The sequence below is a fragment of the Elephas maximus genome, chromosome 5, assembly GCF_024166365.1.
Source record: "Elephas maximus indicus isolate mEleMax1 chromosome 5, mEleMax1 primary haplotype, whole genome shotgun sequence".
Classification (NCBI taxonomy): Eukaryota; Metazoa; Chordata; class Mammalia; order Proboscidea; family Elephantidae; genus Elephas; species Elephas maximus.
In genome coordinates this window covers 160406555-160467502 of record NC_064823.1, presented here as the reverse complement: position 1 = coordinate 160467502, position 60948 = coordinate 160406555, and the positions used below count along the sequence as shown (strand labels likewise).

General features: G+C 55.5%; 4 protein-coding genes and 1 long non-coding RNA gene across 9 annotated transcripts in view; 2 read left to right on the top strand and 3 right to left on the bottom strand.

Moving 5' to 3' along the window:
* The first annotated feature begins 3128 nt into the window (after positions 1-3128).
* Positions 3129-22846, top strand: LOC126077357 (DNA polymerase nu-like). Its single transcript, XM_049886613.1, has 6 exons — positions 3129-3225; positions 7958-8068; positions 12304-12382; positions 19240-19307; positions 21090-21151; positions 22295-22846. Exons 2-6 carry the CDS (start codon positions 7975-7977, stop codon positions 22487-22489), a joined length of 498 nt encoding a protein of 165 aa, XP_049742570.1. The 5' UTR covers positions 3129-3225; positions 7958-7974; the 3' UTR covers positions 22490-22846.
* Positions 22847-29357: 6511 nt separating this feature from the next.
* On the bottom strand, positions 29358-37301 carry NAT8L (N-acetyltransferase 8 like). Its single transcript, XM_049886607.1, has 3 exons — positions 36763-37301; positions 35220-35384; positions 29358-31679 (listed from the first exon to the last, which is right to left on the bottom strand). Exons 1-3 carry the CDS (start codon positions 37136-37138, stop codon positions 31312-31314), a joined length of 909 nt encoding a protein of 302 aa, XP_049742564.1. The 5' UTR covers positions 37139-37301; the 3' UTR covers positions 29358-31311.
* Positions 37155-38347, top strand: LOC126076770 (translation initiation factor IF-2-like). The gene is made up of 2 exons (XM_049885318.1): positions 37155-37294; positions 37381-38347. Exons 1-2 carry the CDS (start codon positions 37155-37157, stop codon positions 38345-38347), a joined length of 1107 nt encoding a protein of 368 aa, XP_049741275.1.
* A 7147-nt stretch (positions 38348-45494) lies between these two features.
* On the bottom strand, positions 45495-49552 carry C5H4orf48 (chromosome 5 C4orf48 homolog). 2 transcript variants are annotated; one of them, XR_007517710.1, is made up of 5 exons: positions 48453-49552; positions 47766-48221; positions 47249-47407; positions 46900-46988; positions 45581-45672 (listed from the first exon to the last, which is right to left on the bottom strand). XR_007517710.1 is itself a non-coding variant. In XM_049886612.1 (4 exons), the coding sequence occupies exons 1-4, from the start codon at positions 47887-47889 to the stop codon at positions 45607-45609; spliced, it is 438 nt and encodes a 145-aa protein (XP_049742569.1). In that variant the 5' UTR covers positions 47890-47921; the 3' UTR covers positions 45495-45606. The 2 variants fall into 2 exon arrangements, 1 of the variants encoding a protein (XP_049742569.1); XM_049886612.1 differs by lacking the exon at positions 48453-49552 and having other exon boundaries at positions 45495-45672; positions 47766-47921.
* A 435-nt stretch (positions 49553-49987) lies between these two features.
* LOC126077359 (uncharacterized) overlaps positions 49988-60948 on the bottom strand; it is a 60944-nt gene continuing 49983 nt past the window's right edge. For 3 of the 4 annotated variants that reach the window (XR_007517711.1, XR_007517712.1, XR_007517714.1), the window contains one exon: positions 50326-50899. This is a non-coding gene — a long non-coding RNA (uncharacterized LOC126077359). Of the gene's footprint in view, positions 50069-50325; positions 50900-60948 lie in introns of those variants that run through there. The other variant, XR_007517713.1, reaches the window with a different exon arrangement.

Below are 60948 nucleotides of genomic sequence, written 5' to 3'. Positions count from 1 at the left end.
AACACATGATAGCTTACTCATGAAGGCATCACACAGTCTTAAATTAAGCTCAGAAGCCCTAAAATGGAAGTTGGAGTTTTTGTTTTGTTTCCATTTCCAGGTCAAGGTCCAGAATAGTAGGCAGGCCTAGGCAGAGCAGAAGGGCTAAGGGCTTCAAGAGTCCTCCCTGTTGGTAGAAACTGGAGAGCTCAGGGTCCTGCAGGCTTTGCTGCTCCTCTCAGCCAAGCAGAAAAAGCAACAACTGCCCTTTACTCTCCCAAGACCTGAACAATCCTCTGTCTAGAACCATTGAAGGCATTAGCTGGTGTTATTGATTGAACTCTGTCCCCCCAAAATGTGTGTCAACTTGGCCAGGCCATGATTCCCAGGATTGTGTGATCGTCCACCGTTTTGTCATCAAATGTGATTTTCCTATGTGTTGCAAATCCTACCTCTGTGATGTTGTTGTTGTTAGGTGCCGTCAAGTCAGTTCCAACTCATGGTGACCCTGTGTACAACAGAACTAAACACTGCCCAGTCCTGTGCCATCCTCACAATCGTTACGCTTGAGCCCACTGTTGCAGCCACTGTGTCAATCCATCTCGTTGAGGGTCTTCCTCTTTTCTGCTAACCCTGTACTTGACCAAGCATGATGTCCTTCTCCAGGGACTGGTCCCTCCTGACAACATGTCGAAAGTATGTAAGCCTCAGTTTCGCCATCCTTGCTTCTAAGGAGCATTCTGGTTGTACTTCTTCCAAGACAGATTTGTTCATTCTTTTGGCAGTCCATGGTATATTCAGTATTCTTCGCCAACATCGCAATTCAAAGGCGTCGATTCTTCTTGGTCTTCCTTATTTGTTGTCCGCCTTTCACATGTATATGATGCAATTGAAAATCCTATGGCTTGGGTCAGGCGCACCTTAGTCTTCAAGGTGACATCTTTGCTTTTCAACACTTCAGAGAGGCCTTTTGCAGCAGATTTGCCCAATGCAACGCATCTTTCGATTTTTTGACTGCTGTTTCCATGGCTGTTGATTGTGAATCCAAGTAAAATGAAATCCTTGACAACTTCCATCTTTTCTCCGTTTATCGTGATGTGGCTTATTGGTCTAGTTGTGAGGATTTTTGTTTTCTTTATGTTGATGTATAATCCATACTGAAGGCTGTGGTCTTTGATCTTCATCAATAAGTGCTTCAAATCCTCTTTAGTTTCAGCAAGCAAGGTTGTGTCATCTGCATAACGCAGGTTGTTAATGAGTTTTCCTCCAATCTTCATGCCCTATTCTTCTCTATATATAATACAGCTTCTCGGATTATTTGCTCAGCATACAGACTGAATAGGTATGGTGAAAGGATACAACCCTGATGCACACCTTTCCTGACTTTAAATAACGCAGTATCCCTTTGTTCTGTCCGAACAGCTGCCTCTTGATCTATGTACAGGTTCTCTCATGAACACAATTAATAAGGCAGAATTAGAAGCAGCTGTGTTAATGAAACAGGATTCAATATACAAGATTAAGTTTCGTCTTAAGTCAATCTCTTTTGAGATAGAGAGAAGCGAGCAGAGAGACAGGGGACCTCCTACCACCAAGGAAGTAGAGCTGGGAGCGGAGCATGTCCTTTGGACCTGGGATCCTACACAGAGACCCTTCTAGAGCAGGGTAAGATTGATGACAAGGACCTTCCTGCAGAGCTGGCAGAGAAAGGCTTCCCCTGGAGCTGACACCCTGTATTCGGACTTCTAGTCTAATAGACTGTGAGAGAATAAACTACGGTTTGTTGAAGCCATCCACTTGTGGTATTTCTTTTATAGCAGCACTAAATAACCAAGACCGCTGGCCTGGACCAGGAATGGCCCAGCTGAAGAAGGGACCAGATCTTTGAGGTTAATTGGTCCTACCCCTCCAGAGGTCTCTGTTCTCCAGTCTTCTCAGACCTCACATCTCCACCCCTTGGGCCATGACTTCTGGACCATGTTGTCTGAAGGTCCCTTGGGTTACCCCTAATATGACCTCAGAGTTGACCCAGTACAGAGGACGGGCAAGCCTACTCCTGGTCTTAGTCATGGCTACCCTGGGAATGCAGCTCTTCAGGCTACTTGTCTTTCTGGGGTCCCCTCCAAAGGTATAGACCCCCAGAGCACAGGGCTTTTCCTATGATCTCTGCTGCCCAGAAAATCTCCCATACCTGTCCTCATAGACCCCTCATTCTCTATTTTAAACTATTATTCTTTTCTAGAGCACAGTGGAAGGGGATGAGTACATATTAAGTATCAAGTGGGTGATAGGCATTATGCTTAGAACTTCACCTGCCTTGGCTCATTGTGTTCTCCCAATAACCCTTGGGAAAAGGATCATCCTTCCTAATTTACAGATGACAAAATGGAGTTTGTTGCAGGTCAAGTAACTCCCCAAGATCAGGTAGAACCTTCCACGGGTAATAGACAGAACTCAGATCCAGGCCAGTGTGGTCCCAGCTGCTGCACCCAGTCATTTTGTGCCAAAATTCAGGGTGCCATCCCAAGCAGAAACCTTTCTACAGGAAGCTTCGTAAGATCACCTGGATCTTCTAGGAACCAAATGTCGTTCTGAACCAAAGGTGTTTGTCTTGAAATAAAAATTCTAAGATCAGGCACTCCTGAGTACCGTTTTCTCATAGTTTGGCAATGGAATGTTCTCTTCCTCTTTTCCTCTGTGCCCATCTCCAGCTTTCCACAGTTCTGGAATCAGGTCTCCCACTGGACCAACCAAGAGCAGACACCATGCCTACTCCTTTCACTGCTTCGCTTTTAGCACCTCACAGGCACACAGTCAATATTTTTCAATAAAAGTTTGCCTAATAACCCCCAGTCCAGGTTGACCAACACCTCACACCTCAGTTTTAAAGCCAAAAGTCAAATACCACCGTGACCAATCCAATTCCTGAGAGAAAGCAGTAGAGGAAAATACCACCGGTGTTAATTGTATCTTGATTCACCAACTTATTCAAGAGGACTTTTGTTGGCTCATTTCTGTATGTGGCTGGTCAGCCCTGGAGTCAGAGGCTTTTTGGTACCCTCTGAGTGTGAGTTAGGAGTTGACTCTGATTTGAATTATTTCTGACTCGTACAGGGAAGAAGCGACTTGCTGCTTGCCTTGGAGTTACTGTTCAGGAAGCTGCTCAGTTTTTGGAGAGTTTTTTGCAAAAATACACGAAAATCAAGGACTTTGCCCAAGCAACTATTGCCCAGTGTCACCAGACAGGTAAGCCGGCTATAGCCAAAGCTATTGGCCATTCCCCATCCACTCTTTCTCCTGCTCTGCAGCAGCCAGGTGGTTTCTACTGTTCCTGGGTCTGTTGATGAGTGATTGGACAGATGGGGGATGGCCATGCGGATGGGTGGAGGTTGGGTCACAGTAGATGGTTGATGGGGGCTGCTGAGTGGTTGGTTCAGTGGGTAAGCAACTGGGTGAGTGGTTCTACTCCTGCTGGATAAATAGAACTAGAAAGTGCTGTCCACGAGAAGAGTCTAGCGTGGGCTCTGCTTGAGGTGGACGGCTCCAATGGGCCTCCATGCCTCAATGTATGTTTCAAATATTTAAAAATAATAATAAAGGCATAACTTATAAGTAAATCCTCATCATTCAAGTTTTCTGTATTTACAAATATGCCTACTCACTAAAATTTATTTGTAATCCCAAAATTAATACTCATAGTGCTTTCACTGTCACTTGTGGACATGTGCAGAGTGGCAAAAAATTTGAGTTGGTCAACATGCATATTCCCAACTGAGGTCAGACAAAGTGACATCCTGCCTTCTTGGTGCAGCTCTCATACTGTAAACAAGTGTCCTTTTTGTGGTCTATTTAGTACCCCATTTTTCACAATATTGTGCTTTTTGTTGGATTTCACTGTTTAAAATGACCCACCAGCATAGTGCTGAAGTGCTGTCTAGTGTTCCTAAGTGCAAGGGGGCTGTGATGTGTCTTAGGGGGGAAATACAGGTGTTAGGTAAGCTTCATTCAGGCATGAGTTACAATGCTATTGGCTATGAGTTCAATGTTAAAGAATCAACAATAGATACTAAATAAGGTGTCTTTACTGATCAGTTGATAAAAATATTGTAACTAGAGGCTTGCAGGAACCTAACCCTATATTTCCTCTAGGAACAATGGTTCACTGTTTGCTAATGCAGCGTTTGTGGTGACTCTATAGAGTATAATTGCCACAAATAATGAAAATTAATGGAATTTTTTTAAAATAAGAAGTTATGGCCAGAAACAAAGCAAGAGCAAGTGGCTATGAAAATAAAAGTGTTAGGGGAAAAGTCATTAAAATAAAAGACACAATCATGGGACATAATTGAAGATTAAATTAAAGAACTGAAAGAAAAAAAAAAAATAGTGCTGAGGAACTCATCCAGAATGCAATGCAGGAAAAAAAAGGTGTAAAACAATAAATAAACCACAAAAACAAAAGCATGTAAGAAACACAGAAGATAGAGTTAGGACCCATCAAAGGAATATAGGAATTTTCAAAAGAAGAGAATGAAAGGACTGGTGGAGTACCAGCACTGGAAGAGATAATAGCTGACTTCTCCAGAACTGAAAAAGACATGAGTCCTCAGATCAGACTATACTCCCAGTTCCAAGCAAGATGATTAAGGTCTAGACATAGTTTAGTGAAGCCATAGAAAATAAACTATAAAAGGACAGTCTTTTCAATTTTTAGAGAAAAAAAGACAGATTGTTTACAAGGGAACAGCAACTAGACTGACAGCTGACTAGTCTTCAGTGCCAAAAGATGCTGGAAGACAATGGAGCCACGTCTTCAAAGTGCTGAGTGAAATCACTGTCAACCTAGAGCCGTATACCAGTCACACGTCAGACCAGAAGGGGTGGAATAAAGGCCTCCTTGGACAGACAGAGCATCAAAGGAAGTTTATACCATCTTGCCCTCACCGAATGATGCACGTCGGCAGGAAAAGATTGAAGCCAGACGTGAAACAACAGTGAGCACCAAAAAACAAACAAGCTTATTCTTTAAAAAAGCATTAATTTATATGGTTATTGACTATTTAAAACCTAATTTGTGGTTGTGTTTTTTTTTTTAATTAATGATGAATAATAAAACAATAAAGTAATGGCTATCAGTAAGTAGTCTAAAACATACTAAGGCACCTTTTGCAAAAGATGAGCATATTTAATATCTGTAGGTAGAAAAATACATAGTAACAATAAAATAAAAATATAATCTATGGCTTCCAAATTAGCAGAGAGAAGAAAGAAATAAACAATAGTATTAACCCCACAGGTAGCAGAACAGGGAAAAACAAAAAACAAAGAAAAGAGATTATAAGCAGAAAAACTGTAGAAAGAAGTTCAAATGAATTAATAATCAAAATACATTTAAGTGGATTAAACTTACATATGTGCTTTTTATAAGAGATTACCGTGAAACACAACTACAGTGAGTGGTAGAGCATAATGAGATGGAAAAATATATGCCCTACTTTTTTTTCTTTTTAAGTATTACTAATAGGAGGGAAAATAGAATTTAAGGGAACAGTTAATCCAAGAATATATGTCAATCATAAACTTGTATATGTACCTAAAAATATGGCCTCAAAATATATAAAGCAAAAACTCTCAGAATTACAAGAAGAAATTGGCAACCTGCAATCAGGTAGGAGATTTTAACATACCCCTTTCAGAGATTAATAGAAAAAGCAGACAAAAATTAAAAATAAGTATACAGAAATTTTGAACAGCAAAATTAACAAGCTCAAGGTAATAGATGGTAGATTGAGAAATAGATACATGGAAAATATAGATAAAAGCTTGCATCTAAACATGGAGAATATATATTCTTATGAAAAGCACATAATATATTTATAAAAATTCACCACAATTTGGCCACAAAGGAAACCCAAACGAATTTCAAAAAACATGAATTAAACCAAGTTCTGTGACTACAGTACAATAAAAAAGTAGTTATCTGTCTGTGTAAGTATATCCATCCTTCTACCTACCTATTTGGAAATTTATGGTACTCCTAAATAATTTAGGATTGAAAGAAGAAACTCCAAGAATATTACAAAAATTTTAGCAATAAATGACAGTAAAAGTATCTCATATAAATTGTTGAACATGGCCAAGCTGGCACTTCACTTAGAGGTAAGTGAATATTTTAAAATATTATTTTAAAAAGAAAGAAATATGTAAATATAAATGAGTCATGTTCAACACAAGAAATTTTAAAAAGATCAGTAGAGTAAAAAAGAATAAGGAAGGAAATAGCAAATACATGAGCAGAAGTTAACAAAACAGACAATGAAATAATCAATAATAGATACAGAAAAAGCATTCACAAAACTCAATCACTTGTGATTTAAAAAAACTAGCAAACTAGAAATAGAAGAGAACTTTTTTAACTTGACAAAGGTCATTGATCAAAAACCTGTAATAAGCACCACGCTGTAAAATGACACATTAGAAACATCCCTCAGTAATGTCAGGGACAAGACAAGAATGTCCCCGTCAGTGTTTCTATATTCAGTATTGCTCTGAACCTCCACCACCCAATGCAGTAGCAGCTAGCCACATGAAGCTATTTAAATTTTCAGTAATTAAAATTAAATAAAATTAAAAATTTGATTCCTTGGTCACACTAGCCACGTGTCAAGTGCTTAATTGACACATGTGGCTAGTGGCCGCCATATTGGACAGTGGAGACAGAACGTCCCCATCATCACAGACAGTTCTGCTGGGCAGTGCTCTTCTAGATAATGGAATAAAAGAAGAAAAAGAAATAAGAGATATAAGAATGAGAACAAAGGTAGGAGACCTTATCTGTAGATATATTCTACATGGAATGTCCAAGTGAGTCCCCAGCTGTTGTTAGGTGCCGTGGAGTCGGTCCCAACTCATAGTGACCTTGTGTACAACAGAATGAAACTTCTTCACATAGTCTGACTTCTCGAATTAATTGTGCAGCATATAGGTGGAATAAGTACAGCGAAAGGATACAACCCTGACACACACCTTTTCTGCCAGTTGCTATTAGTGGACTTTAATTACACATTTTTGGGGGCACATAGTAGGTGCTCAGTGCATTGTCACTCTTATAATTATTACATAAGTGGGAAATTCTTCCAGTCCTCTGACGTGAAAACCCATAACCAAAGGGTAATGCCCAGTTACAGCAGAAGTCCTCACTGGCCAGGACTGTGTTCACCCAAGGCGGCTCACTTGTGTTCCTTTTCTTGAAGAGGGCGCCAAACTTGCATAAGCCTCAGGCCCCACAAAACTTGGATCTGCCCACACGTGTAGGGGCGGGGAACCCCCTCCTTCGGTGGGAGCCTGTGTTGATGCCTCTCTCTGCCATTCCAGATGCCACATAGTGCAGAATTACTTCTGTACCCCCAGTCCATGGGACTCACAGCAATTTCCAGCGTGATCTGAGGTCTGGGTGGCATAGATGTTGGTGTCCCCTACTAACCTAACAAGTGGCCGTTCAGACCCACTCGGGGGCACATCAGAAGAAAGGCCTGTCAATCTGCTTCCACTGAGCTTACAGCCAAGAAACCCTATGAAGCAGTTCTACTCTATCACGCGGGGTCGCCGCGAGTCGGAACAGACAGCAACAGATTTAGGTCTCGTTGGGTTTACGGCATAGAAACTACCCTCCGTTGTCCTACTTCAGATCTAAGCTCAGCCAGATGTCAGGAAAGAATGCAGAGCTCATGACCAGGCAAGCAAAGGCCACCCCAGTTCAGGGTCGTTGCCTTCCCATCCCAGTACCCATTTGCCCTAGAGGTAGACCGAGAGGCCCCGGGGACACTCCCTGTAGCACTCTTGGGATCCGCCCTCCAGTGGGTAGCAGTCCTTCCGAGGCCTCCATGAAGCCAGGCCCACTGAGGTTATGTGTCCACCAGCATGCTGTGTGGCCTGTTACAGCTGTCTCTCATCCTGCTTTCCCCTTGTGTGACCAAAGGGTATGTGGCGTCCATCATGGGCAGAAGGAGACCCTTGCCAAGGATCCATGCACGGAACCAGAAGCTTCGGGCACAAGCAGAGCGCCAGGCAGTGAACTTCGTGGTTCAAGGTACCGTGAGCCCCCTTACAGCCTGGGAGGTGCAGCTGGTGGCTGGTCTGCTGCCCACCTGCTCCTTTCCCCCACGGTCTCGCCTCCATTTTCCTCCAATTTTTAGCAACTTCAGGGCTGGGCCTAGTCCACCAGATGGTTGTGATGAGAGGGGTCCCTGGTGATGCAAATGGTTAAGCACTGGACTACTAACCAGAAAGTTGGCGGTTGGAACCCACCAGAGGTACCTCAGAAGAAAGGCCTGCTGACCTGGTTCTGAAAGGTCACAGCCACTAAAAACATTGTGGAGCACAGTTCTACTCTGAAACACGTGGAGGTTGTCGTGGGTCAGAATCAGCTCAGTGGCAACTGGTTTTTAGTTTTGTCTTATTGCCATGATATTTCTTACAGTGAACCTTCCCCCAGAGAACGCCTGGGCCCTCGCTGGTCCTCCGTGCCGTTAGCATCAGGAGGCGTCAATGAGATCAGGCCCAGCCTGTGGCAAGGGCTCGGTGCCTGGTCATCTTATAATCATGACATCGATCCCAAGAGTCTGGCCGAAGCTATGCTACCCTTGCATCTATAAACGGGAAACTGGGGCTTCGAAATTTTACCTAGCCACCCTAGAGCCAGGCCTGGAAACTCAGCCCTCAGTGCTCGTCCTGGGTACCCTCCCTCACCCCCTGCATACCTCACAGGTGTGAGACCTCCAGAATCAGGCACCCACCACCCAGCAATCCTCCAATGCCCCCCAGAAGAAAAGAGGCAGCTGGTGAATTGGGCATGTGTCGTTTGCCTCCAGTTATGAAAACTCTGCAATCACCATCAGCCAGCGGCTCAGAAAGTTCAACAGCCCCTGTCTCTGCATGAAGGCAATGTGAGAGAGGACGGGGACAGCAGGCTGCTACCAAGTGCATGCCATGTGCTGCACTCGTCCTGAGGCCTTGCCAGCACGGCCTCACCCGTAGATCACAGATGGAGAATCCAAGCACCAAGGGCTCAGCCAAGGCTCCATGCTCAGAGTGCCACCTGCCCCCCAGAGCGGTGTCCTGTGGAGACCACTTAACAGTGAGAGTGGTCTCACCAAGCCCAGGGACCCTGCAGACACAGCCACAGAGGACTGGACTAGGAAGGAGGACACTGGGCATGAGCCACAGTAGCTGTGCAGGGAGGCAGACCAGGCACCTGCTGCCCGTTCACCGAGCTCGGCCTCGGGGGCCCTACTTGGAAAATGGGAGGGATGAGGAGGAAGAAAGCTAGTGGGAAGGGTCAGTGAGGATCTGATCCAGCCTCTCAGTGTGACAACCCAGAACACGTACCGAGGACACAGCTCTCCCATTCTGAGACTTCTAACCTCAGTGTGGTTCTCACCTAGGAAGCAGTTGTTGAGTCACATCACGAAGGTCAAGGTGGTGCTCAAGCTATTTTAGGGAGAGTCCTTTCAAAAGAATTAAACAAAAGCAAAATATCCCCTTCTAGAAGTTCACCAGGATGCTTGGCCAGAGAACCCAGCCCTTAATGGTCCTTCACTGCCCAGCTAGGCTGCCTCACTCAGGGACTGTCCTCTGAACGAGGGAACCATCACCATATGTCTCACAGACACCTGCTGGGCACCTATCCAGGGCGGCCCTGAGCCAGGTGCCAGAGGAGCATGGTGAGTTGGCCCAAAAGGCCGTTGCATGGAGGGGCTGTCACAGCAACTGGTCCTGCCCATACTAGGTTCTCTACCCCAGCACCCTCTGTCTTGTCTCCCCAGCCACTCACTTTTCCTACAGCAGCAGCGTTACTGACCCTTTGTCTCTTAGACAGACTCCACCAACCCGATGGGGTTTAACCTCTGGAGTCCCCCAACACCCCTTTCTGGGCTCAGAAGGCTCTCCCTGTGCCTCGTGGGCTGGCTATGACACTGTCAAGAACTCCAGAGCCCTGTGTGGCCTAGACATGTTCGTGGGGCACCCCAGCACCCCAAGGGACCCCAGCCCAGGCTGCACTTACTCCAGAAATGCCAACTCCACTCAACCTCTGCGGCTCCTCCTTTGGAAACGTCTGCTATCTCTTTAGGCAGAGTCTTTACAAAGGAAAAGAAGAGAAAAAGATTGCTGAAACCACAGACTAACAGGCTTGGTGGTGAAGTGAACACCGAGGGCCAGAAGCAAAGCAGAAAGTTTGTGAGCCACTGGCAGGAACGCCAGCAGCCAGAGATGGCCCCAGCCCCTGAGGGCGAGCCGGCCTGGCTCCTGGTTCCTTCTCTGTCTCCCCTCTAGCAGGAAACTAGGTAGCTTCAGAAATCATGGTACAAGAAGATGCTTCTCGATACTTCAGGTTCGTGCCTTGCTTTTTACTGAAAGGAGCACTTGCCCTTTTTATCACAGGATCCAATGCTGTATGGTTTTTGGCTGTTTCTAAATTCAAAAGGTTGTGCACCCAGCGCCAAAGGCGTCTCCAGGAAAGCAAGCACAGGCAGGCACGCACGGGCAGAGGTAGACTACTCTACCGTCTTCAACCCCTGACCTTCTAGCCCCAACTTTCTGTCGCGGGCACCAAGTTTCTGCCACGGGCCCGACCTTCTGTCGCAGGCACCAACCTTCTGCCATGGGCCCCAAACTTCTGCCACAGGTACCAACCTTTTGCCGTAGACACCAACCTTCTGCCATGGGCACCAAACTTCTGCCACAAACCCCAACCTTCTGTCACAGGCACCAACCTTCTTCCACCTGCTCCAAGCCTCTGCCACAGGCTCCAGGCTCCAGGCTCCTGCAGTGGACACCAGTCTCCTGCTGCGTGCTTGTACCATGCTGGAAAGCTTGCAGTGAGTTGCAGACTTTAGAAGGAAATATTTTGTCTAAAATCAGTCACATAACTTTCTAGTCACAGTGAAAGTCACTGTCGCAGAGCTAAATTTGCTTCTCTGCTGCCCGGTAGGAGGGAGGACTCAAGTTGTTGGCAGCCCCCAGGAGCCCCTGGCCTCCAGCCCTCAGCCCTAGAGGGTTCACATGGGCCTGAGACCCTTCACAGCTCTGAGACAGAGGGTCCGGGTGAGCTTTGTCCCTTTCAGGTCTAGCATTCCTGCCATGCTCATGGCCTCCTAAGAGTGTGAGACAAAGCAAGTCAAGTGTCCGGGGAAGGCCACCTCACAGTGGAGGGCAGTGATCCACGGACCAAGAATTTTTACTTTTTCATTAGACTCAAGACCCATGAACAGTCAAAGCAAATTTAAAGACTCCAGTAGAACTGTGAATTTCCAGTGTGCTTCCCCATTGTCAGAGCCAGTCACTGAGACGCGACTGCATGCCAGGCACGGAGAGTGGCTCGCTGGCGGAGTCTTCAACACAGTGTCGGGGACCACATGGCTGGCCATCAATGTAACTTTATCCCCCTACCATCCTGAGAGGTTGCTATCCAGCCCTGTTACACATGGGTAAGCTGAGGCCCAAAGAGATGAAAAGGCTGTGCAGCTGGCAGGTTGGGGGAACTGGATTTGCGCCCAAGTCTACCTGACCCCACAGCCATGCTCTGTCATTCTGTTAGCCAGTGTGGTGGGCAGAATTCTAAATGGCCCCCAAGATTCTACCCCCTGGTGTGAACACCCCAGATAATCATCTCCCCTTGAGTGTGGGCAAAACCCGTGACTATGGTAGGATATCACTCCTCTGATTTTGTGTCAAATGGCAAAAGGGGTGTTGCAGATGTAATTACGGTCCCTAATCAGTTGCCGTTGAGTTAACAAAGAGGAAGGTTATCCTGGGTGGACCTGACCTAATCAGGTAAGCCCTTTAAAAGAATGTTAGGATTCAAAGCAGTAGCAGATACCCTCCTGCTAACTTTAAAACCACAAACTGCGAGTTGGGGAGGGGCCTTGTGGCAAGGACCTGAGGGCGGCCTCTAGGACCTGAGAGGTCCCCAGCCAGGAGCAGCCAAGTAAAGGGGGGCCTCAGTCATTAGACCACAAGGAAATGAATTCTGCCAACAACCCGAGGACATGTGGAAGTGTATCTTCCCTAGTCAGATTTTCACTTGAGGCTACAGCCAGCCAACACCCTGAGTTCAGCCTTGTGAAGCCCTGAGCAAAGGACCCAGCTAAAACGTGCCCGACTCCTGCCCCACAGAAACTGTGAGATGATGAACGTGCGTTATTCTAGGCCCCTAAGTGTGTGGCCATGTGTTATGCAGTCTAGGACATTGAGACAGCCAGCCTCCCCTGCTTCAGGGCCCTGAGCCTCACACTGTTCATGAGCAGAGCCTTCTGTGCCCCACAGGCTCAGCCGCCGACCTCTGCAAGCTGGCCATGATCCACATCTTCGCTGCGGTGGCCTGTTCTCCCACCCTGACGGCCAGGTCAGTGCACAACGTGGTCAGCCTGCCCAGGGCCTTTGGCCCAGCTTGGTTACCTGACTTAACCACGGATTGGGGGAATTCACTCATGTCCTCGGAGCGGATTGTCTGTGACCGCCCCAAGCGTAATGCCCTCTGTTTCCATCTGCAGAATCTTCTCTGTAAATGCCCAGCACCCTCCACTGGGCCCCAATAAACTGACCCCCTCGAGCCTGACCTCCACCCAGGAGTCAGGACATACCTTTCCTTCCGAAGCTCTCAGGCTGTGCGAGGGGGGCCAGTGGGACCCATTCACAGCAGGCATACTGTGGCCAGTAGCCGTTTCACCAGCTTGGGACAATCGAGGTCTGTCTGAAGACTCGTATCACTGTGCCCCTTCGCCTAGTGCAGAAATGCCGCCTCCCTGGGCCTTCCTCCTCAGCAGTCCCTGCGGCATACACGTGGCTGCCCACCCTGAGGCGGATGGACTCAGCTGCCCCTGCGGGTGGTGCACTGAGGGCCCTGAAGCACACTGCCCCAGTTCTCCTCCCCACTGTTCCATCCACCAAAGCCACGTGCTGTGTGGGACGGTAGGTTCCTGCTCTCCCAGAGCTGACATTCCAACACACCTCTGTCAGGGGCCCCACCACAGTTGCCGGAGCTACAGCCCTACACCCGCCCCTTGAAACAGTGTTCTCAGCTCTCTCTCTCTGCCTCACGCTCAGTCACAACTAGGACCTGAGGTCCTGGTTGGCTGCAGGTGGCCAGTCAGGGCTCCTCCTCTCCTGGGGGCAGGGCAGGGGCTCTCCTCATGAATCCCCAGGACCTTGCTAGACCCCACAACAGTCTCACCCCCTCTCTCCCAGAAGGCCTTGAATCCCCATTCATATTTTCTCACCCCCACCCTAGGGACCCTCAAGTTCTTTCTTCAGCTGGGTGGAGAAGGGGCCTGTCCCTTCAGCGAGCACTTCCCAGGTGGTCCAGTGTTCTAGTGGTGGGTGTGGGGGGCAGCTCCTCTTGATTATATGATGGGAAGCCCACAGCATCCCACACCTCAATGGGCATGTCCCTGCTCACTGCCTCAAATCCTTATGGGGTACAGGCAGCCTCAGGATGTCACCAGCGTGGAGGCAGGCTGGATGCAGTGACTCTTACCTGTTGCAACCTTCTCCATTGGCATGCCAATCTGAAGAGAGAAGGCCCTGGAGGCTACGGCACACATCCCAGCCTAGCTGGACACAGGTGCTTCACCTGTGGTCACAGGTTGTCCCAGCAGAGCCAGTGGACAAAGTATGGAGCATTGAACCCTGGCCCACGTGTTCCCTTCCTTTCCCCTGGGTAGGGGACACCCCAGCTCCTGCCATGTGTTGGATGGAGTAAAGACCTGCCATCTGCTCCCCTGGTGGGAGGCCTCTGGGAGGGAAGCACGCTTGGCACAGGGGAGTTGGTGTGGATGCTTACTCTTAGACAGAACTTAAAATAGTGACCCATCAGCTGGTGGGTGAGGGGCTCCCCTGTAACAGCCAGCCTTCACCAGGCCTCTGGCTTCTAGAAGGGGCAAGGCCTTGGCTCTGGCTGGGAGCACTGGCTGATGACCTGGCCAGGGATTTGCTGGGATGGTCAGAAGAGGCCGTTTGTGAGGGAGGTAGCCCAGGCACCTCACAGTCTTTTTTGTTGTCATTGTTGTTGTTAGGAGGTGGGCAGGTGGGAGGGATGGTTGTGCAATTTTGCAGTTGCCCAATGGGGGGCGCCGCTGGGAGGCTGCACCCCAGTTTTGCCTCCTGCCATGCCATGTGGGGTCCCAGAAGCCAGGCAGGGCAGGACCTGGTGAGTGCTTGGCCGGAACACGGGAGGGCCTTACTGCAGGACACAGGTGACACTCACCGGGGTCCAGGACTGGGTCCTTCTGGAGCCTTCGCTGGACATCCGGACCTGAGGCTGCCTCAGACATGACAGCAATCCTTCTGAAAGCAGAGCTTTAAAAATTTTTATTCACTGGGGAATTGAATGACTCAGCTCATTTTTCTATCGTCAGCTCTTTACTGCCTTTAGGAAACGCTCTTCATAACAAAATACGTCGTGCTATCTTCGAAAACAAAGCAGATTCATGTGGGACACTGGGGCGTTCCATACTGTGCGTTTTGTAACCTCGGTTTGTTCTTCTAGGAGTCATGTAGAAGGTTGTGGGTAGGATCTAAAAGGAGCAGAAACCGGCTGAGTGTGAGCTTGTATCTGTGCCCGAAGTGGAGTGAGTGAAACGCAGTCACCAGAAAGGACACGGCCCACGGCCATATGAGGGAGCAAGTGCCTCCAGGGAATCACCTGGCGGCCCACCCCATGCCTGTGAGGGCTGGGACCACACAGTAGCCTGCACTCGCCGCCCACAGTCCCTGGGATGGGCAGTGCCACTCACTGAGCCTCTAGGTCCTGATCCTGAAGAGTCTGAGGAGGCCAGGCCCAGATTAGGGGGTCGGGACAGGCCCCTGACCAGAGCGGGAGGTCAGGACAGGCCTCTGACCGGAGCTGGAGGCGAGGCAGTCCCCTGACCGGAGCCGGAGGTTGGGACAGGCCCCTGACCACAGCTGGAGGCCAGGCAGACCCCTGACTGCAGAGCGAGGTCGGGGTGGGCCCTGCTCCTTTGCCGTGGGTGACAGAACAGCACCGCGCAGGGAAGAGTGGGGTCAGCAGGTCACCATAGTGGGGGGGGGTGCTCTGACCTCTCCCACCACCTTGATGTGCAGCATCACCCAAAGGGCAGGCCTGTGTGCCAGGCCCAGAAGGGGCACCATAAGGACCCCTTCTCAGTGCCTTGGTGACCTTTGAGATGGGCAGGACTTGGATCTTCCAAGATGAAGGCAAGGCCATGCTGACTGGCGGGGTGGGCAGGGGTCCTGCTCTGAGAGTGGGGAGACACGAGGCTGGAAAGCCAGCTGCATCCATGTGGAGGGCTGTCCAGGGATGCTCTGTGGCGGGTCCACCAGAGACTGAACCAGGGGCTGACAAGCCCAGAGCTGCACCCTGCCTTCATCTGGATTGGCGGGGGGGTGACACTGGGGCGGGCCACACTACTGTGCTAGACCAGGCAGGAGGATATGGGGCTGACCTGGGGAGGAGCTCGGGGCAGGTGACGGGCCTGACAAGGGTGGGCACTGGAGGGCAGGGCCAATGGGCCAGGCAGGGAACTTTGGAGGGGCGAGAGTGGGACGAGGAGAGGCATCTCCAGGACAGGAGCCTGGGGCCCGTAGCCAAGACAGCAGACCTTGGTGAAACCCCCTAGGTGGCAGGGCTGGCACTGCACTCATCTTTGGCACGTGGCCATCACCTGGTGCCCAGCCCACTTTGTGGCCACAGTGAGTGCGTGGACAGAGTACAAAGAAGGGACTGTGCTAAGAAGCATGCCCTGAAGGAAGGACAGCCAAGGTGGCCACTTAGGAGACAGCAGGTTTAGAGGGAACCCTACTGGGCTGAGGGCTAGTCGAAGGCACTTAAATGGTCATCAGGGCCACCGCATTGGCCAGCTCGGCGTGATGGACTCAGCACCGCTAAGGTGGGAACAGACACAGTGACCTATAGCTCTGACCTGGACATCGATGCCCCAGGCCTTTTGTGTGTCGGCATGGAATTCTGCACATGCCACAAGCATATAGCTGGGCCAACCGGACACCTTACCATCCAGGGAGACACCAGGAAGGGAGTGAAGTGTCAGCATGACCCCCAGAGACAAGGGACCTGAGCAAGCTGCAGGAGGAGCCATGGGCACAGTGCTCAGGCGAGGTGGTCAGCGGAGGAAAATGATTCTATCCGCATCAGGCAGCCTCTTCAGGCAAAGGCCAGGGGATGAGCTGCGACCCCATGCAGGCCTCTGCCCAGCACGGCACAGCTTCCAACCGCATCACAGCTCCCCTGAGCAGAAACGAGGGCAGGGTGCCAGGCTGAGCAGATCTGCGTGTCACATCCACCTTCAGCACTGGGCATGACAACTCCTGGGGAGCAGCTGGAATTGAGCTGGGGCCACCGGGCAGGTCACAGACAGGGACAAAGTGAGGAGCAAGGGTCCTATGCCACCTCAGCCAGGCCCTCTGGAGGAATGTTCCCCTGTGGGAGCAAGGGTCCTATGTTCCCCCGTGGGAGCAAGGGTCCTATGCCACCTCAGCCAGGCCCTCCGGAGGACACAGTGGCCTTGTCCATGGACCCCTTTCTGGAGCAGGGGCAGGAAGTGACCTCATAATCAGCCCCTTCCAGGAAAAGGAGGGGTTCCAAGACCCTTGGACTCATGGCCTCCCAGCGGGGACATCCTCCGTTTCTCCTGGTTTACTGCAGCCCACTTTTCAATCAGGTGGGCTGTGTGTCCCCTGCTGTGCGTGTGATGCGTAAGTGACTAACAGTTTTAAACTATTCTTAGATCCTTGCCACAACAGCAGCTCAGAATTTCACAATGTAATTTCAAGAAGTGTGAGAACTGTTTCTTCTAAATCTGGAAGAAGTTACAAGTGCCTATTCTGAGGTTTCTGTCCATTTGAAAATTCATCACCTTGGGAGCCAAAAATTCCTCCAGAAGTTGGAAGTTTAAGAAAGTAAAAGGTCTTTGCCACCAGCCTGGCCTCTGCCATCACCCCTCCGGGTCACATGGGAAGGGCAGTGCCCTGCAGAGGCTCGCATTTCACCATCCCACAAGAAGTCCAGGGCCAGGCAGCTGCTGACTTGATTCAGAGCTTCAGGACAACGGTCCCCCTGGCTCCCTGGCCCTTCCCCTCTTTGTGGCATGAATGAGATGTTGCTCCAGCCATCACAACGCCTTCCAGGCAAAAGAAGGAAAAAGCAGTTGATGGTCAATGGGGTGCCTGGTTCCCAACCTGGTCAACCCTTCCCAGAAGGTAAGGGGATAACCTCATGGGCCACCCCACCTGCAAGGGGGCCTGGGAAGTGTCGTTTGTGGCTAGGGCCCTGCCCCACCTCCACCCCACCCAACAACAAAGGGCCTGACATGAGGAGAAAGGAAGAACAGCCACTGTAAGTCTCTGCCACCAAGCCCAGCACATAGATTCTGGAGTCCAAGTCTTCTGAAAGTACTGGCACAACTCGTCTTCATGGTTTGAAGAGGTGGCCCCTCCACCAGCCAAGCTCGTCATCACGGACCTTGGCACAGCCCCATGTACCCCTTCCTGGTAGCCTCTGGGCCACAGCCCGCCATGCAGGACGAGGGGCCTGGAGTTGTGGGGTGAGTGCTGTCTTCTTCCTGCACTCCCACCTGTGGGACAGGCAGCAGAGGTGACCAGAGAACCGGACATGTCCCTGCCCTGACAGCTTCATCCAGGAGGAAGACAGGATCACACAAACAGCAGAGGACACAGGGCCACCTCTGACACCCACCGTCCTCCCCGCTGGGCTCCAGGCCCTTGTGGCCCCCCACGTATACAGAGTGAGCTACCTTCGTGCACCCCCTGCCAGTGCTGCTGGGGCCGGGCCTGCCACAGTAGGGCCTCCCCACCAAGGAGCACGCTGTGCCATCATTGCCCTGGCTCAGAAACCGACTAGGACACCACCTCCCAAAGAGCACGTGCACGCGGGGGCATGCCTCTGACCTCGGCCTGCAGATGGCTTGTTAGCCAACATGAAGCTTTATGAGCTGGTCGTTTGAATGTCCCATTGCTCCATCCCTGCCCAGTGCACACGCTGGCCATCAGCCAGGAGACCCCTCACCACGTGGGCAGGGCGTCTTCACCCATGTCTCCTTGCCCAGCGTCCACACAGAGCACATGCCTCCACCTCCCCATCCCAGAAGCCAGAGCATCAGGGTCCAGGTTGGCTGAGGGGGGTTCCATGAAAGGACTGCTTTCAACGGATGAGGGCTGCCCAGAGTGCCCAGGGAGCAGGTACCAGGACCCAGCAGCCCTGGAATGGTGGCCGCAAGGACAGGAACTCAGCCACCGCCACACCGAAGCCCAACCCAAGTGAGCAGGAAGCCCACACCCAGCCTCTCTCCTGCCGCCTCACTGGGTGGGACCCAGAGGACAGGGAGCAAGCTGGTATTTCCCACAGAGCTCAGCCCCACGCATAGACCCTTGCAGAGGAGGGCAGAGGGTTGCTCCTGGCGGGGAACATCTGCCTGGTCATCTAAGGGACTGTAACTTCACAAGATGAGCCTGCCCAGGCATAGATTGCAGTCTCAACCCATGGCTGTCAGTGGGGAAAGCAGGTGGGATTGGGAGGCAGGGTTGGGGTATGTGTGCTCGGAGAAGCACCAAGCGCAGGGCCTGGCCGGGGCCGTCCCAGATGTCCTCTGTGGGGGGACAGCATGGGGAGTTAGGGGCATTTTTTTGTTTTCATTTTAGAATTTCTTCGTACTTTTCAGATGTATTAAATGAGTTATTTATTTCCCTGACTTAGAAAAGTAAATGTTTACAAAGCACCTGTCCCTCCCATCAGCCTCCCTAAGCTGCTATTCGGAGTGTGGGTGCCCCAGCTTCCTCAGGGCCTTTTGCCTCCTCCCTCCCCAATGGCAGACCCCCTTCCTTCCTGTTCCCTCCACCAGCCACACCCCCCAAGGGTTCAAGGGGATCCTCCCAGCTCACACTCCCCCAGACACACGGCCCGCAGCATCCTCACCACATTGCTCGCCATCCTGCTCCTCTCTGGTCGTGTTCCTTTGCCCCTGAGCCGTGTGCTCTCCCGCGTCCTCCAGCCTGCTCTCCCGGCCCCTACCCCAGGTGACAGTGAGGTGGCCCAGGCAGCTGTGCCTACCAAGCTCAGAAATCCTCACCCACCTGCTGAGCAGAGACAGGGCAAAGACCTCTGGGCCCCCTGTACCAGGATATGCCACGTCCACATGTGCCCCCACTCTCGGAACCCCGTGGTCACCTCCCCACCTGCGTGTCTTTCAGGTTGGTTGCCCAAATTCACGACGAGCTGCTGTTTGAGGTGGAAGACCCACAGGTCCCCGAGTTTGCAGGTTAGCCCAGAGCGACGCAGCATGACCAGTGGCAGGCAGCGCCATCCATCTGTCCATCCATGTGCGACACAATGCCATCCTGCGTGCAGCCACCCCACGCTGACTGAGGGTGGTATGAGCAGAGCTGTGACTCACAGGGTGTTCCGGGCAGTGAGGGCTGGGAGGCCGGGGCGGGGCCACAGAGGGCAGGGCAGGCTGGCCAAGCACGGGGCTGGGAGGAGAGTGCCTGGTGGGCACTGGGGTGTCCAGCCAGGCACGGACAAGCCATGGCTGCCCTCCCCTGGCCTGGCCACCCCTGTGAGCCCCAGGGAGTCTTGGCACCCAGTAAGTGGGCACAGCAGCACTTTTGGAAACAATGAACCAGAAACAAATCCATCCTGGGGACCACTGGACAGCAGGACATGTGCTCGGTTGCTTCCCCAGTCCCTCAGAAGTCTTCTTAACAACCGTTACACTCCCCTCGGTTCCTCGAGCAGCCTCGACACCCACTGGGCAGTGAGGAGTGGCACCTGTCCCTCCAGGCCCTTCCCTGCCAGCCTGGCAGCTTCCTCAGGCAGAGGCACCACCTGGCACTACCCTTTGGGAGCCGTCCGGCCCAACTCAACACTGCTGGGGACTGTGGGCCCAGGAGAACTAGGGACAGGGAAATGGGCAGGGCTGGGGCTAGGACACCCAGGCTGAAGCCTCTGCAGCTGCCAGGACCAGGGTCCCCCGGCTGTGTGGGTAAAGGCAGGGTGGGTGACCTCAGGGAGAGCACAGGGCTGTTGCTCAGACCCCCCACCGCCCCTCAGCTATGGTCATGCAGTTAGCATAAGGAGAGACAGAGGAGGACCTGGCTTTACAGTTCCCCTCGGGCCGTCCCACTCTCCCCACCCACCTCCCTGCTCCGCAGAAAGAACCTGGGACACCCTGCAGCTCCCCAGGCCCTGCTTGCAGGGGACCCCCTGCCACAAGCGGGCAGGAGTAGGGATGGAAACAAGGCAGCCCAGGCCAGTCCCTGGGCATTTCTGTCGCAATTCCTGTACTGAAGTGTCAAATAACAAAAAGGGTGGAATTGAAGTATTCTTATCAAAAGGGTGCAGGAATTCAGAGCAAACTTCTGGTCCTGCCCCCACCTGGGCAGCTCCCCTTCCCAGGGCCCTGAGCTCAGCTGCCCGGGATAAATCAGGCCCGATACAAGGCCAACCACCAGTGCCTCAAAGCTGCACCCTCAGGGCTGACCTTTGTGTCAAACTCCACAGCAGGTGGACAAAGGCCCCTGTGCACCCTCGACCCCTGCCCTCTCCTAGCCCCCACACAGTAGCCAGGCAGGTGGGCAGTGTGGGTGCAGAGCCTTCCAGACTAAAGAGCTGGAGGCGTGGAGGGATGACCCGGCCCCTGACAGGGTGAACCCCAGAGGGTGAGGGGTGAGGCAGCTGAAAGACAGGTGGTAGCTGGAGAGAGTAGGCCGAGCAGGCCTGAGGCCCTCCAGCACGGTCCTGGCCCCAGAACCCACAGATGGGGGCAGGTGGGAGTGTCGCCCCCAATGCCCTAGGCAGTAGACACGGCCGGTGGGAGCTGGAGTCAGCTGCAGGACAGTCCAGGGACTCCATGTGGGGCTGCAGCCACCAGACCACGTGGCTGGGGTGTCCCTGGGACACCAGGAGATAGCTAGGGAGTCTTGGGCATGACGGGCTGGAAGTCCTCTGCAGCCAGGGGGGCCTCGGGTGGAGCATGGGCCCCCCTCAGTGCCTGGCGCCCACTGTGGTCTGAAGCAGCCTCTCTGCTCTCCGTTTGCTCCAGCTCTTGTGAGGGCCACCATGGAGTCCTTGCAGCACGTCCAGGCTCTGGAGCTGCGCCTGCAGGTGAGCCACCCACCTCGGCTGGCACAACCAGAGCTCCCTGGGTGGGGGCAAGGGAAGAGGCAGCTCCCCAGGGCAGGAGGGGGCATGGAAGGAGGGCATGACCCCAGCCCTGTGCACTGGGGGACTGAGGCCCTGTCCCATCCTCTCCAGACCCTTCCTCCACCCCACTTCCTCCCCACCGAGGAGCCAAGTGGGTCCCCTGGGAGGAAGTCTTGGCCATTCATCTGACAAGAAACCACAGTAGGTGGCCTTGCCTTCTCCCATCACCCAGGAGCCCCCACCCTTGGCCACCCAGCTCTGGCTTCACCCTCAGTGGGGCTGTAGGCATTCATCCCCTTGAGGCTTGGCGGAGGAGTGCTCACACCTCCTCCTGGCACCAGCGACACCTGCCCTTCCAGCACACCCCAGGGCGTGCCTGACCCAGGTCCTTGCACCCGCTCCTCCCGCCTGCTGGTCACCACTTTCCAGAGCCCTGGGGTCTTCCCTGGCGAGCATCACCACCCACGCTCTCTCTAGCTCCCCTCAGAGATGGGGGCAGGAAGGGCCCCAGGTGGTGAGCACAGGTCACCATGCATGCGTCTCTCCCACCACAGGCACCCTGCCTGGCATGGTCCTGCAGGCCTGCTTGCTGGCACAGAGCCCTGGCAGGTGGGGGCCTTCAGCCAAGGTCGAGGCTGATGACTGGGGGGTAGACGTAGGTGCATGTCTGCCCATTACTGGGCAAGTCTCTGCATGTGTGCAAACGCGTGTCCACGTGTGTGTGCATGTGCACGCATACATGTACTCATGTGTATGGGTGTGTTGCACTGTGCATGTGTGTGCATATGTGTTCACATGTGTGCATGTGCACATATGCGTGTGTGCATGTGCGCATGTATGAGTTGTGCAGATGTGTTTGTGTGATGTGTGTGCATTTGTGCACATATGTGTACATGCATTTACTTATGTATGTTCACGTGTGTGCACCTTCCTCTGTGTGTCTGGGCTATGGCTATCTCTAACCATGTAGATGCTGGGTGTGGGTTTCTTTCTGGGCCCAGGTCTCTGGCCTCAGGCTCTGCAGACCTCTTCCACAGGCCTGGAACCTGCGCCCAACAGGCAGGCCTGGCCCCGGCCCAGGCTCACCTCTGGCCATACCTGCAGGTGCCTCTGAGGGTAAGCTTGAGCGCCGGCCATGAGTGGGGCTGCCTGGCCCCCCTGCAGGAGGCCCTGGGCCCAGCTCCATGGCTCCCCCTACACCACAGCGAGTCTCCAAGCAACAGCCTGGACGCTGCTGCCAGGTCCCTGGGCAGCACCTACCACGGGAACACACATTTTTCACCTTCATTTCGCCCGTAGCCCCAGGCAACAGAGGGACTGAAGAACTGGTTTCCACCAGCCCGTTCAGCAGCCTTTCCCAAGGTCATGGGAACTGCTTCCTGCGGCTCCCAGACTGGAGCCCCTTGCATGGCCACATTAACCCCCCAAGCGGGGTGGCTGGTCACCCCAGTAAAGCTCTTATAAAGGCTGTCCCGCCCTTGCCTGAGTGGATTCTTTACATAATGCTTGGCCACTGGACCAGCACCCCAGCGCCCCAGACCCAGCATGGCCCTGTAGGGAGGGGTCATTCTTGCTCAGCAACAGCCCCCTGCACAGCGAGGGGCCCCAGGAGCTGCCAGCCGCCTGCTCGGCCCAGCAGCGCCCTCGCTGCCTGCAGTCTCGGCCTCCTGCGTCCACAGCCCCACAGGCAGGCCCTGCACTGAGCCAGAGAACAGAACCTCCTGCAGGCAGGAGCCACAGCACGGCTCATCCCCAGCCCCTGAAGGAACCGAGGGCCTTGGCCACAGGCTCCGGAGGACGGGCACCGCCCCCACTGGGCTCTCCCGAGAGCATGCCCCCAGAGCAGTTCTTCCATCTCCCCCAGCGCCATCAGAGGCCCGCGCTGCCCCAGTACCCCACTCCCTGCATGCCGTAACCATTCTTATGCATGACAGCCTCACCACCAGCCCCACGGGACCCCATGGCATACCTCCTTCACACCTGGTAGCAGCCAGGGAAGCTTTGTGTGGTGGGGAAACTGAGGCACAGCAAGGCCAAGCCACTGGTACAGTGCACGTGTCTAGTGGGACGCCAAGCCCACGCCCTAACTGTGGCTCTACCACCTCTGTGGTGACCAGTTCAGAACCATGTCAACTTGCAGACCTGCTGGGATTCAGACACTTGCCCTGCGCCCAAGGGTCCTGCTCCCCCAGGAGTTGGGCTGCCTGTGCACCTCCTTATGTAGGTCTGGGCTCTGAGTGCTGTCTCTCAGTGGGAATCCTGGGGGCTGACCAAGAGTCACCAGGTCCGAGGCCCATTCACATTGGGTGGGCACGTCAGTGCGCCCAGACGCAGCACTCTTGGGTCTGGGCAATGGCCCACACCACTCCTGGGCATATGGGCACATCAACACCTTTTTTCTTTCAGAGAAAAATGTTTCACGCACCACTTTCTTTACAGACCACAGTGGGAACAGCAGCATCTTTTCGGGGTGACTTGGGGTTATCCCACTGATCCTGTCAGGGACCTCACTGTCGTGTTCTTGGGGCTCTCAGAGAGTCCGTCTCTCATCCCTTCTTTATTCAGCAAACTCCATGGACAGCTGCTGTGTGCCCAGGACTGGCATGGGGTCAGGCATCAGTCTAACCCAGAGCCTGGCCTCTCTGCTGGCTGTCCCAGCTTCAGGGAGCACCTTTACCTCCTGCTGGACCTGGGAGCCGAGGGAAGCGTGCAGAAAGCATGCACCCCGGCTTCTCCCAGAAGGCTGGTGCTCACACGGGCTTCATGGTGTGTGCTGAGTTCTGGATGGCTGGGCCTGGCTGCTGTGTGACAGCACCTTCCAGGAGTTAGAAACTGGCCAGGAACTGCTGCTGGGCCGTTCCGTGCCACCGTAGTACAGGTTGGCCTGCCCCATGGATGTGTGCATGTGTGTGTGTTCCTGTGCATGCACACGTGTGTGCGCGTAGGTGTGTTTGCGCGTAGGTGCATAGGTGTGTGTGCGTGTGCGTAGGTGCGTAGGTGTGTGTACTGTGTAAGTGCATGTCTACATGCGTGTTTGGTGTGTACATGTGCATTCATGTGTGTACATTATGCATGTGTTCATGCATGTGTGCATGTGTGCTGTGTATACGTGTACACGTGTGGGTGTGCATTCATGTGTGTATACGCATGTGGGGGCGTGCATGTGTGTTCATGTGTGTACATGTATATGCATGTGTGGGTGTGCACATATGCATGTCCATGCACGTGTGCACATTTGCATGTGTGTATAGGTACAAGTGTGAGAACGGGTTTGTGTGCACCTGAGAGGACAGCCAGGGACAGGGAGCACAAGTGCTCGCTGCACAGCCCCGAGGGCAGGAGGAGGTTGGGGCCCAGGATCTGAGGCGTCCTGGGGCAGGCAGCAGAGGTGGGTGGCCACAGGTGGCTGTCCAGCTCACCAGAGAGGCAGAGGGCAGTGAATCGGGTGAATGTGGGGTCTGTCAGGAAGGGACAATGACATGGGGGCACAGAGTACAGGCAGGACGGGGCCGTGAGGGCGGGGAGCTGGGGGCCTCACCCGAGCTCTCAGGCACAGTGAGGGTCCATGTGGACAGAACCCTGCCTCTCAGACCCACCACAGGGAGGAGTCTCCATGCCAGCCGTGCTGACAGGGACCAGTTGGCCCTCCACAGCGAGCTTCCTCCGGGGCCTGCTCTCATCCTCCTGTGCCCATACCCTGTTCCAGGCTTCCGGCAGGAGCCCGGAATCTGACCCAGCTCACTCCTCTGTGCTGTCCCTCCCCGGGATGCGGTCTGCCTGTGGGAGCAGCCAGAAGGAGCCGCACTTCTTTGGACTCAGGTAACAAACAGCTGCCAGCTGGTGAAATGTCTGGAAACCAGTGTTTGTGAGGCAGAAGCCTGACGAGGAGCTGAGTCCTGGTCTGTCTGAAAAGGGCTCCTGGCCCCAGGGCCCAGTCCTGCTACCACACAGGGTGTCGGCTGCTTTGCTGGGGGGCGGGAGCAGGGGCACAGCGTGTCTGCCACAGGGCAGAAACGAGGCTTGTTTGGACATCAGCTTCCAAGGCCGATTGTTGTCTTAAGTGAGATGTTCCGTCTACGCCTAAGAGTAATCACGCCTCTGAGGCGTCTGGGGCCTCTAGCTGACAGAACGCAAAGAAACATCACAGCTCATCTCTGCCCCCTCAATCTCCTCCCTCCCCTGAGCCCCAGCTGGTGGCCACCCCACCCAGCCATGAGGAAGCAGAGCCCGGAGACCCCAGCCTCAGACACCCACCTCGTCCTGGTCCGCTGGGACACACAGCAGGGGCCAGGAGCTCCATGTGGCTTCGGACAGAGCAAGAATGGCAGGACCACTGGGCACTGGGTTGGACACCACGTAATCCCATGGAGGGGGTTGGGCAGCTGACATCCAGGCCCACAGCAGGGCACTAGTGCACAGGCTAGGCATGAACCATAGACAGGGAGAGCCAGGGGACCAGGAGATGGGCTAACACCAGTGGCACGCCACCAGGACCCCCAAGCCAGGAGGACAGAGCAGCGGGACCTGGTGGGCTGGGCAGGGGCTCCGCCAGGCCAAGTTATCATGGCTATGCTGGGAGTTCCAGGTCCAGGGCCCCGGCACTGAGCCAGGGTGGGGGTGCAGGCAGAGGCGCGTCACCCCTGGGCTTGAAGAGTGTTGGAGGCAAAGCCAAATGGGGATGGAGAGCGCCAGGCAGGGCCTCCCACCATTGATCATCCTCAAGCTCAGCCCACAAGCCCCCTCCAAGGATGGCTCCCCTCTGCTCTTGCAAGCCCCACTGCCCAGGCACCCTCCCCCCGTGGACCCACTGCATCCAGCACCACAGAGAAGCCCAGCCTGGCTCATGGAGCCCTAGAACAAGAGGGGACCCGCAAGAAGCACTTGGACCCAGATCCTTCAAGTCTAGTTTTATTGAAAAACAGCAGCATGGGGGCCGTGCAGGCAGAGGGGTCACACACCACACCAGGGCCAGGGCCTGGGACCCTGCCACCCCAGCCCTGGATCCAGCAGGCAGCCGCCCCACCAGAACCCAGCTCCTTTGCCCCCACTGGGTCCCTGGGGGCTTTTTGGCACATCCTGGGGTCTCAGGACAATTGCTACAGTTGTGGTCTTACAGTACACTTCTAGGAGCGAACCAAAACACGTGGAGCCGACCGCCCACCCTGAGCTCTGGCTCTGTTCCTCCGTCAACCACGGCAGCCCTGCAGGCCATGGCCATGGCCTCTGCCACCTCCACCTTGTCAAATCGCCAGAACTAACTGCAGCCGCTCTGGCGACCTGTCACAATCAAGTGCCCTGGCAGCCTCCACACCTCCAAGGAGTCCCTGCCAGCTCCTCCTTCCCCAGGATCCCAGAGACCCATGGCCTCTCCCAGCCAAGAGGGCTTTAGGGGCCCACATCCTCCGGCCCCAGCCACGCATCCCCTCCCTGATGCATTACCTGCCCCTTTACTGAGGCCTAGTGGCACGGGGCTGTTGGCTATGTAAGGCCAGCACTCTCCACTGAGGAGCGAGGGGACACTACATTCATGGTCCCCAGCTAGAGCCCAGCAGGTCTGGACGAGACAAGAGGGCATATGGAGAAGGATCCCAGGCAGGCCCTGGGGCAGCATGGGTGGGGGTAGCGGGGTGCAGGCCTCAGAGTCAGCCAGCCTTCTCTGCCAAGTGCCCCGGCTGCCTCTTCTCAGCCAGACCAAGAGGACTCGCCATCAGGGTCCCTCCTTGTCACCATATATGCACACGCACACGTGCACACACATACACGCATACCCAAACACACAACACACAGATACACACATGCTTGTCTTTAAAATGGCTAATTATTGCTGTTAAAAAAAATTTACATCCAACAATGGTCCCTGTGAGAGCTCCCGCTCCTGGACCCCAGGCTCCAGGTGGCCGTGGTGCCCTCTGTCCCATAGACTTCCCCCAATTGCTGGAAGCACGTCTCTGGGCACCCAGCCTCTGCCACACAGCCAGCCTGGAACGCACATTCCTGAAGTCTCAGCCACGGAGCAACCAGCACAGGAATGTCTCATTCACAGAAGCTGCTTGCAAGCCCACAGTAACAACGATACGGCACAAGAGAGCGCGCCCTAACTGGAGGAGAGGCCTCGAGGCTCCCAGTGTGGGGCAGAGCCCTGCCTGGCAGCCACCCTGCACACTAACAGACCCCATCACGCCAGCACAGCGCCAGCATGGCCCCTACACAGCCCTGCATGCTAGCAAAGCCCAGTACCACTAACTCAGTCTCTGACCCCCTGCCCAGCTCTGAAAGCCAGTTCTGGTGAGAGCCCAGGCTGCCTGGGGCAGGCAGGGACCACAGTGGCCACCCAGAGTGGGCAGGGGCCTTAGGGGCCATCCGGGGCAGGCAAGGGCCTCAAGGGCCACCCTGGGGTGGGCAGGGGCCACCTGGTGAGGACAGGGCAGCAGGGGAACCATGGCTCCCAGCACCAGGGCCCATAAGCCCCAGAGAGCTTCCTGAGCACTTCCAAGGTACCCAAGGAAGCTCACTTCAGGGGCATCCCCCATTCCTCTGAGCTGGGTCTACCCCCACTTTACCTCCTCCAAGGGCCTGGAGGAGCCTGTCACCTCCTCTAAAAGAGGGCACGGGCCCACTCAAATCTGTACCTGGGAGAGGTCCCCCAAGGCCTTGTAGGCCCAGGCCAGCTGTCCACAGGGCCTCCAGCCAGAGCTGTCCCACGGGGCCGCCCACCCTGTCAGCCTGGGCCCTACCACATGGGAAAGAGATCCTGGGCACACAGGCCAGGCTGGCTCTGTATCCTCTGCCCCTCCACCCAGGATGGGCAGCATCTCAGTGGCTCCCTGCCCCAGGGCAGATGCCCGGAGGGAGCAAGGCTGGGCCTGGGGATGGAAGAACAGTGGGAGACACTGCCATGGTGGCCACAGTGACAGATGCACTCCTCCACATTCAAGAACTGATCCTCACGCTGGCCTCAGCCACGTGCAGCCACACACCCTGACCACTCACAGGAGTCAGCCATCCGCAGAGGCTCACACAAGCCATAAGATGGCGTCTAGCCGCATGACCAGGACCTGGTGGCACTGGGTGTCAGTCAGCCCTACAGCCAACCCCGCCTCCTTCCCCAGCCACAGGAGCCGAGGACACTACAATCCCACTCCCCAGAGCTGCAGGTTGGGTCTGTCTGTTAAATTCATCTAATGACTCTGCTCTCCCACCTCCCCACCTCGAACACCACCAACTTCAGAGCAGATCTGGAAACTAGGGGTCCCAGACCCAAGCACAGGGCCCTCGCCAAATGCTAAGTCTAGGTGCCATCCATCCAGGAAGCATCCAGGAGGCAGCAGGGCGGGAGGGAGGGAGAGGGCCCAGGGCCAGTACACTGAGAGAGAAAGAAGATCCAACAGACGCCTCGCTGCCCAGGAGCCCAGGAGGACACATCACAGAGGTAGTACAGGTAACATCAAAATTTCTACAAATGGTATAAAAGTCCTAGCTCAGTGCACGTTTGCAGAGCTGTCTGCTATCAGGCTGGCGGACAGGTGGAGGATGGGGAGGTCAGCTCTAGGTCATTCTGTGGGGCCACAGAGCCACACACCGGCTTGGCACAGGCTGCAGCCCAGGGCACAGTGGAAACCCAGCCCGCTGGGCCACTATGCCCCCCTCATCGGCTGGGTTGCAGGGAGCCCCATCCAATCAGAGCAAAACCATGGCTAGCCCAGGGCTCTGAGTACATGGCCCCCAGCCACGTCCTGCACAGCAATGAGAGAGCAACAAAGAAAGGCCGAAAGTCCCAGCAAGCGCCCCACCACCCACTGACCACGCAGCTGGGGGAAGATACAGCAATCCCACCCCACCTGCAAACCCCATGGCTGGTGGGCAGACAAACAGATGCCCCAGGACTGCAGGGCCATACCCTGCCCCGGGCCCTCTGAGCTACCAATGGGCAGGGCTTCAGGAAGCCCCAGCAGCAGCACCTGCACAGTGCTGTCAGAGCCGGGGCCCCCAGGTTCTGCCCCGGCTTCAGGGGACTCTGGGGACCTCACCCACGTGACCCACCCCAGATCCCAGAAGCTCCAAAGGCACAGGATGAAAGAAAGCCAGCGGCACAAGCTGCCCGCTGCACAGAATGTGTCCCCCACGACGTCAATCCCCTTTAGCCCCTGCCCTGCCGACCCCGCCCCAGCCAAGCCTTCCAACCAGCCAGCCCCCAACGCGCCAACGCCAACTAAGACCAGCCCCAAGCCAGAACCAAACCAAACAGAAACATGAAAAAAGGCACAAACTGTTTGTTTTCCGTTTTGCTAAAACACTTTACGTCCGTCTGTATGATCCAGATTAACAAAACCCGAGAGCTGCAAGAAAATAGGGTGCCGATTTCTGTACAGTCTACAAAACCCCACCCCGTGCAGGGACCGGGCGCCGCCGGGGAGAAATGTACAGGGGAGCAGGGTCTGTACAGGGGTCTGCGACGTCTCGATCACGCTGAGAACAAAGGCCCTTCGGGAAGCCGGGCTCGTTGAGCTAACTCACTCACTTCGGAAGCACCCCTGGGAACAGCCCCTCCGTGGGTCTGCACGAGGGCCTTGGGGACTGGGACTCAGCTCCACGGCCTGCCGTCCCCACCACCCCCTCCTCAAGCCCCCACATAAGAGGGAGCCTTGGCAGCACTATGGTCACAGGGCAGCCAGCCCGGGGAACACGGCTGGAAGAGGCAGCACTGCCGTTGCCGCCTGCCCCTCCCCTCCCAGCCCACCCTCTGGTCAGGCCTGCCTCAGATTCGGGGGACACAGCCAGGCCCCAGAGCCCAGAAGGGCAAGAGACCTACTCACCCTCCACCCCCAAAGGTAGCTGTTTCCATGCCATCCCCAACCCCCTCTGCCCGGGCTGGAGAGAGACAACCTCAACTGCTCACAAACCAGATGCTCTTTTGGGGGAAATGATGCTAAATCAGGGTCTCCTTCTGAAATTTTGAACTCTGAAACCCTCCGGCTACCCACCGCCACCAGAACTGGGCCAGAAATAGTGCATATTCCTACCACTCACACAGAGGTGTGCGTGTGACTTAAGGTACAAGCTACCATTTTGTCCCAAGAAGTAAAGTCATGCAGAGTTGCTATTCTGTCTAAATAACTTATTAAAAAATGGGGTCAGGTTCAGGCTGGGAGAAGCTGTGGACTTTGTGGGTGTCGGCGGCGGCTTGAGTTAGTAAGATTCACAGACTGGCCCGTTAGCCGGGAAGCAGAGTGGCTCCTGGGGAGGGCTGGGGGCCACACAAGATCTAGAGAGCCCTGGGAGGAGGAGGGGTCCCCAGCCCTCCACCCCAGGCCGGCTCTCCTGAGGGGCCAGCCGGGCTGTGTGTGGTTGCTATAGGAACCACACCTCGATGGTGACGCCAATCAGCCAAGGCCCTGGCAGGGGAAGGGGCGGGACCAAAGGAAAGGATGATGTGATGTCAAAGCAAAGGGGTGAAGCCAGGGGCCCGGTGGGGCTCCCCAGCCGGGTCTCAGGGTCCAGTCTGGGCAGGGCAGTGGGCAGGGGCTGCGGGCATGCGGGTGTGCTGCAGCCAGACCACATCCTCAGCATGCACAGAGCAAAGCAGGCCACAGCCAGCTTGGCCACACGGCCCAGCCAGCCTCCAGGATAGCAGCCAAGCCCAGCTGCTTCGGTGGTGGCAAGAAGCTCCCTCGGCTGGAGACATGGTGGCGGGGGTTCTGCGCTTAATGGGCAATGCCTGGGCAGCTGTGCCTGCCCTGGACGGCGGTGGCCAGAGAAGCTGCTCCTGCACTCGGCTGGAGAGGTCCCCTGGCCGGGCAGGCTGTCTAACAGCTGTGGTGCTCCACGCTGTCCCCCTTCGGGGCCTGAGGGAATGGCCCAGCAGGCTAGGAAAGGTGGGGGCCGTGGCTGCAAACAAACTCACCCCTTCAAGATGTCGGGAACAAGCAACAACCCTACACCTCAAGAACTGGCCCGAAAACCATGTGTTGTTGAGAAAGGAAAAACCCAATGTAAAACGCCAAGGTGAGTGTCTGAAGCGGGGCCGCGCCGGCGGCGGGCGGCAGGCAGGCGACAGGCGGACGTGGGGAGGGCGGGCAGGCAGCCGGGAGCGGTGGGGAGGCGGGCGGGTGGGCAGCGGGTGGTCACTCCTCGCGAAGCTGCAGGCGGTAGCGGTGGTAGCGAACCTGGAAGAAGAGGCGCTCAGCCAGCGACTGGGTCATGCCAGGCAGCACGTAGTGGTCACTCGCGCCCATGTGTCTGAAGCCCAGTGATTCGTAGAGCTTGTGGGCAGCCACCTTGACGGCTGTCGTGCCCAGCACCACCGCCGAGTAGTTGTGTACCAGGGCGAACTCCAGCACCTTGCGGCCCAGCGCCTTGGCAATGCCCTTGCCACGGAAGCGCGAGTCCACGGACATACGCAGCAGCTCCACAGTGTTGTCCTCCTCGTGGCCTCGCGCTGCCACGATGCCCACCACGTTGCCGTCCAGCACAGCCACCCAGAAGCAGGAGCCTGCAGGGGACAGGACAGTCAGAGACCCCTCCTCTCTGCAGGACAGCCTCCTCCCCCCTACCCCCAGTGCTCACTCCAGCTGTCCCCCTACCACCCATCCCATGGCCCACTCCAGCTCTGCTGGATGGGGGGCCCTCAATTCAGGGCGAGCAGGCACAGCTGTCTCCCCAGCGCCCTGCACGCAGACAGCCCTGACCAACCCCCTGGCCAGGCCTGCCCACTGCCCCCTGCAGCCCAGGAGGGGACCCTGGACCCTAGGCTGGCGGCTGGGCCCAGTGGAGGGGCTGGGTCTGGGACAGAGGCAAACCAAAGTCAGTTTAGCTCCCAAACCTTCCCGATACCCTGGTGCTGCCCAACTCTGGGCCCCGGGCTCTGCCTTCCTTGGAACGGCCTGCTCAGCTTTTCCTGCTGTGACCATGCCAAAAAATGCCAGGTGCCAAGAGCTTCCCTTGGCTCTGGCACTAGATGTGCCTGAGCCACTCTGGACCTCGGTCTCTTCATTGGTGAAGCCAGGCAAGACCACAGTGCAAGGGCAGGCTCGTGCTCTGGGATCCTCCTACCCTGGGGCCCGGGCACTGCCAAGATATGGTATAATGTACAGCCAGGACCCTCTCAGCCCCCAAGGCCAGGTTGCCCTGGCCAGGATGGTGCCTGGAGGCCAGAGGTCCCATCCCCAGGACCAAGAGCTGGGCAGGACTCAGCCAACTGGGGTGCCTCTCCCTGCCAAGCTAGCCCCAGACAAAACACCTGGACACCCATGGGTAACTGTGGATGGCCACCCAGAGACCCACACACCCTTGTCCACTCATGTCCACACAAGGGGCTGCAGGGAGGCGGGGTCTGGAGGGAGCATGGGAAGGATTCCTGGAGTGGGAAGCTGAATGGGGTTGCAAGGACAGGCAGGGACAGCAGGGCCAGGCCAGGCTATTCTCAGGGCCCGGGCAGGAAGGCCATCAACGGTGTCCTTCACCCTACTAGGGTTGGGATACCTGGCTTGGAGCCTCACCACCTGCCTGTGTCAGGGCAGAAAGAGCTGTGGGCAGAGGAAAGCCAGGGGCTGGCACCAGCATCCAACAGGACCCAGGCAGGGCTCAGGGCAAGGTTCAAGGGAGAGGGTTTCAGAAACCCAAATGGAGGCCCCAGGACGGACAGCCCCAGGACAGACAGCCTCAGGACAGACGGCCCCAAGGCAGATGGCCTCAGGACAGAAAATCCCAGGACAGACAGCCCCAGGACAGACAGCCTCAGGACACACAGCCCCAGGACACACAGCCTCAGGACAGACAGCCCAGGACAGACAACCTCAGGACACACAGCCCCAGGACAGACAGCCTCAGGACACACAGCCCCAGGACAGATAGCCTCAAGACAGACAACCCCAGGACAGAGAGCCATAAGGAAGTTCCTCCCACAGGCCCCATTGAGGAGTCCTCACACCCCCACTGACCCCAGCCTCCCCTGGGCAGTGAGCCCAGCGGTCAGGCCTGCCTCCCCACCCACAGCTCAGCCCAATCACAGCTGGGCAGCAGGGCAGGGGTGGGAGGGGAGGCAGGCCTCAGCAGAGCCAGGAGGGAAACAAGGAGGGGAAAAGGGAGAAAGATGGCCAAGAAGCAGGGAGGTACCAGGGAGGGAAGAGGCCTGCAGGGCACAGGCCACAAAGAGGCCAAGGGGACCCAGGAGACCTGCCCACCACCCTAGCCTACAGCCTCCACTCAGATCACCATCACCTGGGGATCCCCCCACCACGGGGCAGCTAGAGGGACCTTCGGACCGCACATGGCTCAGTGCCCAGACGCAGCCTCCAGCCCCCGCTGCTCAAGCGCACCAAACTCTCCTGCCCCTGCCCAGAAATCCTCCTGCAGAGGGCACCCTTCATCCATCCACCTCTCCCTCACCCTCCCCAGACAGCGCCTTCCTGGCCCCCACTGACTTGCCCACCCATCAGCTCTGGGAGGCGGAATCGCCTGTCTTCTTCACCCCCAGGCCCCAAAGCCCGGCCCCTGGCCAGGGGAATGGCACCCTACTGCCACCCCCTGCCAACAGGAGGGAGAGGAAACCACAGTCGGAGCCGCTGGCCACCACTGCCCACGCCATGTCCCCCTTCGTGTGTCCTTCTGTAACTCTACGTGGCTCAAAGGTCCCAGGAGGGTCCCTCCATCCCAGAGCCCCCCAGGGCTCTCTGCCACCCACCTCTCCACCTACACGGCATCTCCACCTCAGGCTGAGCCCCTGAACTGCCAGGTCTGCCCCCCATCCTGGAGTCCTGCCTTCCCCCACCCACCCCGGCCCACCCAGGCCAGGCTGAGATCAGGATAGTGCTGGGTCGTGGCCTTGGGTACACTGTGCCCTGCTGCAGGCCTCAGTTTCCCCGTTTGCACAAGCAGCCCCCAGGAATGCAGCAGGGCCCCGTCAGCTGCTGTTCAGCCTGCTGTGCCCTCCATGGGGTCTTCTGTAGATGCACTAGATGTTCCAGGAGGGGCAGGCAAGGCCCCCTACCTGCATCGCCACCATCCATCCAGGGAGAAAGCAATCCACCTAGCCAAGAGTAAGGCCCTGACGCCAGCCCAGCACCCCTACCCGCGCCGTCTCCTCCTGGGCTCCACCAAGGCCATAAGATGCCTTGTTTGGGTTTGGGGAAGGGTCAAGGAGAAGGGGAGACGCCCAAGGCCAGTGACAGCGGGGGCGGGGCAGCCCCCACAGGATAGGCCAGCTCAGCCAAGGCCAAGGGCACAGAGCTAGCAGTGCCAGGGCAGCCCCTTGCCCGTCTCCTCCTTCCCCAACACACTCTAGAAAGGGCAGGCCTGTGGCTGAGGGTCCTGGAGACCAGGACAGGCCCTCCCTTCAGGCTCTTTAGACCCTACCCAGTCTTTCTCTCCCACCCTGTCCCCTCCTCAGTCCGGGGACTCTCCAGCACCTGGGAGACCCTCACACCCAGAGGCATAAACTGAGCCTACCTCTTCAGCCCTCCGGCAATGAAAGAACCTTGGGAACCTGCCTGCCAGGACCCTGCCTCAGGGTCACCTAGGTCCCAGCCCCTCCTCTACAGAAGACCATGGCGGCTCAGGAGGTGGTCCAAAGATCAGGCCAGAGCAGAGGCCAAGGCCAAACCCTGACCCCAGGGACCTCTGCCCTTCTCCATCCAGGGCACTCCAGGCTGGCCCAGAACCCAGGTGAAACACCACCCCTGCTGCCCTAGCCCGGCAGCCAGACCTCTGCCCACCCCTCAGCAAGGGCCAGGCTAAGGGGCACCAGCTCAGGGCTGGCCCAGGCCACATGGCCTCCCCATAGGGAGGACAGCAGAAATTCAGGGACGGGGTGTTGCAGCACCATAACCCAGAGCTGCCAACCCTCCACATCCTAACCCGTGGCCAAAACCCTTAGTCACCCAGCAAGCTCAGGTCCTCATGCCCTTCCCAGCTCGGCCCTGAAGCTACTGGGGTGGGGGCAAGGGGAGGCCTCTCGGCCCTGAAGAGGAGGCTGGGGACAGTAGGGGGATGAGGGGTGGGAGGCTGAGCACCCTTGTGCAGCCCACGGACTCACCGGGCGGCTTCATGTAGTACTGCTCAATGTCGGCCATGTCTGTGTGCAGCGCACACTCGAGGTAGGCGAGGATCACCTTGTGGCTGTAGTAATAACGCAGGCCCAGCAGCCCGACCGGCAGCAGGCAGGTCAACAGCAGTGACCGGGTCACGGCAAAGCAGAGCGCTGCGGGCAGAGGGGCGGGTGTGAGCGGGAGGTGGCCGGCCTTCTCTTGTCAGAGCACCCACACAGCACCCTGGTAACTAAGCCAGTCAGGGGACTAGCACAGGGTTGCTCTGGCAGAGGAGCAAGCATTTGGGGTTCTCCTTTCTATTTTTTCCTACTTCCCAACTTCCTGCCGCAGGGCAGACCTTCCTAACCAGAAATAAACAAGACCTAAGATTCCTAAACTTCTCCTCCGGGCACGCTGCCCTCAACAGCCCCTGAGGGCCTGTGCCCACTTCCCATATAGTCTGGCTGATGAGAAACAGGCTCTGCTCACACCCTCGCCCACTCAAGCCTGGTGGAAAGACAAGGAGCCATACCAAGCTGCTTCGGTGCTAACCTCCGGACCTTAGAGCCCACCCCAACAGATCCACCTTCTTCCCAGGGCCCCAGCTGGAGCCTCCCCCCATGGTGCCATCACCGAGGCAGCTGTGGGCACCAGGAGAAGGTCAGGGGTGCTGAGATGCTTCTAGCCGCATTTAGGCTGCCGAAGAGGCAGGCGCGCTTGAGGTGAAAGTCGCCTCTGCGGTGTGACCTTGGGACAGCCGCACCCCCCCTGCCTCAAGCTCCTCATCTGTGAAATGGGGAGAATAACCCTGGCAGGGATTGAAGGGGAGAAGATGCTCCCAGAGCTCGCAGGGGCTAGCGTTACCTGAGAGCCAACTGCCCACCTCTGCCCTTCCCGCACCCCCTTGCTCTGTCTCCGTGGCGCACACCCTCCCCTGGCACCCCGGGGAGCTGGCTGTCTTCCCCTCATAAATTAGCACTTGGAGCCGCCGAGGCAGCCTCCCCCGCCCCGCGGATTAAATATAGTTACACGCACCAAGCGCAGAGCCTCAGCAGCGGGCGCTACCTGCCCCATCCCCCCGCCCCCACCCGGGGTGCCCGGGGAGGGGCCCGGCCGAGAGGGGCCGGAGACACAGGAAAGCCCCCTGCCGCCTGTCCCGCGCCTCTCGGCCCCTGCAGTGCTCCGCGCTCATTCCCACGCTCCTGGCCTGGCGCCCCGCAGCCTCGGGCAGGGAGCCGGCCAGGCCGGCCCCAGGGCGAGCCGCCAGCCTGGGCGCGGATGCGTGTCACCGCGGGTTCAGTGCGCTCTGCGGGTCAGCCACAGCTCCGCTTCCCTTCCAGGCGGGGCCCGGGCGGGGGCAGCAGTGCGGCCCGGGTTCGGGGCGGCGGTTCTGATTAGGAATGGGGGGGGGAGGGTCCTGCACGACTGTCCCCAGAGGGCCCCGCGAGCGCGGACTGCGGCTGGACGGGCGCCCCAAGGAGTCTGCCCGGCCTGCGGCGGCCACGCAGCACCGATCCCCGCCCGGCCCCCGCCCGGCGCTGCCGCACTGACCCGCCAGCAGGGCGTAGAGCAGCTGCGTGCGCGGATGCTGCCGGAGGCCGCGGAAGGCCGTGTTGGGGATGCGCTCCATGATGCCGTCGTAGAAGATGCGGCGCGCCGCCTCCTGCTCCGCCGCGCGGAACTCGCGGATGTACACGCCGCGCCCCCCCGGCGGCCCCGCGCCCCCCGCGCTGTCCGGGCGGCCTCGGGGCGGGGGCGGGGGCGCGGGCGCGGGCGGCGGGGCGGCGGGCCCGGGCGCAGGCAGCGGGGGCCACATGGCGCCAGCGGCGACGAGCAGCGCGTCCTTCTTGGCCCCCGGCAGCGCCTCATGGTCCTCGGCGGCCACGATCTTCGTCTCGCAGACCATGTCGGGAGGCCCACACTGCATGCAAGCCGGCCGGGGGATGCAGCGCGGAGAACGCTGCCGGGCTCGGCCGGCTCAGCCCCGGGCCGACGGCAAGGGCGCGGCGCCCTCCCGACCCGGCGGCAGCGGCGGTGGTGGCGGCGGCTCAGGGGCGGGAGGCGGAGGCGGCGGGCGGCCGGGGCGCGCGCAGGGAGCTGCGCCGCATTTTGGAGAAGTATTTATAATGCAGCGGAGCCGGTGCAATCTCGGCGCCCGGGGTCCCGCAGGGTCCTAGCGTCCACTGCATTGGCTGCCGAGGGTCACCATGTGATCTGGGGGGGACACCGCCTTCCGCGCGCGGGCCCGCCCGATGGCACACTTCGGCGCTGGCTCGGCGGCTGGGGCGCAGCCGGCGAACGGCGTGCGCTCGGGTGGGGGCGCGGGGCGGCCGAGGGCGCGACGGAACGGCCGTGCCGCGGCGGGATGCCTGGGGCTGATGTCACGGCAGCGGCGCGGGAGCTCCAGCACGGGCTCCGGGCAAAGGGGCGCTCCGAGAGCTCCCCTCCGAGCCGGGCGGGCGGTGGGCGCCTGCCGCCCGACCCCTGCACCCGCGCCGCCGGCCGCGCGGACCTGGGAACTCCCAGACCCCCTGGCCGCGCGGCCTGCCGCCTCTGCCGCGTCCTCCCCCTGAGCGTCTCCAGCCGCGGCGCCGTCACAGACGACTCTCAGGCTCCGTCTCCCGCCCCTTTGTCTGCACGCGGCGCCCGGCCAGGCCCTGGGGAGGGGGCGCCCCGCTCCCCGCCCGCCGCCCCCCGCCCGGCACCGCCCGAACCCGCGGCGGGGAGGCCCGGGCTCGCGGCAGGGGCGCGGCCGGAGCGGGCCGGACGCCCAGAGCTCCGGCACCCCCACCGCCCCCCACGCACACCGCTCCCCGCAGAGAGCAGGGGGGGCGAGCCGCAGGACCCCTCCAGCCGGCCCCCGCCCTCCACGGCCCGCGCATGCGCCCCGCGGCCTCGGTGCAGGTGCACCAGAGGGGAGCTCTCGGCGCGGCGCGGAGTCCTCCAGGTCCCCGCCGCCCAACCTGCCGACGCTGCAGACTGGGGTCGGGAAGGGAGAGGGCCAAAGACCCCGTCCGCACTCCGAGGGGGCAGCACCGCCGCCACCCGCGCTTTTCAAACCCAGCCTCTGCCGCTCTGTCCAGATCCTCGCGTCACCTTTTCCCCGCGGGTCGCCCTGCCAAGCTACCCGGAATGAAAGCCCCTCACCCACGCGGGTGAGCACGAGACCCAGTGGTCCTGGCCTGAGGCTCCTCAGCAAGCGTCGCGCTGGGGAGTTGGGGCCAGTGGAGCGGCTAAGGTCACCCAGATTCCGGGCAGGGGGTGATCCCTTGCCAGCAGGCTCCAGAGCCACCCGTGGGACTGGGAGGTGGGAATGCGAAGTCTCTCCGAGCGATTCAGGGGGGAAAGGAGGTCGCCGGCCCCAGCGCTGGGGCCTGGGGTGAGGAGAGGGGAGGCAGCAAAGCTGGAAAGGTACCCCCACATCTAGAGACGCCAGGATGTGTGTGGAACCCGGCGCTGTGACCTCCCGGGAGAGCGAGGTGGAATCTCCGGGAATTCTCAAAGAAACTCCGGGAGGCAGGCATTCCACTACCCGCCATGCGCTGCAGGGCTGTTCTGAGTTCAGGTTCACCAGTGGACCGCCGGGACCCCCAGGGCCCCCACGCCCCACCCCACGAGGATAGAGCGTGCAAAGGGGTCAGGGGGGAAAATTGAGGCCTGGAGGGCTCATGAGCCTGGAGGGAACAGGGGCTTTCAAGAAGGAGAGGCTGGGTTTGGAACGCAGGGCCTGAACCCATGTCGTGGTTTGGGGAAAATGTTGTCACGCTCAGTGGTGGGGACCAGGGAAAGGTGGGCCATGTCCCATGTCCTGGACTCCAGAGCGGGCCCTGACTCTAAGCTTGGAAGTGAAGGGGCCTCGTGGCCTTAGGTCACCTGCACATCCTGGGGCACCACCCAAGGGTCCAGAGCCTCTGCCTGCACCCCCCCCCCACAAACACGCGCGCACACACACACACACACACTCTCTCTCTCTCTTTTTCTCTCTCTTTCTCTTTGTCTCTCTTAGCCTGAGGCCCCCTGCTTTGGCCCCAGCAGCCAGGCCCCAGGATGGAGTGAGTCCGGTGGGCCCCTTCGGTGAGGCATCTGCAGACGTCTCTCCCTCTCGGTGGCCTGCCTTCAGCCTCCCCACGGGTCCCCCAAAACCCCGTGGCCATGTGACTCCCCAGGGGCCATGATGACCGGGTAGCCTTGTGCTCCAGGCAGAGGCCCCGCGGAGAAGACACGCGGTCATAGCGCCCTCTGCCGGCGGCGCCTGGAGTCGGCGCCATGACCGCGGGGACGAAACTGCACAGGCGAGAACACCGAGGCCGGAGGGTCTGTGCTCCCCGCAGGCCCCAGCGCCTCGCCGGGCCCGGGCTGTCGCCATCCCCGCGTCCCTGGCCGGGTCTTCGTGAGACCCCGCACCCTCTTTTGGCTTCGGATTTCCGGAGTCCCCCTCCCACTCTACGACCCCTGTGCTGCCCTGGCCCAGCCTGAGACCCCCTGGGTTGCCCGTCCGGCACCCGCCTCGTCCCGGGCCCGACTCACCTTCCCAGGGCAGATGTGGGTGCCCAGAACGAGGGGTGGCCCCGCGCAGTGAGACCCCACACCAGGCTTCAGAGGCTGAAGTGGGGAGAACGCTACTGGGTCCTCGGGTAGTTGGAGACTCTGGGTGCGGGGAGGGTACCCTGAAAACAGCGCGATTCACTAGCAAAACAGCTCCCTTGAGGAAGAAAGCACCAACTCTCAGGGCAGACCTCTGGGGTCTCCTGGAGGACATTAAGGGGCCTGGGGAGGGCCCCAGCAGAGCGAAACCCCCGGGATAGTGAAGGAAGGAAAGTGAGCGAAGTTTCCAGAAGCATTCAGGTGGGCCAAGTCCTGGGAAATGTGACATGGGGCTGGTAGGGTGGCAGAAAAGCTGGGGGATTTCTAGAAAGTGAACAAAAAGACTAGAGAAGGGGAGGAAAAGAAGAAAAACAGCCCAATCCAAAAGGCCCAATGCTGCTAAGAGGAGTGCCCAAATAGAGGAAACAGAGAGAGGGAACAAAATAAAATCATAATAGTAATCTCCCAAGCTAAAGGACCCACGTTAACTGGAGTTAAAACCTTTGTGTTAATGATGGTGAAACAGTTTGTAAAAGGTTGTCTTGAGGGGCCACGCAACTTGAAAACCGTAACTAATATCACTGAATTGTACATGCAGAAATTGTTGAAGGGGTTTATGTTTTGTTATGTATATTTTCACTTAAAAAAAAAAAAAACTGCTCAGCGCTGGGAGTGCAAAAATCCCACAGCTTCCCGAAACTTCAGTGCCCAGGGAAGACGCCCCAGCAGCTTCCTGAAAGCAGGAGGAAAGGAAGGAGGCCAGGAAAAAGCCGACTGTCAGGGACAGATTCAGCCCTGCCCTGCTGGGGCTTGACAACCCAGTGGGGGAGTTGAAAATAGAAAACACCAACATAAACACTCTAGTATCCCTTAAGGACAAACCCTACCCAGGAAGGCCAGGCTGGACAAGGGGCTGAAGAGCAGGGCGGTTTGGGGAACAGGCCATGTGGTAACTGGGTGAACAGGGCACATAGTAAGTGCAAAGTCCCTGGGGTCAGATGGGCTCAACTAGGAATCAGTGTGCCAGCAGAAGAAAATATTTTCAGACAGGCTGACTCAGCACGTGAACTTCTCACATACTCTTTCCTGGGAGGCCACTTGAAGATACGTGAGAGCAAGACCAGGGAAGAGACCAAGAGAGAAAACAGCGTGGATCTAGAAATGGTGGCTCCAAGCTAGGAGAAGGGAAGGGCCAGCAATCCCCAGCGGCTGGAGACAATAAGAATGTGATAAAGGTGAAAACGCCAAGGAGAAAATAAACCTGACGTCCAGGGAAACCAAAAGCAGTCCTAGAAACATATCGCAATCCCAGGTCACTGGCCAGACTATAAGCTTGTATTTACAGAGTCATGATCAGTGCTGTTTATTGACTCAACCAACAGACAAGCAGGAAGCATAAACCAAAAAAAAAACCACACCCATTGCCCTTGAGTCAGTTCCGACTCACGGCGAACCCATGTGATACAGACCAGAACTGCTCCATAGGGTTCTCTGGGCTGTCGTCTTTACAGAAGCAGGTCGCCAGGCCTTTCTTCTGTGGTGCCACTGAGAGTGGTCAAACTGCCAAACCAAACCCAAACCCAGTGCCGTCGAGTCGATTCCGACTCATAGCGACCCTACAGAACAGAGTAGAACTGCCCCATAGAGTTTCTAAGGAGCACCTCATGGATTCGAACGGCCGACCCTTTGGTTAGCAGCCGTAGCACTTAACCACTACGCCACCAGGTTAGTCAAGCGCAAACCATTTGTGCTAAAATATCCTACGTTACAGCAATAAAGCAAACTGCGGACGAGATCAGCTTTGACCATGCTCACATATACAAGGTTAAACTTTGAGCAAGAGCTGCCCATATGGGCTGTCTCCCTCCCTCCTCCCATTTTCCCAGGAGTCCCAACAATCGGGCCTTCACCACCCCCTGACCCTGCCCTTGCCAAGGTCACCAGTGACCAAGGTGCCAGACCCAGTGGTCCAGGCTCTGACCTTGCTTGGCCTCAGAAGCACGTGGTACGCGATCCCTCCCTTCTTCCCAAAGCCTCCCCTCCCTGCCCAGGGACTCGCCCTCAGTTCTCCTCCTGCCTCACAGCTGCCCCCATCTCCTCTGGGGCCCCTGTACACCCTGGCCGTCCAGCCCTGTGCTATCCAGGCTGGTGCCCCAGCTCCTCTTTCCAGCCTCTGTACCTATGCAGTCGCCTCCAGAACCTCGGCTCAGGTGTCTAGGACCCGTCGCAAACCCAGCATGCCAGCACCCATCACCTGCTCTTCCTGCAGTCTGCCTGCCCAGCTCCCTAACCCTATTCTCCCTCCACCCTTCTTTCTCTCAAACGCGTACACGACCCCTCTTAGTCCTCCAGTGCTGCCATAACAGAAATACCATATGTGGATGGCTTTAACAAAGAGAAATTTATTTTCTCACAGTCCAGTAGGCTAGAGGTCCAAATTCAGGGCGTCAGCTCCAGGGGAGGCTTTCTCTCTCCGTCGGCTCTGGAGGAAGGTCCTTGTCATCAGTCTTCCACTGGACTAGGAGCTTCTCCGCGCAGGAACCTGTGTCCAGAGGACACGTTCTGCTCCGGGCACTGCTTTCTTGGTAGTATGAGGTTCTCTGCTTGCTTTCCTTTCCTCTTATCTCTTGTAAGATGAAAGGTGGTGCAGGCCACACCCCAGGGAAACTCCCTTTACATTGGCTCAGGGAAGTGACCTGAGCAAGGCTGCTACATCCCACCCTAATCCTCTTTAACCACTGGCAGAGATTATGATTTATAACATGTAGGAAAATCACAAAATGGAGGAAAACCACACAATACTGCGAATCATGGCCGAACGAAGTTGACATATATTTTGGAAGGGATGCAATTCAATCCATGAAAAAAAAAAAAAAATGACACCCTCCTAAATCCTGCGAATTCAATTTCCAAAAAGGAGCCTGAGTGTCGCAAGTGGTTTGCAATCAGCTGCTAACCTAAAGGTTGATGGTTCAAACCCAGCCAGTGGTTCCATGGAAGAAAAGGCCTGGTGATCTGCTCCCGTAAAGATCACAGCCAAGAAAGCCCAATGGGGGCAGCTCTACTCTGTAACCCATGGGGTCATCATGAGTCAGAAGTTACTCAATGGCAAACCACAACTACTTCCATATACACCTGGAATCCAACTGCTTCCTCCCACCGCCCCACCCCCAGTCCCAGGCACCATCCTCTTTGGCTGTGAGGACTGCGTATCCTCCTCCCAGGTTCCTGGGTCCCCAGTTCTGTCCCTGCCCCCACTGAGTCCTCACCAGCAGCCGGAGACACCCCGTCAGAGCATGCCCTCGCCTTGTCATAACCCCTGCAGGGCTACCCAGCAGGCTCTCAGCACCCTGCTTCCCCGTGACCTCACCTCACTCCCGACAGCCACTTGGGTCTCCTCTCTGCTCTACTCCGGGGGCAGTCTCCTGCCCCATCTGCCTGGGCTGCTCCGCCCCCATGTGCCTTGTGCCCTGACTTCATCCCAAAGTGCACCTCCCCTGAGGGGCTTGTAGGAAGCCTTTGTTCACCCCCATCTTCTATAGTAATAGAACCCCAATTTTCAGCAGGGCTCATGGCTTCCCAGAACTGAGTTGCTAGATAAAGTACAGGATACCCAGTTAAATTTGAACTACAGATAAATGACATAATTTTTAATATAAGTATGTCCCAAGTATTGCATGGGACAAACTTATACTAAAAATAGCATCCAATCATCCTGTATTTGTATTTGCTAAATCTAGCAACCCAAGTCTAGAACAAAGGCTGCATTCCCAGCCTCCCTTGCAGCTAGGCATGGCCATGTGACTGGGGCCGACCGATGAGAAGTGAGCACCGTCCAGGCCATGCCCTAAGGGTTAAAGGGCAGGCACCTGCCTCCACCACCCCACCCTCTGCCTACTTCTGGGCACTGCTGAGCCACCACACCTGCTCCCAGGCAGTTCAGGGTGAGCTCACACTGAGGCCTGCCGGGGCCCTGCCCCCACCCCAGCTACCTGTCTCCCTGCCTGCTTCAGAGTCTCCATAGTCACCATCACTGCCTGGCACCTGTCTTCCTGCCACCACATAGCTGCCCAAGGGGGAACTCTGGTCTGTTCACTGATTCCAACTCATAGCAAACCTATAGGACAGAGAACTGCCCTATAGGGTTTCCAAGGAGACCCCGGTGGATTCGAACTGCCAACCTCTTGGTTAGCAGCCAAATGCTTAACCACTACATCACCAGGGTTTCCAAGGAGGTGACCTGGGAGGTAAAAGTGGTCCCGCCAGAGACTAACAGCACTCACTTCCACTCTTACGCCTGACCATACTCCTCGGTTTGTTCTAACAATGTGCAGATATTATGTTGATAAAAGGCTATAATCTTTATAAAGCATTTAGGGAATGAAGAAGGGAAGGGAGATGGAAAATATGGCCTTGGTGTAGAGGGAGATGGAGCTTGCTTCAGCCAGTAGGTCCTTGTCATGGATTTAATTGTGTTCCCCAAAAATGTGGGTCAACGTGGTTAGGCCATGAGTCCCAGTGTTGTGTGGTTGTCCACCATTTTGTGATTGATGGGAATTTCCTGTGTTGTAAATCCTAATCTCCACCTGTGGTTGATAAAGCAAGATTAGATTATGTTAAAAAGGATTAGGGTGGGATATAGCACCCTTACTCAGGTCACCTCCCTGATCCAACGTAAAGGGAGTTTCCCTGGGGTGTGGCCTGCATCACCTTTTATCTTACAAGAGATAAAAGGAAAGAGAAGCAAGCAGAGAATCCAGGACCTCACACCACAAAGAAAGAAAGAAAGCAGCTCTGGGAGCAGAACACGTCCTTTGGACCTGAGGTTCCTCCGCAGAGAAGCTCCTTGACCAGAGGAAGACTGATGACAAGCACCTTCCTCCAGAGCCAACAGAAAGCTTTCCCCTGCAGCTGATGCCCTGAATTTGGACTTGTCACTACTAGACAGTGAGAGAATACAACTCTCTTGTTAAAGCCATCCACTTGTGCTATTTCTGTTATAGCAGCACTAGACGACTAAGACAGTCCCCTGCCTGGTGTCCCTCCTGGCCAGGCAAGTTCTATGTGCAGTGCACACAAATGTCGGTTGAGTGTGGACCTGCACCCACAGACGTGAACACCTGTGTTCCAGGCCAGAGCCCCATCCAGGAGTCCCTGGAGCCCGGGGCCGGGAGCGCAGTGGCTGCAGGTGGGCACAGCAGAGCAGGTTCTGAGGCTGTGGGGAGGTGGCCCCACCCCTCCCTTTGCAGCAGGGACGGTCACCCACTGCCCAGTCACTTGCCCCCTAGGCACCTGCCCTCTCCCAGTGGCCCTAGGCAGGGGTCCTGCCAGGGTCTGCTCCTGGCAAGCCTGTCTCCTCCTTAACCACAGCAGGCACCCAGCTCTGCAGATGCTGCCAGCTCGGCCTCCAGGGAGCCCCTGCTTGCAGCCCCCCTCCATCGCAGGGGAGCCTGGGAGGGCATGGCTCCATAACTCCCCCTGCCTCCAAACAAGGGCAGGCAGGCCAGGGAGCAGGTCAGACATCCAGAGGGGCCAGGCTGGCTGAAGCCACGGCCACAACTGTGGGTACCTGCCCACATGAGTGGACAGGTGTGCATCTGCCTCAACACTGGTTCTGGTGTGGGACAGGTGCCAAGGAGGCCCCTGTATATACAGAACAGCTGGGGAAACTGAGGCTCAGAAAGAGGCCAAACCAGGGACTCCAGGGTCGACGCAGGCAGGCTCTGGCATCAGAGCAGGGAGAGAGGACATGGAGGCAGATGTGGGGACCAGGTGTTTATTGACAAGGGGACAGCACCTGGCTGGAGGTCCTCAGCGCCCAGCAGGCCAGCAGGCACACAGGGCCCGGCGCTCCGCCTGCAGCAGAAGGGTCTCCGTCTGCAAAGCAACACAGGTCATGAGGGGCTGCGCAGCCACCTCAGGCCTCAGCCTCCCAGGAGGCCCCACCCATGGCAGTCCCATCTCCGCCTGCTCCAGAGCAGCTGACCCCAGGGCCTGGACCTGACCTGGTCATACCCCCCCACTCTAACCCCACGCACAGAGGCCCTCCCTGAGCTCTGTCCCCCCTGCCCACTCACCTGGGTCCCTGGAGTTGCTCCCACTGCATCCTATCCTGCCTCTGTGTCCTCACATAGGCTGTTCTCTGTGCCTGAACCACTGTTCCCTGCTTTCTCCTGCAACTTATACCCCACCTCTCAGGTGTCTGCTCCTCCCTTGGCCTGCAGGCCCCCCAGGGCTTTTCCTCTCGGGTTGTCTAGGCCTCTGTCTGGGCCCTTGGGAACTGGCCAGAAAAGGGACCAGGCCTGTGGGAGGGAGGACCAGGCAGGTCTCTCCTTTCTTCCTACTTCTAGGATTCTTCCCTTTCTGGGAAGAACAGAGGCCCTATTCGTTCAGGCTTGGAGGGGGAGTTGCTCCCCGCCCCCCAGATCCTGAGGCCTGAAGCCCCTGAGTCATCCATGCACATGCCATGTCCCCCCAGTCAGGGCTGGAGGGCCAAGACTCTCCCCTCTGCACTGCCCGCCCTGAGCTCCCAGGCTGAGACAGAGGCCCAGGAGTGGGGACAGGGGGAGGTCACACCTCATCCCTTATCCAGGAGACTCCTGCCACACCCTCCTCTGACCCAGGCTCTACTGGGAAACCCCTCTAAGAACCCAGAGAAAAGATCACCTATTTCTGGGACTCTCTTTCCCCTCTGCCCCCTGGGCCTCACTGCCCACTGAGGCGTCCTGGATGGGACTGGGTCAGCCACAACCCTGGGGGTGGGGGTCTCAAGGAAGAGTAGGGGGAGGGGCTGGAGAGCTGGCCGCTGCAGCCCCACCCCCCTCCACAGGGGCTAGGTAGAGGGCCTGCTGAGCAACTGGGGAGGGATGCTCATGGGTGGCAGCACCCAGAACCCCAAGGATAACTGCAGCCAGATGCCACTAGGAGAGTCACAGGCCTAAGCCATAGATGGGGGTGGAGGGCCCAGCCGTGATGGTGGTCTTCCACTCCCTGGTCTGGGGCCGCCTCTGCCACCGCCCTCCTCTCCTGGCTCCCGTCCTTTAGCACCCCCTCCCCAAGCCCATCCCGCGGCGCCCCAGGAAGCCCCCCGCCCCGGGCGCTCACCCGAGCGTCCAAGCTGTAGGCCGTCTTCCGGAGGTCCTGCAGGGCGCGTTGCATGAACTCAAACGCGTGGCAGTCGACGCACGGGCGGCCTAAGCGTAGGCGGGGAGGGTGAATGGGGAGGGCGCGGGTCAGGGGGCGGCCGGCCTCCGCCTCGGGTCCCAACCCCGCCCGCCCATCCCCGGGGCGCCGCAGGGGAGGGACCCGGATGGGCGACGGGGACAGGGGCCGGAACAAAGGCTAGGCGCGGCCCTGCCACACCCCCCCGGCGCCCCACCAGGAGGCCCACAGCTGGCGCGCACTGTCTCCGGTGTCCAAGCCGCTGTCGGGACCGGGACACTGGGGAACCTACTCTGGGCGGGGACCGCACTCCCGGCGGGGGGCTCCCCGTGGGCCTGGGCGCCCAGCAGCGCGACGCCAACCAGCAGCAGCAGCAGGGGTGGCGGCGGCGACATCAGCGACCTGCACGGGGGCGGAGGGGCCATGGCGAGCGGAGGGAGCCCCGGGCCGCCTGCGGAGAGCGGGAGGGGTCAGCGACGCCGCTCCGCTCGGGACCCCCGGACCTCATGCGGCGTTGCCCGGACCCGGTGAACCCTTCACCCCGCCCCCGGGCCCCGCGAACCCCCGAGCCGCCCCCCGGATCCCGCGAACCCTAGGCCCGTCCCCAGGGCCCCTTAAACCCCCGGGCCTCCCCACAGGCCCCTCAAAGCCCCGGCCCGCCCCCCGGATCCCGCTAAGCCCCGGCCTGCCCCCCGGGCCCCCGTAGCCCCAGTCCGCCCCTGAGCCCCGCAAATCCCCAGGCCCTGCAAACCCCTAGCCCGCTCCCCGGGCCCCTCAAGCCCCCACGTCGCCCGCCCGCCCGCCCTTACCGCGGTTCGGGGACCCCGCGACCAGCAGCGCCGGCGACTGAAGAAGGCTTTCTGCGTCCGGCTCGCACCGCGCATGCGCCCTGGCCCCACCCAGCTCGGGTCCCCTCCCCGCCGTCGTCGTCATGGAAACCGTGGTACTGCCCGAGCAGCCAGTTCAAACTCGCCGAGGTGGCGCCAGGCCTCGGGTGGACCGAGTCCTGACTGGGGCAGCCCCGGGAGCACGTCCAGGCCCGCGGGCGGTGGAACCCGGGAGGCTGCCTGGAGGAGGCGGCGACTGGGCGGAACCTTTGGATCTTACTGCCCCCGGGAGCGAAGCCGAGGCGCGGGAACTCAGTGGTCGGCGGGTGAAGCTTGGGGGTCCGGGAACTCTGAGAGCCCAACCTTTCGATGCACTGGGGACGGGTGAAGGCAGCGAGGGCAGAGGTGCGGCCTCCGCTCCGGGGCCTGGAGTTGTGTCTGGAACCGGATCGCCTCGGTGGTCGATGCCAGGAGTGGTCCAGGCTCCGGGCCAGGGGGCACCCATCTTTCCCGGGCCTGGCCACCACCCAGCCTCGCCTCTGCCCCTCAGGTAGGCAGGATGGCCCATCGGCCTGCCCGGGCCCTCCTGGACGCCCACTCCCCAGGGTCCTCTCCTCTGCATCTCGTCGCTCGGACACCTGCCACACCCACCTCTCTCCTCATCCTCACCTGGACCCTAGAGATCCGACCACGGTCCCCTCCCACTGTGTGACCTCGCAGGCTCGCTTGGCCTCTCTGAGCAGGTTTCCTCCCAGTGTGCTCATAGGCTTGTAAGATGTAAAGCGTCTTGCCTCCCAATGGGCGCGGGTCTAGAGTTCCCGCGGGGACCTCCGCGTGCAGGGGCGGCCCTGTCCCTCTGGGAGACGAGGTCCCTGCTTGCCCACCGAGTCCAGGCCCAGTACCGATCCAAAGCCACGACCTCTGGGGAGGCCCCTCAGGCCCCCGGCCAGCCCTGTGAGGCTCGAGTCCTCTCCACAGCAGTGCATGCGGTGTCCCAGAACCGGGAGCAAGAGCCCGGCGCCCGTGTCCCCTCCAGCCCGCTACCACCCACTTTGGCCTCAGCCCAGCTCCCTTCAACCTTCCCCCATCCGGGCCTCGGTCATGGGCCCTATCATCACCCTGGCAGTGGCCGCTCGGCCGGACGCGGGGGAGAGGCCAGGAGGTGTTCGTGACCCCGCGTCCTTCCCGTCCCCGTCGAGGAACGCAGGGCGCAGCGCCCCGGCTTGGGGCCCGGGCGGGACTGCGGGACCATCGCTCGGGCGCCGTGGCGGCGGGGCCTTGCACATATCTAGCCCCAGCGCACTTCCGCGCTTTCCTTGTCCGGGGCACCCACGGCCGGGGGTCGCGCGGTCACGGTCACGGGGTGGAGCGGCTTGAGAACGGATATGGGGGAGGACGGCTGGCCAGGTCCGGAGCAGCAGAAGGCGGAGCCCAGAGCGGTAATCGCGCAGCAGCCCGGCCACCCGGTTGAGACGTGGGCCCCGAGAACGCCACACATCACAGGCTTTTTTCTACCTATGCGCCCCATGCCGCTTCTAGCTGTTGACCTGCTTGTCACCCTACACACACACTCACATTCACACACACAGCCACAGCCACGTGGGGACGGGGACTACCCTGCCCAGAAGCAAGGCTCTGGCTCGAACCTGGGGCGGCGCTGTGTACTCTCTCACTTCTCCGCTCCGCTGCAGACTTGTCAAAAGCGTCCTGTTAAATAGAAAGGACTGGCGGGTCCGCGCTGCGTACCCTGTGTCTGGAACAGCACTCCGCACGCGCCCACCACGCTCCTCGGCGCCCGGCGCCCGGACTCCCGGTCTTTCCAGCCGAGGCCCCACCCCGCCCTCCTACGTTCTCTCCCGGTTCCCAGCACCCGGGGGGTTCCCAGCACCCGGGCCGGCTCCTCCTAGCAGCTCCACATCCCACGGTCCACCCCGACCATCACCGCCTGCCCACATCCTCAACCCCCTGCCCATGTTCGCATTCGCTGTGCGTCCTCACTGGGCATGGGGTGGGGGGGACTGCGCTGCTGGCGGTGGGGCCATGGGGCGTCTGGAGCCCAGGTCCTCGGTTCCGGGGGCCATCTCCTCCCCCACCTGCAGGCATCTTCTCCCTACCCCCCCCCCAGCCAAGGTTGCCCTGCGCACCCAGCCAGCCTCCCTCTCCCTCCCATGGCACCAGTTTTCCTCCTGCTCCTGAGCCTTGTCTTCAGCAAGTGCAGGCTGCAGTTCCTGTCACATCTGTCAGTCCCTTAGGACTGGCATAACAAAATTCCGCTAAGTAGGTGGCTGTAAACATCAGAAATGTATTGTCTCAGTTATGGAGACTGCGAGACCAAGGTCAGGGTGTGGACAGGGCCATGCTCTGCCTGTCCGCTCTAGGGAAAGATCCTTCCTTGTCTCTTCCACCCTGGGGGTTCCTTGGCTTATGCACGCATCATCACATGATGTCTTCTTCCCCCGTGTGACTCTGCTCCCCATTGATAAGACACCACTCACATGGGATTAAAGCCAGTCACCATCCAGTCAGATCCAACTCATGGTGACCCTGTGCGTGTCAGAGTAGAACTGTGCTCAACAGAGTTTTCAGTGGCTGATTTTTTAGTAAATCACAAGACCTATCTTCAGAGGTGCCTCTGGGTGGACTTGAACTTCCAACCTTTCAATTAGCAGCCAAGTTCATCAACCATTTGTACTACCCAGGCCTTCACAGATGGTATTAGAACATCCCCTACTTTGGTATGACCTGATGTTAACTGATAACATATTTCCAATCGGGGACACTGGGATGGTTAATATTGTGTGTCAGCTTGGCTGGGCCATGATTCTCAGTGTTTTGGCAGGCGTATAATGTTGTGATCACTTCCCTGTTGAGATCTGATACGTGATCACCCCCATGATGGGATCTGCTGTGAGTAGCCAGCCAGTTGAAGGGGAGTTTCCTTCGGCATGTGGCCTGCATTGAGTGTGGGTGGATATTTAGGCAGGGCTGGAGAGCTTTTGCTCGTTGGGGATCCTGCAGCTGGCTCCTGTTCGTCTGACCTCCGGTTCTTGGGACTTGAGCTAGCATCTTACCTGCAGTCTTGCCTGCCGATCTTGGGATTCGTCAATCTTCACAGCCTGTGAGCAAGAGGCCTGCGGTCTGACCTGCGGTCTTGAGTTCGCCAGCCCCTGCAGCTACGTCAATCAGGAGAAGCCTCTTTCCTGACCCACAGACATGGGACAGTCCAGCCTCTACAACCATGTGAGCCATTTCCTTGATATAAATCTCTCTCTCTCTATATATATATATATATTTATATGCTTTACTGGTTTTGCTTCTCTGGAGAATCCAGCCTAAAACAGTCACCTTCACAAGTGCCAGGGGTTAGGGCTTCAACATATCTTGTTGGGGGACACAATTCAATCCATAATAATGACCGAACAAAACAAACCTTCTCATGCCTTTTACCTGCCCTGCCTCCAGCACCTCTCCTTCCTGTTTCCTTCTTGATCTTATTCTTGTTGGCCTTTGTCCCCACCCCTTTCCAGAGCAGACCCGCACCCACCTGAGCATCCAAAGACTGGTCTCCAGTCTGTCCCACATGGGCATCAGCAGCCCAAGGCCCAGCCAACCCCTCCCACCATGGTGGCTCTGAACTCCAGGTTTCGGGGGCTGCTTTCAGGTCCTTTGTCCCACCTCTTCCTATTGTTTCCCTAGGCTGCATCCTTGGGCCTCTTGTCTGCCTACACTTCTTCCCTTGTGACCTTATTGAATTTTAGCTGTGAAGATTGTTCAATGCCCCCAGCACTCGTAAGATTGCGTCTTCAGGGCCTCTCACCCAATATCCAGTTCCTATGCCCAGCTGCTCCTCAACATCTCCACTTGGAGGACATCTCAAAGTCAGCCCCAGAGAAACCCTAGAAGTGCAAACTTTTGTTTAGCGCCTGGCTGCTATCCAAGAGGTTGGTGGTTTGAACCTAGCGGCTGCTCTGAAGAAAGGCTTAGCAAACTGCTTCCATAAAGATTACCATACCATACCCAGTGCAGTCGAGTCGATTCCAACTCATAGTGACCCTATAAAGATTACAGCCTAGAAAACCCTATGCGGCAGTTTTACTCTGTCACACGGGGTCACTATGAGTCAGAATCGACCTGATGGCACCTAACAAAAAAAAATAAGATATCTTAAATTTGTTTCCATAGTCAAAGTCAACCCCCAAAACACCCAGGTCTGTCCACAGCCTTCCCTATACCCGGTGAGGGCAGCTCCATCCCTGCAGATGCTCAGGCCAAAGCCCTTGGGGTTGCCCCCATATCCATCTAGAAACCCACCTTCAAAGCCATCAGGACTGTCTTCCACACTGCCAGTGTCCCTCACCTGGACCCCCAGGCCACCTCCTCACTACCCTCTACCCCCCGCAGTCTGTTCTCCACAAGGCAGCCAGGGGAACACTTTAACACGTCATCAGACACCATCTTCTCTCTGCTCACAACTCTCCCGGGGCTCCCATCTTACCCTCAGTGACACAGTGACATGACTGGGAGTCCCTCCAGGTCCACAACTACCTTCTGACTTCCCCTTCTTCCTCTGCCCACTCTGCTCCAGCCCTATGGCCAGCCTCAGACATGTGGGTCTGCCTCTCCCAGGGCCTCCCATCCGAAGGTACCCACATGGCTCCTCCTTTGCTTCCTGCAGGGCTTCGCTCAAGCCTGTCCTCAGTGAGGCCTACTCAGCCACCCACTTGGCCACCCACCCAGCTGCCAGCCCCGCCTCCCCACCCTCCCTAGTACTTCTTACTCTGATCTACTTCTTTCCATTTTCTTTAGCACTTCTCACCTCCTTATTTCATATATACCATTACCCGTTACCCGTTGCCGTCGAGTCGAATCCGACTCATAGCGGCCCTATAGGACAGAGTAGAACTGCCCCATAGAGTTTCCAAGGAGTGCCTGGCGGATTTGAACTGCCGACCTTTTGGTTAGCAGCTGTAGCTCTTAGCCACTATGCCACCAGGGTGTATATATATATAGTCATGAATTGAATTGTGCCCCCAAAAACTATGTGTATCAATTTGGCTGGGCCATGATTCCCAGTATTGTGTGATTGTCCCCCATTTTGTCATCTGATGTGATTTTCCCAGGTGTGGTAAACCCTGCCTCTGTGAGGTTAATGAGGGGGGATGGGCAGCAGTTGTGTTGAAGAGGCAGGACTCAATCTACTGGATAGGATTGTGTCTTCAGCCGGTTTCTTTTGGAATATAGAAGAGAGAACCAAGCAAAGAGACAGGGGGACCTCATACCACCAAGAAAGCAGTGCCCGAAGCAGAGCACATCCTCTGGACCCAGGGTTCCTGCACAGAGAAGCTCCTAGTCCAGGGAAAAATTGAGAGAGTAAACTTCTGTTTGTTAAAGCCATCCACTTGGGGTATTTCTGTCACAGAAGCAGTAGATGACTAAGACACACACACTCATGTATATAACCCAAACCAAACCTGTTGCCATAGCGTTGATTCTGACTCATAGCAACCCTGTAGGACAGAGTAGAGCTGCCCCGTAGGGTTTCCAAAGAGTGCCTTGAAGATTCGAACCGCCGACCTTTTGGTTAGCAGCCAAAATCTTAAACGCCGTGCCACCAGGGTTTATATATATATACATATACATATATATTTTGTTGTTGTTGTTGTTAGGTGCCATCAAGTCGGTTCCAACTCATAGCGACCCTATGTACAACAGAACGAAACACTGCCCAGTCCTGCACCACCCACAAAATCGTTGTTATGCTTAAGCTCCTTGTTGCAGCCACTGTGTCAATCCATCTCATTGAGGGCATTCCTCCTTTCCACTGACCCTGTACTTAACCAAGCATGATGTCCTTCTCCAGGGACTGATTCCTCCTGACATGTCCAAAGTATGTGAGATGTAGTCTCACCATCCTTGCTTCTAAGGAGCATTCTGGGTATACTTCTTTCAACACCGATTTGTTCATTCTTTTGGCAGTCCGTGCTATATTCAATATTCTCCCACGCCACAATTCAAAGGCATCAAATATATATATACACATATATATATACACACCTGGGTTACTCAACTACTAACCAAAAGGTTGCTGTTTCAAACCCACTCAGCACCACAGGAGAAAAAAGGCCTGGTGATCTGCTTCCGTAAAGATTAAGATTCCGTTGCCATCGAGTTCATTTCAGCTCATAGTGACCCTATAAGACAGAGTAGAACTGCTGCATAGGATTTCCAAGGAGCAGCTGGTAGATTTGAACTGCCAGCTTTTGGTTAGCAGCTGTAGCTCTTAACCACTGCCTAGAAAACCCTATGGAGCAGTTCTACACCATAACGCATGGATGGTCATGAGTTGGAATCAACTTGACAGCAACAGGTTTGGTTTGGGTTGAAGAGATAAATAGATGGGAAGATAGATTTTTTTTGTTAGGTGCCATTAAGTTGGCTCTGACTCACGGTTACTTTATGTATAACAGAATGAAACATTGCCTAGTTCAACATCTTTATGATTGTTGGTATGCTTGAGCCGTATATGTAGATAGATATAGATGATATAGTTGTTGTTGTTGTTAGGAGCCATCCAGTTGGTTCTGACTCACAGCGACCATATGTACCACGGGATGAAATACTGCCGGTCCTGCGCCATCCTTACAATCATGCTTGGGGCCATTGTTGCAGCCACTGTGTCAATCCATCTCATTGAAGGTCTTCCTCTTTTCACTGACTCTGTACTTTACCAACATTATGTCCTTCCCCAGGGACTGATGCCTCCTGACTGCATGTCCAAAGTATGTAAGATGCAGTCTTGCCATTCTTGCTTCGAAGGAGCATTCTGCTTTTACTTCTTCCAAGAAAGATTTGTTCATTCTTTTGGCAGTCCATGGTATATTCAATGTTCTTCTCCAACACTACAATTCAAAGGCATCAATTCTTCTTCCATCTTCCTTATTCATTGTCCAGCTTTCACATGCATATGATGTGATTGAAAATACCATGGCTTGGGTGAGGTGCACCTTAGTGTTCAAGGTGACATCTTTGCTTTTCAACACTTTAAAGAGGTCCTTAGGAGCAGATTGGCCCAATGCAGTGCAGCTTTTGATTTCTTGACGGCTGCTTCCATGGGTGTTGACTGTGGATCCAAGTAAAATGAAATACTTGACAACTTCAATCTTTTCTCCGTTTATCATGATTCTGCTTATTGGTACAGTTGTGAGGATTTTTGTTTTCTTTATGTTGAGGTGTAATCCATACTGAAGGCTGTGGTCTTTGATTTTCATAAATAAGTACTTCAAGCCCACTTCACTTTCAGGAAGCAAGGTGTATCATCTGCGTAACGCAGGTTGTTAATGAGTCTTCCTCCAATCCTGATACCCTGTTCTTCATATAGTCCAGCTTCTCGGATTACTTTCTCAGTAAACAGACTGAATAGGTATGGTGAAAGGATACAACCCTGACACACACCTTTCCTAATTTTAAACCAATCAGTATCCCCTTGTTCTGTCCGAACAACTGCCTCTTGATCTATACCCAGGTTCCTTATGAGCACAGTTAAGTGTTCTGGAATTCCCATTTTTCGCAATGTTATCCATAATTTGTTATGATCACTGTGTCGAATGCCTTTGCGTAGTCAATAAAACACAGGTAAACCTCCTTCTGGTATTCTCTGCTTTCAGCCAGGATCCACCTGACATCAGCAGTGATATCCCTGGTTCCACGTCCTCTTCCGGATCCGGCCTGAGTTTCTGGCAGTTCCCTGTCCATATACTGCTGCAGCTGCTTTTGAATGATCTTCAGCAAAATTTTACTTGCATGTGGTATTAATGATATTGTTTGATAATTCTGGATTGGGTTGGATCACCTTTCTTGGGAATAGGCATAAATATGAATCTCTTCCAGTCGGCTGGCCAGGTAGCTGTCTTCCAAATTTCTTGGCATAGACCGGTGAGCACTTCCAGTGCTGCATCCTTTTTTTGTTGTTGTTGTTGGAACACGCCAACTGATGTTCCATCAATTCCTGGAGGCTCATTTTTCACCAGTGGCTTCAGGGCAGCTTGGACTTCTTCCTTCAGCACCATCAGTTCCTGATTATATGCTACTTCTTGAAATGGTTGAATATCAACTAATTCTTTTTGGTATAATGACTCTGTGTATTCCTCCCATCTTCTTTTGATGCTTCCTGTGTCATTTAATATTTTCCCCATAGAATCCATCACTATTGCAACTCAAGGCTTGAATTTTTTCTTCAGTTCTTTCAGCTTGAGAAATGCCGAGTGTGTTCTTCCCTTTTGGTTTTCTATCTCCAGCTCTTTGTACATGTCATTATAATACTTGGTCTTCTCGAGCCACCCTTTGAAATCTTCTGTTCAGTTCTTTTACTTCGTTATTTCTTCCTTTTGCTTTAGCTGCTCGATGTTTCAGCGTCTCCTCTGACATCTTTCTTTCCTGTCTTTTCAATGACCTCTTGCTTTCTTCATGTATGATGTCCTTGATGTCATTCCACAACTCGTCTGGTCTTCGGTCATTAGTGTTCAACCCATCAAACCCCCATGTGTCTGTCAGTTCATTGTACTGTGGGGGCTTGCGTGTTGCTGTGATGCTGGAAGCTATGCCACTGGTATTTAGACACCAGCAGGACATGGAGGACAGGTTTCAGCTGAGCTTCCAGGCTAAGATAGACTAAGAAGAAGGACCCAGTGGTCTACTTCAGAAAAGAATTAGCCAGTGAAATCCTTATGGATATCAGTGGAAGATTGTCTGATATAGTGCTAGAAGATGAGCCCCCCAGGTTGGAAGGCACTCAAAAGACGACTAGGGAAGAGCTGCCGCTTCAAAGTGCAATCAACCTTAATTACGTGGATGGGGTAAAGCTCTCAGTACCTTCATTTGCTGATGTGGCACGACCAAAATGAGAAGAAACAGCTACAAACATCCATTAATAATTGGAACCTGGAATGTACAAAGTATGAATCTAGGAAAATTGGAAATCATCAAAAATGAAATGGGGAAGCAACCAAGGTGCCCATCAAAGGATGAATGGATAAATTATGGTATATTCACACCATGCAATACTACGCATCGATAAAAAACAGTGAGGAATCTGTGAAACATTTCATAACATGGAGGAACCTGGAATGCATTATGCTGAGTGAAATTAGTCAGTTGCAAAAGGACAAATATAGTATAAGACCACTATTATAAGAACTTGAGAAATAGTTTAAACTGAGAAGAAAACATTCTTTAGTGGTTACGAGAGGGGGGAGGGAGGGGGGTGGGAGAGGGGTATTCACTAATTAGATAGTAGATGAGAACTACTTTAGGTGAAGGGAAAGACAGCACACAATACAGGGGAGGTCAGCACAACTGGACTAAACCAAAAGGAAAGAAGTTTCCTGAATAAACTGAATGCTTCAGAGGCCAGTGTAGCAGGGGGTAGGGGTCTGGGGACCATGGTTTCAGGGAACATCTAAGTCAATTGGCATAATAAAATCTATTAAGAAAACGTTCTGCATCCCACTTTGAAGAGTGGCATCTGCGGTCTTAAACGCTAGCAAGCAGCCATCTAAGATGCATCAATTGGTCTCAACCCACCTGGATCAAAGGAGAATGAAGAACACCAAGGACACAAGGTGATTACCAGCCCAAGAGACAGAAAGGGCCACATGAACCAGAGACTACATCATCCTGAGACCAAAAGAACTAGATGGTGCCCGGCTACAACTGATGACTGCCCTGACAGGGAACATAACAGAGAACCCCTGAGGGAGCAGGAGAGCAGTGGGATGCAGACCCCAAATTCTCGTAAGACCAGACTTAATGGTCTGACTGAGACTAGAAGGACCCCTGTGGTCACGGCCCCCAGTCCTTCTGTTGCCCAGGACAGGAACCGTTCCTGAAGCCAACTCCACACATGGATTGGACTGGACAATGGGTTGGAGAGGGATGCTGGTGAGGAGTGAGCTTCTTAGATCAGGTGGACACTTAAGACTATGTCGGCATCTCCTGCCTGGAGGGGAGATGAGAGGGTGGAGGGGGTTAGAAGCTGGCAAAAAGGACACGGAAAGAGAGAGTGGAGGGAGAGAGCAGGCTGTCTCATTAGGGGGAGAGTAATTGGGAGTGTGTAGCAAGGTGTATACGGGTTTTTGTGTGAGAGACTGACTTGATTTGTAAACTTTCACTTAAAGCACAATAAAAATTATTTAAAAAAAATGAAATGGAACGCATAAACATCAATATCCTAGGCATTAGTTTGCTGAAATGGACTGGTATTGGCCATTTTGAATTGGACAGTCATGTAATCTGCTATCCCGGGAACGACAACTTGAAGAGGAATGGTGTTGCATTCACCGTCAAAAAGAACATTTGAAGATCTATCCTGAAGTACAACACTGTCACTGATAGGATAATATCCATACGCCTACAAGGAAGACCAGTTAATACAGCTATTATTCAAATTTACACACCAACCACTAAGGACAAAGATGAATTGAAGAATTTATCAGCTTCTGCCATCTGAAATTGATCGAACATGCAATCAGGATGCATTGATAATTACTGGTGGTTGGAATGCGAAAGTTGGAAACAAATAAGAAGGATCGGTAGTTGGAAAATATGGCCTTAGCGATAGAAACAATGCTGGAGATCTCATGATAGACTATTGCAAGACCAACGACTTCTTCATTGCAAATACCATTTTTCACCAATGTAAATGGCGACTATGCACATGGATTTTGCCAGATGGAATACACAGGAATCAAATGGACTATCTGTGGAAAGAGATGATGGAAAAGCTCAGTATCATCAGTCAGAACAAGGCCAGGGGCCGACTGCGGAACAGACCATTAATTGCTCATATGCAAGTTCAAGTTGAAACTGAAGAAAATCAGAGCAAGTCCACAAGAGCCAAAATACAACCTTGAGTATATCCCACCTTTTCAGTTTAAGACAGTATATTCAAATGTTTTGTTAAACTTTTATACTTGTCTACCTACTTCCAAAGTTACTTTCTCTCACTTGTCGTGTGTAGATTTATTTTCAGAATTTTTCCTTTGAGAGTTTCATTAACTATTCCCTCCCACTTGTTTAAAATATCGTTCCTCAATGACCAATTACAGAAAAATTGGTAGCCTATTTGCAACAAGATCTTCAGATTTCAGCCACTTGATATTTGGATTTTGCCCATTTCATATTACATATATTCAAATTTAACAAGTGTTGTTAGCTTGTGAAGAAGTGGTTTGATTGCATTTAATTTGGATCCTGGAGGGTAACAAAAGGAGAAATACCTGCATATTATAACCCCCAAGCACTTAAGAACCTGGTAATTCCCAGCCCTTGACCCTGTCCCTGACACTAACTCTGGCTCAAAGCCTGTCCCTGGCCTTGGCCATGACTCTGGTCCTGAACCTGTCTATGGTCATGTCTCTGGCCTTGGACATAGCCTTGGCCATGTACCTCACCATGACTTTGATTTGAACCTGACCTTAGCTCTGACCCTGACCCTGGCAATGGTCCATATCCTGATTCTGACCCTAAACCTGGCCCTAGTCGTGATTTCTGGGTGCTCCCAGAGGGATGATAGTATTCTGTTTAATGTAGGTACTGCTAAACAGGTGTGTTCCCTTTTGATAATTCATTGAGCTATACACTTAACATTTCCATAGGTTTGAAATGTATGCTATGCTTCACTACGAAAGCACAATCAGGTGATTATAAACTTCTTCCTGGTTAGTCCCAAGACCAGATAACATAGTGCTTGGTACAAGACTCTGAAATTACAGGGTCTAGATTCAGGTCCTACCTCTAACCACTTTCTTTCTGGGAGATCTTGGCCAAGTTACCAAGTCTCTGAGCTTCAGTTTCATTGTCCATAAATAGGGCTAATTATGTTCCCTCTCTCATAGTTATTGAGAGGATTAAGTCCTTCCTGGAACACAGCAATAACCCAGTAAGTCACAGCTCTTGTGGCTGTCCTTGCTGTTCTCATTCTATGGGCTAGGGAGAGACAAAGGCCTGAGGCAGAGGGAGAAGGACGAGGGCCAAGTCAAAAGAAATTTTCAAGGTGACAGATGAGGGGGACAGGCCTATGATGATGACAGTGAGATGCAGGTTAAGGAGTAAAAAGGCCTGGCTTTCCTGCCTCCACACGCTCTCTCTACCTCTTGCTCATCTGTGAGCATGGGAGGTGGATAAACCAGGTGATCACTAGCTGGTCCTTCCAAGTATGGCACTACAGAGTCAAGAGGACAATGGAAATACCATCCAAAAGCCAAACACATGTTTTCCAACAGTAAGTGTGTTGAGTTTTCCAAACTCAACAGTAAGGCCCAGAGATGCCAGCGTTAATGGGAGGAAATGCTCAGTGGTGAGATTATGGGTCAATTTCTGTACTCTGCATTGTACTTTTTTCTAATTTTCCCCAATAATGTGGCATCAATAAGAATAAAATACCATACATGCTGGACTTGAAGCACTTACTGATGAAGATCAAAGACGACAACCTTCAGTACGGATTATATCTCAGCATAAAGAAAACAAAAATCCTCACAACTGGACCAACAAGCAACATCATGATAAACAGAGAAAAGATTGAAGTTGTCGAGGATTTCATTTTACTTGGATTCACAATCAACATCCATGGAAGCAGCAGTCAAGAAATCAAAAGATGCATTGCATTGGGCCAATCTGCTGCAAAAGACCTCTTTAAAGTGTTGAAAGGCAAGGATGTCACCTTGAGGACTAAGGTGCTCCTGACCCAAGCCATGGTATTTTCAGTCACCTCCAATACATGTGAAAGCTGGGCAATGAATAAAGATGATCGAAGAAGAATTGACACCTTTGAATTGTGGTGTTAGAGAAGAATATTGAATATACCATGGACAGGCAAAAGAAGAAACAAATCTGTCTTGGAAGAAGTACAGTCAGAATGCTTCTTAGAAGCAAGGATGCGATACTTCTTAGAAGCAAGGATGGCTAGACTACGTCTCACATACTTTGGACATGTTGTCAGGAGGGATCAGTCCCTGGAAAAGGACATAATGCTTGGTAAAGCAGAGGGTCAGGGAAAAAAAGGGAGACCCTCAATGAGATGATTGACACAGCGGCTGAAACAATGGGCTTAAGCATAACAATGATTGTTAGGATGACGCAGGGCTGGGCAATGTTTTGTTCTGTTGTA

What these genes read in the sequence shown, in the direction of transcription:
- LOC126077357 (XM_049886613.1), top strand. Translation starts at nt 7,975, where the DNA reads ATGGGCAGAAGGAGACCCTTGCCAAGGATCCATGCACGGAACCAGAAG. An exon ending in AGTGAACTTCGTGGTTCAAG is followed by an intron (nt 8,069 to 12,303) that starts GTACCGTGAGCC and finishes TGTGCCCCACAG; the next exon opens with GCTCAGCCGCCGACCTCTGC. An exon ending in TCTCCCACCCTGACGGCCAG is followed by an intron (nt 12,383 to 19,239) that starts GTCAGTGCACAA and finishes CGTGTCTTTCAG; the next exon opens with GTTGGTTGCCCAAATTCACG.
- NAT8L (XM_049886607.1), bottom strand. Translation starts at nt 37,138, where the DNA reads ATGCAGTGTGGGCCTCCCGACATGGTCTGCGAGACGAAGATCGTGGCC. An exon ending in GCTCTACGCCCTGCTGGCGG is followed by an intron (nt 35,385 to 36,762) that starts GTCAGTGCGGCA and finishes CTCTGCCCGCAG; the next exon opens with CGCTCTGCTTTGCCGTGACC. An exon ending in GTACTACATGAAGCCGCCCG is followed by an intron (nt 31,680 to 35,219) that starts GTGAGTCCGTGG and finishes TGTCCCCTGCAG; the next exon opens with GCTCCTGCTTCTGGGTGGCT.
- LOC126076770 (XM_049885318.1), top strand. Translation starts at nt 37,155, where the DNA reads ATGCAGCGCGGAGAACGCTGCCGGGCTCGGCCGGCTCAGCCCCGGGCC. An exon ending in GGAGGCGGCGGGCGGCCGGG is followed by an intron (nt 37,295 to 37,380) that starts GCGCGCGCAGGG and finishes GGGGTCCCGCAG; the next exon opens with GGTCCTAGCGTCCACTGCAT.
- C5H4orf48 (XM_049886612.1), bottom strand. Translation starts at nt 47,889, where the DNA reads ATGACGACGACGGCGGGGAGGGGACCCGAGCTGGGTGGGGCCAGGGCG. An exon ending in CGCGGGGTCCCCGAACCGCG is followed by an intron (nt 47,408 to 47,765) that starts GTAAGGGCGGGC and finishes CGCTCTCCGCAG; the next exon opens with GCGGCCCGGGGCTCCCTCCG. An exon ending in CCTACAGCTTGGACGCTCGG is followed by an intron (nt 45,673 to 46,899) that starts GTGAGCGCCCGG and finishes GTTGCTTTGCAG; the next exon opens with ACGGAGACCCTTCTGCTGCA.